Raw genomic sequence first — 72,089 nt, forward strand, 5'->3', positions numbered from 1 at the left:
GTTCAAGTATGCAGAGTATTGGGGGTACCTGTTGGGGAGACCCACAGGTGAGGCAGCCCCAGTAGCTTATGGGTGGGCTTCCTGTTGGAGTCTGTGAAGTGTTTGGTAAGATCTGTTTCAGTTTGATGCCCCCCAAGCCCTGGTTGCTATGTTTCTAGTCCCTCTCTGTCTCTTAGTTGTACAGTATACCTCAGTATTCTAGATAGAGTGAGAAGGAAGTGGGCCTCTTTGGCAGTGTTCCATGCAGCTGGGAGGAGGAGGAAATGGCAACCCACTCCAGTATTCTTGCCTGGAAAATCCCATGGACAGAGGAGCCTGGTAAGCTACAGTCCATGGGATCGCAAAGAGTCAGACACGGCTGAGCAACTTCACTTCACTTCATGCAGCTGGGAGAACCAGGCACTCATTCATATGCTTTCACTTATCTCTCCGGGAGCAACATAAGGTCTCTCTTGACACTGAACTGTGCCACCTAGGGGGAAGAGTGATGCAGGTAAATTGAAACCCCTCTTCTAGCACTCTTTTTTGTATTCGATGTTAGATTTTTTTTTTTTCTGCCCCCATAGTGTGCTGGAACTTTGTCTCTGGATTCCTGCAATAGTGTGTGCGTGTGTGTGTGTGTGTGTGTGTGTGTGCGTGTGTGTGTATGTTTTAGTCATTCAGTTGTGTCCAACTCTCTGTGATCCCATGGACTGTAGCTTGCTAGGCTTCTCTGTCCATGGGATTCTCCAGGCAAGAATATTGGAGTGGGCTGTTGTTCCCCCAGTGGTACTCTTGTCAAAATCAGCATTATTGGGGGGAGAAGATGGTAGAAAAGTTCTTTTCTGTCATGTTGATGATGTGACTCCTGCTAGTTTGTTTCTAAATAAGACATTGTTTTGGATAAAAATTCTGGCATTTACCAAAGTTATCCCACTCCCATGTAGAGGAAGAGATGGTCTTCCAGTGATTAATATTCAGAATAAAAACTTAAAAACTCTATCCTGTCCCAGAGCTTACAAATCTATACTTAAACAGGAGAATGTCATGGTTTTGTCACTCATTAGAGACTATAACTTTAACTGTCTGCTATTCATCCTCTCTTGAAAGGTCAGCAAAAATAAATAACATATAGGGAAAATAATCATCTTTCTATTTTTGAAAGTATGGAAAACTTGGATTCCTCCAGTTGACATTAATTTTTCCTAGTAAGAATAATTGTAGAGTTTCCCTCATTTTCTTCATTGCTTTGACTTCTAGGGGTTTAGACCCAGATTCTCTATTCTCAACCTTTGTGAGAAAATATTTGAAAGGAATAAGATCATGCAGAGTCCTGTAAGCTATTGAAAATTCCATTGGTATTATTCTGAACAAAATTGGAAACCATTGTGAGGGGGCAACATACATTTAAGAATGACATTATTTGATGTATATTTTTCACTAAGGCCTTTAGGCAACTATAGAGATACAGTGTAGGGCTTCCCACATGGTACTAGTGGTAAAGAACCCACCTGCCAATGCAGCAGACATAAGAGACAGGGATTCAGTCCCTGGGTCAGGAAGATTCTATGGAAGAGGGCATGGCAACCCACTCCAGTATTCTTGCCTGGAGAATCCCATGGACAGAGGAGCCTGGTGGCCTACCGTCCATAGGATTGCAGAGAGTTGGACATGACTGAAGCGACTTAGCACATACTCACCAAGGTGCAGTGTAGACACAAATAGAGAGAAAAGTTAGATAGCTATTGCTATAATCCAGGCAAGAATTTACTGAGACCTTGACTAGAGGTTGTAGTAAGTCATCTGTGGTCAGTGTCTGGATATATTTTGAAGGTAAATCCAACTAGAATTTCTGATGGATTGAATGTGGGATGTCAGAGAAAGAGGGAAAACTAAGGATTTCCTACAGACTAGCTTCTAATAATGAATCTGGGCACTATTTCATGAGGTGAGCACCATAAGACAGGTTCATATCCTGATATGAATTCTGGCTCTTTATCTTCACGTCAAGATATCTGATGAGTCAGCATAGTGGGTCGTAGGTGTATTCCTAGAAGCCCCTGTAGCTAGCAATAAGTTAACTGTATATGGAGGCAACTGTGAATATAACTCAGACTAGATGTATTCTCAACTTAACTTCCCTTTAGCTAGATCTCAGAATTACCCACAGCCACTCCAACATCACTCATCTCAAGGGAAAATATGATGGAGGGATAGTTGGAGTGGAAAAAACCAGCAGTTTTAACTGTTAGTTTTAATCGTTTTCAGTTAAAAGGTCTAATTTTTGCAAACCTGCAAAACAGGATGATTGTGTGAACACATTGTTTGGGCTTTTCCTGGAACAAGCTTGTATAAGTGTATGTGCCTAAAACGTTAAGCCAGTTAACTTCACAGTAACTTCTTTACATGGAGAGTTTGGAGAAAAGAACAGGAATCAGCCTGGGAGACTGGGAGACAGGAGTAAAAACACAAGAAAAGGGTACCTTAGAAGCCCAAAGAATATGTTGATGGGGGAATTCTCTTGTGGTCCAGTGGCTAAGACTCCATGCTTCCAATGCAGGGGCCGTGGGTTCAACCTCTGGTTGGAGAACTAAAATCTTCCGAGCTGTACGACACAACCAAATAGAGAAAGAAAGATGGTGCTGACAGTGAGTCTGGTCAGATAATCACTTAATGACTAAAACTGAGCAATGTATTTGGCAACATGGTGATCATAGTGAACTTGAGAGGAAGTGTCTTATTGGAAAACATGGGTAGCAAGGTGAATCAAATGTCTTTGAGAGAAATTGGAGGGGAAGAAGTGGAGATGATGGGTAAGGACAGTTCTCTTCATACTTTTTATTGACTGTCGAGATGCAAAATTTTTGTGGGATATATGAGGAGTTACTATATCAAAATTTCTTCCTGTAAAGAAATTATTCCACCCTCCACTAAGCTCACTTATATCACATTTCATGTCCTATGTATTTCAATACATTCCCAACTCGTATCCAAATCCTTGGTGGGTTGAAAGGATCGTTGTATAGCTTTATTGTAGGAAATACAGTGAACTCAATATTGAGAAAACTAAAGGGATGTTTATTAGAAATGTGGGGAGTTTTGTATTCATTTCCATGCTAAGACACCTTGTGAAAACTGTAGAACCTGATGGGGCCCTTGTCTGTGGCACACGCCAATGTGATCAAATCCTGGCATTTATAGCACAGGAATTTTGGGAGAAGCCCAGTATTATTCAACTTAGAAGAAAGAGACTATAGAGTATCATGAAGAACATTACTTGCTGAGTAGAGTTATGAATTAAAAACTGCATCACCGCACCTATTGTGATTGAAGTGAAAAGAATGAAAAGAGGTCTTTGAAAAAGAACAATTATGAACCTCCCACTCTGTGACTATTGGCAAAGATCAGGCCAAACAACTGCCATCAGAAACAGAGCAATGGCTCAGACAAGACACCACGTAGTGTGTATTTCAGGATGTAGGGATGTTAATAAGGCAGGTTTAAACTAAAGAGGAAGAACAAAACAAGATGCTCTCCAGTGTGATTCTGAAGAGGGGAAAGCCAGTGAAAGCATTTCCCTCTTGCCTTTATTCTGGGGGATGTGTCTTTGGACAATTTGTAAACTAGGTTTAGCTCCCTTCCAGTTTTGTGAGCATACCTATTTCTAGATACCACCAAGCTAGGATGGTTCTATAAGCTTGGGAATGGGATACATGCAGAGCAGTGCAGTGGCAAAGAGACCTGCATTCAGGGTCAGAATAGTTGGACCACATCCTGATTTTCCAGTGAGCTTTCTAATTAGGAGTCAGTCTCTTAAACTCTGACTTCAGCTCCAGTATCTATTATGGCAACTCCAGCTAAGTCATTTATTTGCCTAAAACCTTCTGGGTGCTAAAAATTATCAGAAAAATGGGTTGCATATTCCTCATAGTAGACAATGCCGTCTAGAACTGGGTACTGTTTCCTTTACCAGAGTCATCTCTCTCTACCCACCAGCCAACCTTCAACAGCCTAAGTGATATATTTGAAGTGCTTGATATTCTCTGATGAACTGTGTTGTCAAGCGGAGAGACTATTCCTTCATTTCTTCACCAAACTAATTTACCCTTATCGTCTAGAACTCAGCTCACTGTCATATCCTCCAGAAAGTCTTCACTGGATCCTCCAGTCTGACTGAGGCCTTCTTAATATCTCCATAACACTTCATATTAGATTGAAAAACATCTTTGACCCTGCCTATGAGGCATGACCTGTGTCATGGTTGTCTGTGTCTCCATAGGCCCATCAGAGGGACAATGGCTAAAAAAACCCAAACAAACCTGCCAGATCAAACAATAATAAATGGAAAGAAGCAGTGCTTGCTTTGACACCTCATAGGTTTCTGGTAAGTATAAGTTGAATATTAATATAATGCATGTAAGGGTATGTGGGAAAATGAACCTTTATTTAATGTTTAATACATTTATTTCTTCATTCAGTCCCCTAAATACTTATTGAATATCAACCATGTGCCTAGGGTACTGAAGATATAACAGAGACAAAAGTAGATCAACTCCTTTTTTTTTTTTTCATGGAAGCTAGACTCCAGTGGGAAACAGATAAAGAGAGATCAATGAATATATATTGCATTATATGAAGAAGTCATAAAATGAGAAACAGAACAATGTGAGCAAATAAAGATGGATAGGGGTTACCATTTTTGGCTACTAAGGGCCTGTTTGATGAGGCAATATGTGAGCCTGAATAAATTAAGGAAATCAGGCTATTTGATAATCTTGGTGACAGTGTTCTAGACAAAGAGCACAGGAAGCATGAAGGCTTGGAGACAGGACCATATTTGGCATGTTCAAGGAATAGCCAGTATAGATGGAGGTCACTAAGTGGGGGAAAATCTAGTTGGAAATGAAGTAGAAGTCACAAAGAGACCAGATGATTCAAGACTTTGAAAACTATGGATAGGAATTGGCTTTTAAATGAATGGAAATCACTGATAGAAAAGGGCAAGCAATAGATATAATTTGATTCATGGTACAGAAGGCTTCCTCAAGCAAAGCTGGACTATATGGGGAGCAAACATGGGAGCCAGCAACCAATGATCATTGCAAGGACAGGGGAGATAGGGATCAGATTTAGGATTTAGTTTGAAGACAGGGCCATCAGGATTTGCTGACTGAATATGTGAGGAAAAAAATGAGTTAAAGATGACTCTCATATTTTGAACAGCCAGAAGATTGGAATTGCAATTTATGAGATGTGGGAGGTTACAGAAAGAACAGGTTAGGGGAGGGTGTGGGTAGTTAATCACAAATCTAGTTAACGGATGTCATGGAGTGGTTATACAATGACAAGAGTGATGCAGCAGAGATTTAAAAAAAAATCATGTAGGAGAGAGGGGTGAATTGCTTGAGTGATGTCCATGAGATGACAATAGGGATTGGGATCCAGTGCTGGCCCTAGATAAGGATGTGAGCCATAGCAGATGGTGCACTAGAGGCTTGGTCCCTGTAACACTCTACACAAACATAAGGTTCTATTAGATACATCTTTAATAACTAGAGTGATGTATATTCTAGCTGTCCTTTTGTTTGGGGGCTAAGTGTATTTTCCAGTTGAACTAGTCCAATGAACTAAATGATCTAAAAGGCACCAGCAATGACACGGTGCATCTTGGATTTGTGCTCCTCAGAGTCATCCTTAGGCACAGAATCATAATTTAAATTACCATCTGCCCTTTACAAGATTACATTAATCTATGCTCTCCCTTGATCCTCAAACTTTAGATACAGCAGGCATAATAATCCCCATTTTATAGATGAAAAAACAGAAGCTCAGAATTCTAAAGGGTTTACCTAAAGGCACATAATTTATCAGTGAAAAAATTAGGACTAGAATCCAGATTTTCTGTCCAACACAGCAGCGCTTTTCCTAATAATTGCGATCTTGGGCATATTTGGTACCTGCCTTCTAGACCTTGTCCCTGACTCAGAAGGGACTTACACTTTTCCCAGCAACTTGGTCATTCACTGATTTCCTCTGCTTGCTTTCTTCATCAATCTCATCCTCAACATAAAAGAAAAGGCTTATAATCTTCTCTTAGGAAAGTGATAAATTATGGGGAGAAAGAACTGGCTTCCTGTCAGGATGCATAAGGAAGACCATTTCTCTCTTCTCCCCAGGGAACAAACAAACAAACAAACTTGTTGCCATGGTTCTTTCTGATTTCTGGGCATAATGCTTCTGGTTTGCACCTGAGGGACTTAAGGATTGATTCTCCAGGCAGTTTAGATAAACAGAGGAGCTTCCACATATGTATTTATAGATTGTATTGCAGATTTCACCTTTTTCTTATTTTTTTCTTTTTAATATATTTTATTTTTAATTGTAGGATAATCACTTTACAATATTGTGATGGTTTTTGCCATATGCCAACATGAATCGGCCATAGGTATACACATGTTCCCTCTCTCCTGTACCTCCCTCCCACCCCCTCCTCCCACTCCTCTAGCTTGTCACACAGCACCGGCTTTGAGTTTCTTCTCCTTCCCCTTACTCTGTTTTCAAATGCACTTAAAGGGGGTTGCAGAATTCAGACTATAAACTTGGCAAAAACAGATGAGACCAAAAAAGATGAGGGAAAATAGAGGAATGGTGATTGGATGATTCTGAAATAAGATTAGACATGAAGGCTATGAAGCCCTACACATCTAGAAATAGCCTGCACACTTGGCTCCGAGCTTCTCAGCAGACAAGGCAATGGGGAAAGCATGACAAGTACAATATCCACAAGTGTTCAGCAGATTTTACCAAGTCAGTTGTTCACAAATATAGCTTTTTTCCCAGTGCTAATATATGAGACATTTGTCCATAGGCCATTGAAAGAGGACACTGAGAAATAGAAATGGAATAGATGAAGTCCTCATATTTGATGAAGTCCTCATTTGATCCAGATGAAAAGCTCTTGGTTAGTCTGGCTTGATGCATTTCCCAAGCCTTTTGGTCTCAGGACTGCTTTATACTTGACAAATATCATATATTAACACACACACACACATATATATATATATATATGGAATCTAGAGAGATGACACTGATGCACATATTTGCATGGCAGCAGTGTAGGCAGACATAGAGAACAGACTTATGGACATGAGTAGGGAAGAGGAAGGACAGGGTGAGATGAATGGAGAGAGTAGCATGGAAGCATACACACTAACATGTAAAATAGCCAATGGAAATTTATTGTATGACTAAGGGAACTCAAATCAGGGCTCTTAACAACCTAGAGGGGTGGGAAAGGGTGGGAAGTGGGAAGGAGGTTCAAGAGGGAGGGGACATACATATACCTATGACTGACTCATGTTAATGTATGGCAGAAATCAAACCAATATTGTAACGCAATCATCAATCAATTAAAAATAAAATAAATATAATTAAGAAAAATTATTGAGGGCACCAAAGTACCTTTGTTTATGTGATTATATCTGTCAATATTTACTCTGTTAGAAATTAAAATGACAACTTTGAGAAATATTTTAGCTTACTTAATAAATCTATTATTTACATTTCACCATAATAACATTTTCAAAGCAAAAACTTTAGCAAGAAGAATAGAATTGTTTTATATTTTGGCAAATCTCTTTAATGTCTGGTTTCATAGAAGACAGCTGAGTTCTCATATTTGTTTTTGCATTCTAGCTATTAAAACATTTTCATGGAAATATATGAAGAAAACTATCACACAGATATGTCATTGAAAAGCGGAGGGGTATTTTAAGAGTTTTTTCTGACACTTAACGGATTATCGTTGTTCAGTTGCTCAGTAGTGTCAACTCTTTGTGACCCCATGGACTGCAGCATACCAGGCTTCCCTGTCTTAACCATCTCCCGCAGCTTGCTCAAACTCAAGTTCTTTGAGTTAGTGATGCCATCCAACGATCTCATCCTTCTCCTTCTGCCTTCAATCTTTCCCAGAATCAGGTTCCTTTCTAACGAGTTGGCTCTTCATATCAGGTGGCCAAAGTATTGGAGTTTCAGCTTCAGCATCAGTCCTTCCAGTGAATATTCAGGATTGATTTCCTGTGGGATTGACTGGTTGGATCTCCTTGCAGTCCAAGGGACTCTCAAGAGTCTTCTCCAACACCACAGTTCCAAAAGCATCAATTCTTCAGCACTCAGACTTCCTTATGGTCCAGTTCTCACTTGCATACCTGACTGCTGGAAAAAACATAGCTTTGACTATACAGATCTTTGTTGGCAAAGTAATGTCTCTGTTTTTTAATACGCTGTCTAGGTTTGTCATAACATTTTTTTACAATTAGCAAGCATCTTTAAATTTCATTTGAAATTAAAAGACATTTATGGATATCCTTATCTAATACTACAAGTTTTGAAAAGTGGCTATTTCTTAAAGATTAGCAGAATATGAAAGTATATTTATGAAATTTTCATATGTTATTGTTACATTACAACCCATTGATCTGTCTTGTACTTTGAATGGAACTTTTACACACCTGTGATTTTTCAGCATCATGCATGGATCATTTGGAAAATACTCACTGAGTTATTGACACATTTCATTATACAATCTCAAAAATCACGTTTGTTAATATCACCACTGATCTCATTAGAAAGTCTTTAAATATTGAGAAGCTGTCAAACTCACAGTAGCAGATACAAGTTTTCCAAATGTCAAATTTTCAGTGGAAGCTCAAATCCTATCATTGGCAACAGATACTATAAATTGTTTCCTTTGAAATGACTGGCTCCTTTTGTTCAGTTTGAAGGAAATGCTTGCCTAATACCTAAATATGAATAGCCGTAGCTTGACTGTCAGTTGTTCTTTCCAGAAAAGAGAGAGAGAGATTATAAGGAATTGGCTCACAGGATTATGGTTCCAAAATGCATAGAATTTAAGTCAACAAGCTGGAGACCCAGGAGAGCCAGTGGAGGAGTTCTAGTCCAAAATCTGGCAACTTTCAAGTCCCAGAAAAAAGTCAGTGTTTCTATTCAAATCTGAAATCCAGGGGAAAAAGCCAATGTCCCAGTCTATAGGCTTTCAGAAGAGAACAATTCTTACTTGGAGGAAGGTCAGACTTTTTATTCTATTCAAACCTTCAATTGATCAAATAAGACCCACTTATATGGGGGTGGTGGTGTGCAACCTGCCCTACTCAGTCTATTGGTCAATCTCATCCAAAAATACCCTCAAAGAAACACCCAGAATAATGTTTGACCAAATATCTGGGTACTCGGTAGCTCAGTCAAGTTGACACATAAAATTAACCATTGTAGTTGTCTTCTAGTTTGGGTTATTATGAGTATGCTGCTATGAACAGTCTTGACCATGGTCTTTGGGTGAATATTTGTGTGTGTTTTGTTGAATATATATCTAGGAGTAAAATCACTATTATAATGTAAGCATATTCAGCATTAGTAAATACCTGAAGAGTTTTCCAAAGTGGCTGCGTAAATTTACAGCCTATCAGAAGTGTATGAGAGTTGTGGTAGCTCCCCATACTAATGATACCATAACACTTGAGATTTTTTGGTATTTTTCATTTTAGTTATTCTGATGAGTGTGTATAAACATTACATTGTAGCATCAATTTGCATTTCCCTGATAAGGAAGTTGAACTCCTTTTGACACCTATTGGCCCTTTCATTTTCTTCATTTGTACAATGTTTGTTCAAGTCTTTTGCCCATTTTTCTATTGTGTTATCTGTGTCTTTCTCAGAAATGTATAAGAATTCTTTATATAATCTAAATATGTGTCTTTGGGTGTGGCTTGCCTTTCACTTTCTTTTTTTATTATTTTTTGTTTTTTAATTTTTATAATGTGTTGGTTTCTTCCGTACAGCAACATGAATCAGCCATAATTATATATATATATATATATATCTATATATATATATATCTATATTCCTTACCTCTTGCATCTCCCTCCCTTCCCCCAATCCAACACTTCTAAGTCATCACAAAACACCAGACTGAGCTCCCTGTGTTATACAGCAACTTCTCACCAACTATCTACTTTACACACAATAGTGTATATACATTGATACTACTTTCTTCATTTGTCACACTCACGCCCTCCCACACTGTGTTCACAAGTCCATTCTCTATATCTGTGTCTCCATTCTTCCTGCAAATAGGTTTATCAGTACCATCTTTCTAGATCCCATATATATGTATTAATATACAATATTTGTTTTTCTTTTTCCAATTTACTTCACTCTGTATAACAGGCTCTAGGCTTATCCACCTCATACAACTGACTCAAACTCATTCTTTTTATGGCTGAGTAATATTTCATTGTGGCATTTGATGTACAGAAGTTCTTCATTTTTATATAGTTAAATTTATCATTTTCTCTCTCTATGGTTAGTGACTTTTGTGTCCTGCTTAAGAAGTTTGGGGGCTCTTCTTTTAATATTTCCTTTTGTTTCCCAGAACAATATTCACTCAAGAAGGAATGAGGTAGCCAAAAAGGAAGGAGTAAGGAGCTGGGTCAGGTGGTATTCATGTTCATCCTTGCATTATTCCTGAAGCCACTACCGTGTTTAGCATGGGGAACTTTGTGCTAAATCAAGGCTACCTTGCTCAACTTTGCCCCTACCCATGGTGATTTCTCTTTCTAATGGCAGTGCTACTGCTCCTCATGAATTCTGCTCATATCGTCCATCCTCATTCATCAGATATGTCCATACATGTCTAAACCTCCAATTCTGTACATAGCTCTAGAGTTCTTTCCCATTGAACTCCTGAGATGGAGGCCAGTCATGAAATGGTATACTGCTTAACTCTTCTTGAGCATGTTCTTGAAGTTAGGAAAACTATCCAATCCAGGTTATTGAGGACTATGGATGTGCTGCCTAATTGCACAAACTACCATATTTAAGGATTAGCTTCAGGCCAACCAAGATACTATTTTTCAATTATCTTTTTATTGTTTAGATAAGAGCATAAACAAGTCTCTTAACCTAATATTTTAGATATAGTAGTTCTAGAAATGCCAACTGATGTATCAGTTTAATTAGGGAATAATATGGAAAATCATCATATGAAAATATTTTATAATTGTAATTAAATATTAGGAGCTCCAGACTTGCCAGTGATCCTTAGTGCAAGAGCCAAATGATTGGAATGAAGTGGGAATGAAAGAACAAATTCACACAAAATGGAAAGAGGGAAGAGAAAGAGAATACCTGATGGAATAATATCAAAGCTGTATTCCAAAAGCTCATTTAAAAATATTTGAAAATTGAAGGGCAATTTTCCCTGAAAGGAAAAAAGCTAAACAAAGTAGTTCAGTGTCTGGGACAGCCTGCAATGGTTATTTAACCCACAATGTAGCAGCAACACTACCACAGTATTGCACTTACTTCAAGTTGCCCCCAGGTGTTCACATCTCATTCCTTGACCCTAAGTGCAGCAACAGAACTTGAGCTTCAGGGAAACCTGAATGCAGAGAGTAGTCATCTATGAAAGAGGAGGAAGTGGGAAATATAGCTCTATGGCAGCAAGGGGCTAAATATTTCTGTATCTAGGAGATGGGAAGAAAGGTGACGTGGGCCAGAGGTGTCCCCAGATCTTCTACAAGAAGTAGGAGGGTGTGTCATTAGTCCCTCAGAAACATGGGTGAGGGTTGCAGTAAACCAGCCATTACTGCTTGGCCCAGACACCTGTGGTGGGAACATGGATGTCAGCAGATAGCTACAAGCTGTTTAGAAAGTGTTGCTATTTGGTACCTCACTGTAGTCTTGATCTAGTTTGAAGGGACTGCACATCTAAATTAAATCAGAGCTGACAAACATTATAATGCCTCTAGTTTATTAATTCTATGGTGATTTAAAACAAATTTACCAAAAGTCTTAATTAGATTCTTGAAATTCCAAAAGCACTAGGCAAAAACTCAGTCTTGGCAAAAACATGTTAGTCCCATCCACATTCCCTTCTGCACACTCAGCTGCCAAATGGCTTAAATATCCAAATTATCACTTTCTAGATTAAATAAATTAAGCTCATTCATTTGTGCTTAATTTTCAAGACTTAACTGCACATCCTTGCTCCCAAAGTTTGTTATCAGCAAAATAGTCGTACAGTTTGTTTGATGTGACACACAGACACACGCATGATTGGTAAAAATGGATTTTTAAAATGATATTATCTAGATGTCAGAAAGAACCAAGTCAGTAAATATTTAAAAGTTTATTATGAACTGGAAGTTACATTAACCATCCAGAGCAGAATAAAGTGAAAGAGAATTAGTCAACCTACACATTACAAGTGTGTAGACTTGCTTCTAATCAATAGTGTTACACACAGTACAGGCTATGGGTAATATGACAGACCACTTATAACTAAGAATGCTTACAGAAGATGAAAGACAAGATGAGAGAGGAAAATGTGTGCCATCCAACTCAGTAGAAATAGGTAAATATTGCCATTAACATTCATTCAAAATAACAAATCCAGTGCTACCTTTGGGAACTAGCTTTGCTGAAGTCCTGCCACAACAGCAGGTAGAGGCAAGACCCCTCTAGAGTGAGGGTGCCTCCCCCCATCATCCAGTCTAGCAGTTCTCTGAGTATGGTCCTTTGGCCAGAAGCAGCAGCAACAGCAGCAGCATCTGGGAACTTGTTAGAAATGCAAATTCTTGGATCCTTCCCTAGATGGTCTTCTCTGTGGAATCTGTGATTTAAGAAGCCCACCAGGTGATTCTGGTATAGTCAAAGCTATGGTTTTCCCTGTAGTCATGTACAGATGTGAGAGCTGGACCATAAAGAAGGCTGAATGCTGAAGAATTGATGCTTTTGAACTGTGGTGCTGGAGAAGACCCTTGAGAGTCCCTTGGACAGTAAGGAGATCAAAATAGTCAATACTAAAGGAAATCAACCCTGAATATTCATTGGAAGGTCTGATGCTGAAGCTGAAGCTCCAATACTTTGGCCACCTGATGGGAAGAACTGACTCATTGGAAAAGACCCTGATACTGGGAAAGACTGAAAGCAAAAGGAAAGCAGGTGACAGAGGATGAGATATTTAGATAGCACCACCAACTCAGTGGACATGCATTTGAGTAAACTCAGGGCAATAGTAAAGGACAGAGAAGCCTGGCATGCTGCAGTCCATGAGGTCACCAAGAGTTGGACGACTCAGCAACTGAACATACACATAGGTGATCCTGAGGCACACTAAAATCTGAGAACCATTCATCTTGCTGTCTTTAAATTAAATTTGTTAAGTTTCAGTGAGATGGCTTTTAAAATTGATAGTTTAGAGATTCACCAGAACATTCTACAAGGCATCTGAGAAGTAGTTGAATAACATGGGCATGGGTTCAAATTCACTTTGGGCAAGCTACTGTTAAACAGTGCTCTGGTTTCTGCATCTTGCATGGTGGGATAGGGCACAGAGAAAACATAGGCCTAGGTTCAATACATTCTTTGGAATAGCCATAAATTACTTAAGAAGTAAACTGTAGTTTTGGGAAATGATTCTCACTCTTCTTCTTGATCTGAAAAGACAAAAATAATGTGGATCTGAGAAAGTATCATGCTAAATGAGATATCTGTCCAATCAATTGATGGACAGAATATGGACACAGACCCTGGTCTTTCTAGAAAGAAGGAACTGAAACTCATCAAGCTTTGCCAGTACTTTTTAAAATATAATTTTATATTACATAGGCAATACAAGCAAATGATATTATAGAACCTTCAAAAATGTTTTGAGTGAAAATCAGCATCCCTCTAAATACCTTCCCTCAGACACCCAATTCAGAATTTCTTGCATACCCTTTCAATGATATCCTAGGCATAAACAGGCATATAAATATGTGTTGCTGTTGTTCAGTCCCTAAGTCATGTCCAATTCTTCGCAACCCCATGGACTGCAGCACTTCAGCCTCCTCTGTCCTTCACTATCTCCCAGAGTTTGCTCAGATTCATGTCCATTGAGTCGGTGATGCCATCTAACCATCTTATTCTTTGCTGACCACTTCTCCTTTTGCCTTTTATTTTCCCCAACATCAGGGTCTTTTCCAATGTGTCAGCTCTTTGCATCAGGTGGCCAAAATTCTGGAACTTCAATTTCAGCATCAGTCCTTCCAATGAATATTCAGGGTTGATTTCCTTTATGATTGACTGGTTTGATCTCCTTGCAGTCCACGGGACTCTCAAGAGTCTTCTCCAGCACCACAATTCTAAAGAATCACTTTGGCTTTCAGCCTTCTTTATAATCCAACTCTCAAATCTGTACATGGCTACTGGAAAAACCACAGCTTTGACAATACACAACTTTGTCAGCAAAGTGATGCCAGTACTTTTTAATATGTTGTCTAGGTTTGTCATAGCTTTCCTTCCAAGGAGCAAGCATCTTTTTAATCTCCTCGCTGCAGTCACTGTCTGGAGTGATTTTGGAGCCCAAGAAAAGAGTCAGTCACTGTTTCCATTGTTTCCCCATCTATTTGCCATTAAATGATAGGACAAGATGCCATGATCTTAGTTTTTTGAATGTTGAGTTTTAAGCCAGCTTTTTCACTCTCCTCTTTCACCCTCATCAAGAGGCTCTTCAGTTCCTCTTTACTTTCCGCCATTAGAGTGGTATCATCTGCATATCTGAGGTTCTTGATATTTCTCCTGGCAATCTTGATTCCAGCTTGTGATTCATCCTCCTGGCATTTCGCATGATGTGCTCACATATAAATTAAATAAGCAAAGTGACAATATACAGCCTTGACCTACTCCTCTCCCAATTTTGAACCAGTCCACTTTTCCATGTCTGGTTCTAACTGCTGCTTCTTGACCTGTGTATAGGTTTCTCAGGAGGCAGGTAAGATGGTCCGGTATTCCCATCTCTTTAATAATTTTCCACAGTTTGTTGTGATACACACAGTCAATGGCTTTAGCATATTCAATAAGGCAGAAGTAGATGTTTTTCTGGAACTCCCTTCCTTTCTCCATGATACAATGAATGTTCTGGTTTCTCTGCCTCTTCAAAACCTGGGTTGTACATCTGGAAATTCTTGGTTCATGTACTGCTGAAGCTCAGCTTGAAGGATTTTGAGCATAACTTGCTAGCATGTGAAATGAGTGCAACTGTATGGTAGTTTGAACATTCTTTGGTTTTTGGCATAAATATATGTATATATTTTTATAGAAATGGCCCCATAATTTATACTCTATATTCCTTTGTTTTTCACTTAAAAGTCTATCTTTGAAAAGGTGCTTGACATCACTAATTATCAGAGAAATACAAAGTAAAATCTTAGTGAGATATCACCACACACTTGTTAAAATAGCTATCATCAAAAAGACAAGAGATAACAAATATTGGTAAAGTTGTGTAGAAAAAGAAACCCTTGTCAACTGCTGGTGGGAATGTAAATTGGTGTGGGTACTATGAAAAACAGTATGGAGGCTGCTCAAAAATGGAAAAATAAAACTACCATGTGACCCAGCAATTCAACTCTTGGGTATACATCCAAAGGAAATGAAAACAGGATCTCATGGAGACATCTGTATTCCCATGTTCACTGAAGCATTATTCACAATAGCAAAGATATGTAAAGCAACCTAAGTGTCCATCAACAAATGAGTAAATAAAGATGTGAAGTATATATAAAATGGAATATCATTCAGCCATGAGAAAAAAGAAAATTCTGTTGTTTGTGACAACATAGATAAACCATGAGGGCACTGTGCTAAGTTCAATAAGTCAGACAGAGAAAGAAATACTGCATGATCTCACTTTTATGTAGAATCTAAAAAAGCTAAACTCAGAGAAACAGAGAGTAGAGTTGTGGTTACCAGGTGATTGCAGTGGGGGAAATGGGGAGATACTAGTCAAAGGTTATAAGATGAACTTCTGGTTATAAGAGGAACAATTTCTGGGGATAAAGAATAGTGATTATAGCTAATAATACTATACTATATACTTGAAAGTTTCTGAGAGAGTAGATCTTAGATGTCACCACCAAAAATGGTAATTATGTGACAGGATGGAAGTGTTACCTAATGTTATGATGGTAATCATTTTGCAATTTATAAATGTATCAGATCAATATATTGCACACCTTAATCCTAAACAATGGCAATTATATCTCAGTAAAGCAAAAGAGGAGTATATCTTTAAAAATCTTTCCATATCCATATGTATATGAATCTTCCTCGTTTTCCTGATGGTGGCATAACATTCTTCTGTATGGATGTATCATACTTTTTTGGGGACCAATTCCCTACTGATGGATATTTAAATTATTTCCAAGATTTTGTCACAAGTAAGTCTATGGTGAATATTTTAAATATACATCATTACACCCATCAGTGTGCATATCACACAAATTCTTAAAGGGTAATTACTGATTATGCATTGGATGGTTTTACTGGATATTCTTAAATTCCCATCATAGAGGTTTTACTGGTTATCTTCTCATTCACCACATATAAGAGAAAGTATGAGTTTCTCTGCTCTCATCTTCAGCAACATTGTTGAGCTTTGACAAACTAATGGGTTGAAAATGGTACCTACTTTTAATTTATATTTCTCTTATAATGATATATTTTTAATCAATTAATTTATTTTAATTGGAGGCTAATTACTTAACACAATATATAGTCTGACACTATGCCAGATTTCCATGTAGAACTTGGTACTAAAGTGCTCATATGAGGATTGAATCCTTAATAAAACCCCATTTCAGCAATATTTTATGAGCAGAAGCCGTTGGAGACAAGGGAACATAGACAAGAGAGTTCAGATTATTTTTCAACTATACTCAACTGATGTTCCATCAATAGCATCATCAGCAGAGGTGAAGGATTGCATCATTACCATTAAGAGTACATATAAAAAGATAACTAATTTAATCTATGCTTAGTGTAAGAGTGTTGTTTATGAGAAAAATGGATGAAATGAGCAGATTCTGTTCTATCAGTTTATAATCATTTAATCTAGTTCCTTTTCTGCTCTCTTATATGCTAGAAGTGCCACCACTACCAACAACAAAACAAAAAAATCCATGTTAAAATATGAGTCACTTTAAGTAGCTGTTAGAAATTTAAGTGTAACTTCATAATTCAAAAAATTATCATGTGTCTTTTTCTATTTTCTTCTCTTCTGGAATTATATGAAAATATTAAGTCCATTCCTAATGTAATACATGGATATTTTGTACTAACTTACCAGATCTTATAAAGGAAATTTTTTTCATGTAGCCTATACCTGGGCAATATTTTTACTTATGTGATAAATATGATACAGCTTTAACAGAATTCAGGTTTGAACAAAGGACATTTGAAATGACACTTCTATGTGCCCTATAATATTTGTTTAATTTATACTGATATCTAGAAAGGTCAAAAATGAACATTGCTAACTATTATATCTAATTTATTTTTGAATATACCAATTAAGAGGAAATAACATAATTAGAAGAAACTTCAACTGAAATAAATCCTTTATCATCAGTTAATGTTAATCTCTATGTATAGTCATTAATTATTGGGAAAATCTGCCAGTATTTAAAGACTATCAGAAAATGAAAACTATAAAAAGAAGAAAAAAAATCTCAGCAGAGCTACTCCATGACCAAGATATATATGTATGTGTACAGATCTCTCTCTCTCTCTCTCACATATACATACACATGTACAAATAAATAAAATTAGTAATAATCATGTACTTTCAATAGACTTGATACATATTTCCAGAAAATAATCATTCAACAGCTTAGATCAAGTAATACAGTAGGTTGCCATTATAGGTGACATTTACTCCAAAGGACAGACCAGACTATTGGTATTCAAATTTTACTATAATTAATCTAGAACTGTTAAATTCAATGAAATAATTTATTGAAAGTTTTGAGGCACTATCAGAACATTCATGGCTTTTCTCTAATGGTTAGTACTTTGGAGAGATTAGATTGAACGGATTAGATCTGATACATAGAGTGCCTGAAGAACTATGGATAGAGTTTCCTAACATTGTACAGGAAGTGTTGAACAAAACCATCCCCAAGAAGAAGAAATGCAAAAAGGCAAAATGGTTGTCTGAGGAGGCCTGATAAATAATAGCTGAGAAGAGAAGTGAAACACAAAGGAGAAAAGGAAAGATATCTTCATCTGAATGCAGAATTCCAAAGAATAGCAAGGAGAGATAAGAAAGTCTTCCTAAGTGATCATTGCAAAGAAATAGAGGAAAACAATAGAATGGGAAAGACTAGAGATCTCTTCAAGAAAATTAGAGTTGCCAAGAGACAATTTCGTACAAAGATGGGCACAATAAAGGACAGAAATAGTATGGACATAATAGAAGCAGAGATATTAAGAAGAGAAGAGGTGGCAAGAATAAACAGAACTATACAAAAAAGATCTTCATGACCCAGATAACCATGATGATGTGATCACTCACCTAGAGGCAGACATCCTGGAGTGCAAAGTCAAGCGGGGCTTAGGAAGCATCACTAAAAACAAAGTGGAGGTGATGGAATTCCAGCTAAGTTATTTCAAATCTTAAAGGATGATGCTGTGAAAGTGCTGCACTCAAAATGCCAGTAAATATGGAAAACTCAGCAGTGGCCACAAGACTGGAAAAGGTCAGTTTTCATTCCAATCCTAAAGAAAGGCAATGCCAAAGAATGCTTAGACTACCACACAATTGCACTCATCTCATATGCTAGTAAAGTAATGCTCAAAATTCTCCAAGCCAGGCTTCAACAGTATGTGAACTGAGAACTTCCAGATGTTTAAGCTGGGTTTAGAAAAGGCAGAGGAACCAGAGGACAAACTACCAACATCCACTGGAAAATAGAAAAAGCAAGCGAATTCCAGGAAAACATCTACTTCTGACTCATTGACTCCACTAAAGCCTTTGACTGTGTGGATCACAACAAACTGCAGAAAATTATTAAAGAGATGGGAATATCAGGCCACCTTACCTGCCTCTTGAGAAACCTGTACACAGGTCAAGAAGCAACATTTAGAACTGGACATGGAACAATGGACTGGTTCCAAATTGGGAAAGGGGTACGTCAAGGCTGTATATTGTCACCCTGCTTATTTAACTTATATGCAGAGTACATCATGCGAAATGCCAGACTAGATGAAGCTCAAGCTGGAATCAAGAATGCAGGGAGAAATATCAATTACCTCAGATATGCAGATGACACCACCCTTATGGCAGAAAAGGAAGAAGAACTAAAGAGCTTCTTGATGAAAGTGAGAGAGTGAAAAATCTGACTTGAAAGTCAACATTCAAAAAATGGAGATCATGGTATCTGGTCCCATCACTTCATGGCATATAGATGGGAAAACAATGGAAACAGTGACAGACTTTTCTTTTCTTGGGCTCCAAAATCACTGCAGATGGTGACTGCAGCCATGAGATTAAAAGATGCTTGCTTCTTGGAAGAAAAGCTACAAATCTAGACAGCATTTAAAAAGCAGAGATATCACTTTACCAACAAAGGTCCATCTAGACAAGGCTATGGTTTTTCCAGTAGCCATGTACGGATGTGAGAGTTGGTCTATAAAGAAAGCTGAGCACCAAATAATTGATGCTTTTCAATTGTGGTATTGGAGAAGACTCTTGAGAATCCCTTGGACAGCAAGATCAAACCAATCAATCCTAAAGGAAATAAGTTCTGAATATTCATTGGAAGGACTGATGCTGAAGCTCCAATACTTTGGTCAACTGATGTGAAGAACTGACTCATTGGAAAGACCCTAATGTTGGGAAAGATTGAAGGCAGGAGGAGAGGAGGATGACAGAGGAGGAGATGGATGGCATCACTAACTCTATGCACATGCATTTGAGCAAGCTCCCGTAGTTGGTGATGAATAAGGAAGCCTGGCATGCTGCAGTCCATGGGGTCCCAAAGAGTCAGACATGCCTGAGTGGCTGAACTGAACTGAACTGAACTCTAATTTTGGAGAGAGGGTACTGTTGAGTTCTTCATGAAACATTTATCATTTTGGAGATATTGTTTCCAGGGAAAAAGTCAATTGAGAATTATCCAACACAATTAGACAAAAAATGAAAAAGCTAATCATGCCTTGTTTGGAATCCACCTAAAATAATTCAGTGGTGTTTTTCAATATTCTAAGGCTAAGAGCAGTTCACATTTTAAGTTGTAACCATTTTTTTGAAACTTCCAATATATTAGGTAGCAGAATGGAGAAATGTCTGAAATGAATAATAATAAATTTAAAAAATGATATTAGATCCATTCATGATACCCATTTCATGCATATAAAACAACTCTAATATTATTAAAAATAAGAACATGGTACATCTGAGCAGTTTGTTAGATTAATTTGGAATCTAAAGATTGTGACTTTCATGTTTAGCATGTAAAATATGAGTTCCAATTAATGAATATTTATTGTGATCCCACAATACACACACAAAAGATATGTTTATCTATCTCAAAAGGCTTATAACTTGAGGGAGAGAAGATAGTGGAGCAGTAGGTGGACGTGGAGCACCTCTCTCTCCACGGATGCATCTGGAACACACCTAAGATGCAGATCTCACAGAGCACCAGCTGAATACTGACAGGAATCCCTGACCACTGGAAAGGAATATCTAAATCCACGGAAATCTCAGTAGGATGAAGGAAGGAAGGGAAAAAGAGGAGAGTGAGTGGGACTGGACCTGCACTTGGGGTGGGGGTGAGGAAGTGGGGTGGGAGTGGGGAGCTGAAACAGGGTGATATTCTTGCATCTAGGGCAATCCGTTGGAACAGAAGGGAAGTATCTGAGGCTGTTTCTGAGTTCAACAGCTGATCTGTGACAGTCTGAATGGAGTGAGAACCACACAGATAATCAATGCCATAGTCCTACGTACCCGGGACATGGATGCAAGTCCACTGAATCATGTGGTGGCTGGGAGTTGGAGCATGGGCATTGGAGGGCAATTCCAGGGTGGACAGTTGTTGACTGTGGGGAAATGGCTAGAGGGTGTGGGAGGGAGAAAATCCATAGTGGGGAATGCCTTTTGAGGAATGCCAGGCAGCCATGGAGGCAGGGCACTACTGCTGAGCCACACACGGGAGGTGGCGCCATCATTGTAGGCTCTCTCTCCCCACATGCCAGCACTGCAGCTAACCAATAGAGAAAGACCCCAGCAAATGTGGTTCTTTGAGTGCCTGCTGTACAGAGCACAGAGAAGGATACCCAACCAGGGCTGCTGCTTGACTGCCCCCTCTGCCAAGTAATAGATAAGGATGAGCCAGAGAGGCTCTTTGAGTGTCAGCTTCCAGAGGCTAGAAAAGAATTCTAGTAGTGCCATATCTTCTGCTCCCATGGCCACTGACTTCTCTGTACACCTGGCACCCCAGAAGTTGCCACAATCCAAGCAGCCAGTGCCACCTCCACGCTCAGTCCTCATTGTGACAGAGCTGCCAGAGGCTAGAAAGAATCCTAATAATGACATATCTCCTGAGCCCAATGTTGCCAGCTTCCCTGCACACTTAGCACTGCTGGGGTTCCCACAATCTAAGCAACCAGGTCACCTCCACACCTGATCCACACTGGGGGGCAGACCCAAGTCCTCCAGGATAGCCTCAGAAGCAAACTCCTATGGATGACCCATATGCAGATATGGGGACAAAACTACAATTGAACTCCAGAGGCAGAGTGACTAAGGAAGAAGATTGAAAACCTTTCCACCAGCTGTACAGGCTGTAGATTAAATCCACATGGTCAAATAGCTAGACTCTGTGCATATAAAAGGACAATGTAAAAGGACAATGAGTGTTCTCACAAAAGAAAATGCTCTAGTTCTGGCAACTGTGGATATCCGAGGCAAGAACATGCAAGAGTAGAGCCAGATTAGAGTCTGATATGTCCCCACAGCAGGTCCAGAGACCAGCCCTCCCCGATATTGGAGGGCACCCTAGGAAGGTGGAGGTGAGCTGTGGCTCACAGTAGGGGAAAAGACATTAACACCTGAGATCCAAGGAAAATACTTATTAGTCTTTCTATTTTGATTTGTTCTGTAGTTGGTTTCTGGATTTTGTTCCTCTTCTGTTTTCTCTGTTGCTATGGTTGTTGTTTTTATTATCATCATTATTATTATCTCTATTTAGGCTATTGGAACATTTTTTATTTAAATCACACTTTTAATTTCTTTTATATATTTCTACTTTGGCTTTCTGAAGTTCAGTGGGTTTTTTGTTTGTTTGTTTTGTTGTTCTTTTCTTACCATAGTTTTCTTTAATATATATAGATTTTTTATATACTTCTTTTTAACATTGCTTTTCTATTTTTTTTTAAGTTTTCAGCATGTTTTTTTTGTTGTCTTTGCTTTATTCTTCAGCTGGCACTGTGCTTTGGTCTTGTTTGTTAGTTTTGTTTTTAATTGGTTGACATCATTTTGGGTTTCCTTTGCTTGCCAGGTCACTTTCCTGTATTTTGTTTTCTTTGGTCTGTTTTGGTTTTCTTTGTGTGTGTGTGTGTGTGTGTGTGTGTGTGAGTGAGTGAGTGTGTGTGTGTGTGAGTGAGTGAGTGTGTGTGAGTGAGTGAGTGTGTGTGTGTGCGCGTGTGTATTCCTTTGATTTTGTTTCTATTTGATTTTGCTTTTACAGTTTGTTTGGGATTTGTTATTTGTTTTAATTATCTTTACTGCTATAAAAAAGGGCTTATGGGATCTTGGTTCTCCAACCAGAGGTTGGGCCTGAGCCTCTGTGGTAGAAATGCTGAGTCCAGGTCATTAGACCAGCAGAGAACTCCTGACCCCAGGGAGTATTAATCAGTGAGAACTCCCACAAAGGCCTCATCTTGTATCTAAGCCCCAGCATAACCCAACTCCCAGCAGCACCCATTGCAGGACACTTCACCCAACAACAAGAAAGACAAAAACACAAACCCAATCAGCAGACAGGCTTCCCACAGACACCTCCAAACACCCCATCTCACATAGCCCTGACCATCAGAGGAAAAAAACACCTCCTCCCACTGGAACACAGGCACAAGTCCCTTCCAATATGAAGCCTTCACAAGCCGCTGGACCTACCTCACACACCAGGGCCAGAGACCAAAAGCAAGAGGAACTACGACCACGTCACCTAAGGAAAGGAGACCTCAATTATACTAAGTCAGGCAAAATGAAAAAGAAATGTGCAGATGAAGGAACAAGGTAAAAACCCATAAGACCAAATAAACGAAGGGAAAATAAGCAAACTACCTGAAAAAGAATTTAGATTAATGATAGTAAAGATGATCCAAAATCTTGAAAGTAGAATGGAGAAAATGTCGAAATCATTTAACACATTTAACAAGGACATAAAAGAAATAAAGGATAAACAGTGATGAGCAAAACAATTACTGAAATTAAAAATGCTCTAGAAGGACTCAATAACAGAATAACTGAGGCCAAAGAATGGATAAGTGAGTTGGAAGATAGAATGGTGGAAATAACTACTGAAAACTGGAATAAAGAGAAAAGAATGAAAAGAAATGAGGATAGTCTCAGAGACCTCTGGGACAATATTAAATACATCAACATTTGAATTATAGGGGTCCCAAAAGAAGAAGAAGAGAAAAGGAAAGGGTCTGAGAAAGCTTTTGAAGAGATTATAGTCAAAAACTTCCCTGATATGGGAAAGGACATAGTCAATCAAGTCCAAGAAAAGCAGAGAGTCTCATATAGGATAAACCCAAGGAGAAACATGCTGAGACACATATTAATCAAACTAACAAAAACTAAACATGAAGAAAAAATGTTAAAAGCAGATAGGGAAAAGCAACAAGTAACATACAAGAGAAATCCTATAAGGTAACAGCTGGTCTTTCAGCAGAAACCCTGCAAGGCTGAAGGAAATGGCAAGATATATTTAAAATAATAAAAGGGAAAAAAATCTATAACCAATATGACTCTACTCAGCAAGGATCTCATTGAAAATTGATGCAGAAATCAAAAGCCTTACAGACAAGCAAAAGCTAAGAGAATTCAGCACCACCAAACCAGACTTACAACAAATGCTAAAGGGACTTCTGTATGCAGGAAACACAAGGGAAGGAAAAGACCTATAGAACAAACCCAAAACAATTAAGAAAATATCAACAGGAACATGAAAGTGTTAGTCACTCAGTCATGTCCAACTCTTTGTGATCCCATGAACTGACTGTAGCCTGCCAGGCTCCTCTGTCCATAGAATTTTCCAGGCAAGAATACTGGAATGGGTAGCCATTCCCTTCTTGAGGGGATATTCCTAACCCAGGGATTGAACCCAGGTCTCCCACATTGCAGGCAGATTCTTTACCATCTGAACTACCAGGGAAGCCCATTTATCAATAATTAAATGTAAATGGATTAAACACTCCAACCAAGAAAAACAGATTGGTTGAATGGATACAAAAATAAGACCCATATATATGCTGTCTACAAGAGACCCACTTCAGACCTAGAGACACATACAAACTGAAAGTGAGAAGATAGAAAAAGATATTCCATGCAAATGGAAATCAAAAGAAAGTCAGAGTAGTAATTTTCATATCAGACAAACTAGACCTTAAAATAAAGAATACTGCAAGAGATAAAGACAGTACATAATGATCAAGGGACCAATCCAAGAAGAAGACATAACAATTGTAAATATTTATGCACACAACATAGAAGCACCTCAATATATACGGCAAACATTAACAGACATTAAAACATATCAACAGTAACACAAAAATAGTAGGGGATTTTATACTCCATTTACATCACTGGACATATCATTTAGACAGAAAATTAATAAGGAAACACAAGACTTAAATGTCACCTTAGAGCAGATGAATCTAATTGATATTTTCAAGTTACTGAAGACATCATAGAGGAAATTTAAAAAAATACCTACAAACAAATGACAACAAAAATTTGATGATTCAAAATCTACAGTTCAGTCACTCAGTCGTGTCCGACTCTTTGTGACCCCATGAATCGCAGCACACCAGGCCTCCCTGTCCATCACCAACTCCCAGAGTTCACTCAGACTCGCGTCCATCGAGTCAGTGATGCCATCCAGCCATCTCATCCTCGGTTGTCCCCTTTTCCTCCTGCCCCCAATCCCTCCCAGCATCAGAGTCTTTTCCAATGAGTCAACTCTTTGCATGAGGCGGCCAAAGTACTGGAGTTTCAGCTTTAGTATCATTCCTTCCAAAGAAATCCCAGGGCTGATCTTCTTCAGAATGGGCTGGTTGGATCTCCTTGTAGTCCAAGGGACTCTCAAGAGTCTTCTCCAACACCATAGTTCAAAAGCATCAATTCTTTGGCACTCAGCCTTCTTCACAGTCCAAATCTCACATCCATACATGAACACAGGAAAAACCATAGCCTTGACTAGATGGACCTTGGTTGGCAAAGTAGTGTCTCTGCTTTTGAATATGCTATCTAGGTTGGTCATAACTTTCCTTCAAAGGACTAATCGTATTTTAATTTCATGGCTGCAGTCACCATCTGCAGTGATTTTGGAGCCCCCCAAAATAAAGTCTGACACTGTTTCCACTGTTTCTCCATCTATTTCCCATGGAGTGATGGGACCGGATGCCATGATCTTTGTTTTCTGAATGTTGAGCTTTAGGCAAACTTTTTCACTCTCCACTTTCACTTTCATCAAGAGGCTTTTTAGTTCCTCTTCACTTTCTGCCATAAGGGTGGTGTCATCTCCATATCTGAGGTTATTGATATTTCTCCTGGCAATCTTGATTCCAGCTTGTGTTTCTTCCAGTCCAGCGTTTCTAATGATGTACTCTGCATAGAAGTTAAATAAGCAGGGTGACAATATACAGCCTTGCCCTACTCCTTTTCCTATTTGGAACCAGTCTGTTGTTCCATGTCCAGTTCTTACTGTTGCTTCCTGACCTGCATATAGATTTCTCAAGAGGCAGGTCAGGTGGTCTGGTATTCCCATCTCTTTCAGAATTTTCCACAGTTTCTTGTGATCCACACAGTCAAAGGCTTTGGCATAGTCAATAAAGCAGAAATAGATGTTTTTATGGAACTCTCTTGCTTTTTCCATGATCCAGCTGATGTTAGCAATTTGATCTCTGGTTCCTCTGCCTTTTCTAAAACCAGCTTGAACATCAGGAAGTTCATGGTTCATGTATTGCTGAAGCCTGGCTTGGACAATTTTGAGCATTACTTCACTAGCATGTGAGATGAGTGCAATTGTGCGGTAGTTTGAGCATTCTTTGGCATTACCTTTCTTTGGGATTGGAATGAAAACTGACCTTTTCTAGTCCTGTGGCCACTGCTGAGCTTTCCAAATTTGCTGGCATATTGAGTGCAGAACTTTCACAGCATCATCTTTCAGGATTTGAAACAGCTCAACTGGCATTCCATCACCTCCACTAGCGATGCTTTCCAAGGCCCACTTGACTTCACATTCCAAGATGTCTGGCTCTAGATGAGTGATCACACTATCGTGATTATCTGGGTCTTGAAGATCTTTTTTGTACAGTTCTTCTGTGTATTCTTCCCACCTCTTCTTAATATATTCTGCTTCTGTTAGGTCCAGACCATTTCTGTCCTTTATCGAGCCCATCTTTGCATGAAATATTTCCTTGTTATCTCTAATTTTCTTGAGGAGATCTCTAGTCTTTCCCATTCTGTTCTTTTTCTCTATTTCTTTGCATTGATCATTGAAGAAGGCTTTCTTATCTCTTCTTGCTATTCTCTGGAACTCTGCATTCAAATGCTTATATCTTTCCTTTTCTCCTTTGCTTTTCGCCTCTCTTGTTTTCACAGCTATTTGAAAGGCCTCCCCAGACAGCCATTTTGCTTTTTTGCATCAAAACTTATAGGATACAGCAAAAGCTATTCTAAGAGGGAAGTTTATAGCAACACAATCCTATCTCAGATAGCAAGAAAAACATCAAATAGAGAAACTAACCTTACACTTAAAGCAACTGTAAAAAAAAGAAGAAGAAGAAGAAGAAGAACAACAACAACAAAAACCCTCAATGTTAGTAGAAGGAAATAATTCATAAAATTCAGAGCAGAAATAAATGAAAAAGAAATGCAGGAAACAATAGCAAAGCTCAATAAAACTAAAAGCTGGTTCTTTGAGAAGATAAAGAAAATTGACAAACCATTAGCCACACTTATCAATAAAAAAGGGGAGAAGACTCAAATTGACAAAATTAGAAATGGAAAAGAAGTTATAACAGGCAACACAGAAATAGAAGGATCATGAGAGACTACTGTGAGCAACTATATGCCAATAAAATGGACAACCTGGAAGAAATGGACAAATTCTTAGAAAATTTCAAAGACTAAACCAGGAAGAAATAGAAATCATGAAAAGACTAATCACAAGCACTGAAATGGGAACTGTAATAAAAAATCTCCCCCGAAAACCAATAGCCCAGGGCCAGATGGTTTCACAGGTGAATTCCATCAAACATTTAGAGAAAAGCTAACACCTATCCTTCTCAAACTCTTCCAAAATGTTGCAGAGGAAGGAACACTTCCAAACTTATTCTACGAGGCTGCTATCACCCTGATACCAAAACTAGACAAAGACATCACAGAAAAAGGAAATTATAGGCCAATATCAGTGTTGCTCAGATGGTAAAGAGTCTACCTGCAATGCTGGAGATTTGGGTTTGAGCCCAGGGTCGGGAATATCCTCTGGAGAAGGGAATGAAAATCCACTCCAGTATTTTCGCCTGGAGAATCCCATGGACAGAGGAGCCTGTTGGGCTAGAGTCAGTCCATGGGGTTGCAAACAGTCAGACATGACTGAGTGACTAACACTATTACTATATCATTGATGAACATAGATGCAAATATTCTCAACAAAATTCCAACAAACAGAATCCAACAATACATTAAAACATTACATATACCATGATCAAGTCGGCTATACCTAGTGATGCAAGGATTCTTCAATATATGCAAATCAATCATTGTGATACACCATATTAACAAATTAAAAGATAAGCTTCATATGATAATCTCAATAGATGCAGAAAAAAGCTTTTGACAAAATTCAGCACCCATTTATGATGAAAAGAAAAACCTCCAGAAAATGAACATAGAAAAAATCTGGCAAACATTATTCTCAATGGTGTATAACTGAAAGCTAAGAACAAGACAAGGGTTCCCACCCTCACCACTCTTATTCAACATAGCTTTGGAGGTCCTAGCCACAGCAATCAGAGAAGAAAAAGAAATAAAACTCCAAACTGGAAAAGAAAAAGTAAAACTCTCATTGTTTGCAGACAACATGATATTATACATAGAAAATATACTATCAGGAAATTACTAGGGATAATCAATAAATTTAGTAAAGTCACAGAATACAAAATCAATACACAGAAATCCCTTACATTCTTATACACTAACAATGAAAAATCAGAAAGAGAAATTAAGGCATCCACCATCACAACAAAAAATAAAATACCTAGGAATAAACCTACCTAAGGAGACAAAAGAGCTATATACAGAAAACTATACAACACTCATGAAATCAAAGATTAAACAAACTGATGGAGAGATATATCATGTTCTTGGACTGGAAGACTCAATATTGTCAAAATAGCTATACTACCTAAAGCAATCTACAGATTTAATTCAATCCCTAACAAACTACCAATGGCATTTTTCACAGAACTAAAACAAAGAATTTCACAATTTGTATGGAAATACAAAAGACCCTGAATAGACCAAGCATTCTTGAGAAAGAAGATTGGAGACAGAGAAATCAACCTTTTTGACTTCAGGTTATACTACAAAACTACAGTCATCAAAACAGTATGGCACAAAAAAAAAAACAGAAATACAGACCAAAGGAACAAGATAAAAAGCCCAGAGATAAACCCACTCACCAATGGGCACCTTATCTTTGACAAAGGAGGCAAGAATATATAATGGAGAAAAGACAGTCTCTTCAATAATGGTGCTGGGAAAACTGGACAACTATGTGTAAAAGAATGAAATTAGAACAATTCCTAATACTAGACACAAAAATAAACTCAAAATGAACTAAATACCTAAATGTAAGACCAGAAACTATAAAACTCTTAGAGGAAAATACAACAGAAAACACTTTGATATAAGTCACAGCAAGATCCTCTATGATTGACCTCCTAGAGTAATAGAAATAAAAAATAAACAACTGCAACCTTATTAAACTTAAAAGCTTTTGCACAGCAAAGGAAACCATAAACAGGATGAAGAGACAGCCTTCAGAATGGAAGAAAATAACAGCAAATGAAGCAACTGACAGAAAAAAAAAATTAAAAAATTGCAGAAGCCCTAAACATACATTTCTCCAAAGAAGACATGGCCAATAAAACAGGAAAAAATACTCAACATTGTTCATTATTAGAGAAATGAAAATCAAAACTACAATGAGGTGTTACCTCACACTGATCAGAATGGCCATCATCAAAAACTCTAAAACAATAAATACTGGAGAGGATGTGTAGAAAAGAGAACCCTCTTGCACAGTTGGTGGAAATGTAAATGGATACAGCCACTATGAACAACAGTATAGAGATTTCTTTAAATGCTAGGAATAAAACTACTGTATGATCCACCATTCCCACTACTAGGCATATACTCTAAGAAAACCACAATTCAAAAAACACACATGTACTCCAATGTACATTACAGCACTATTTACAATAGCTAAGACATGGAAGCAATCTAGGTGTCCATCGACAGATGAATGGATAAAGAAGTTGTGGCACATATACACAATGGAACATTACTCAGCGTTAAAACGGAATGAACTTTAGTCAGCTCTAGTGAAGTGGATGAACTTAGAGTCTGTTATAGAGAGTGAAGTAAGCCAGAAAGAGAAAAACAAATATATATTAATGCATATATATGGAAGCTAGAAAGATTGTACAGATGAACCTATTTGCAGGACAGGAATAGAGATGAAGGTATAAATAACAGATTTGTGGACACAGCAAGGGAAGGAGAGAGTGGGAAGAATTGAGAGAGTAGCATTAAAACATATATCTTACCATATGTAAAATAGATAGCTAGTGGGAAGTTGCTGTATAACTCAAGGAGCTCAACCCAGTGCTCTGTGACAACCTAGAGCAGGGAGATGGGGTAGATGGTGGGAGGGAGATTCAGGAGGGAGGGTACATATGTATACTTATAGCTTATTCACATTGTTTCATTGTGGCAGAAACTAACACAACATTGTAAAGCAATTTTCCTCCAATTGAATTTTTTTTAAAGGTTAGGGGGGAAAAGCTTATAATTTAATTTGAAAAAGTCTCAGGGGAAAAAGAATCAGTTCACTGAAGTAGTAATTAAGAAAAACTGAGCATCAGTTACCATTACCACTGAAGTATCAAAAACCTTAGGCCAAAATGACTAAAAATTCCATTTACTTATGGACATTCAACACCTGGTGAAAATCTAACAGAGTGAGAAGCTTTCACTGGTGCATGGCACTAGCTCATAGTAGCCATGAGAGCCAGTTTTTAAATTTTTGGAAAATTTTTGAGATCATTGTGAAAGGTACATTATTAAAACTTAAATTACATAAACTTACAGTTAACAAACACTTGAAATTCATCACTTTCTAATTATTTCACAATTTTGTATTATCTAATTTTTTTCTTTAAGAAAATAAAGCCCTCTATTTCCAGGGAGAGGGTCATTAAGAAAGAAAAGAAAAAGACTCTTGTTAGCATCTTATTTTCTTGATGTTATTAACATTTACTATATTTGTGTGGTGGAAACACTATGTAATGGTGGCTACCATGTAACTCTTACTCTGCATTCAATCATGTCTTGTTGGTGAGAATATTAACATGGAAACTGACAAATTAACAAATGATGCAAGTCACTGCTTTTTGTTTGAGTGAGCCAGTGGCTAAACGTTTATCAGCACGCTATTGCTCATATAGCACTTTAAGCTGGAATTCTAGGTCTATGGAAGACTCAAGAATTAGATACAAAACATCTCATCAAGCAGGTGAGTAGGCTGTCCCTGAAAGTGCTTTGTGAAAGAAAGTTGCCCAAATAGACAATATTCCAGATGAGTTAGGCCTCATGATTACTTAGTATCCCAGTGATCAGATACTCCATCTCCACCAGAGCACCTCCGGAGTTATTTTTTAGGAGTACATGACATGGCTTTCCTCCAGAAACCCAAGGGTCTGTATTGTAATTTTCTGATCAGAGAGTGTTATAAACTCCACAGAATTTTCCCCATTACTGATACCACTAATATCATATGGACTGCTGGGTTATATGGATTCAAACAACAGTGATTCTTGTACCATTGCCTAGATCTGCTGCAGAACTTTTTCCTGCTCTGAAAGTGAAAATGAAAGTGAAGTCCCTCAGTCATGTCCAACTCTTTGCTACCCCATGGACAGTAGCCTACCAGGCTCCTCCCTCCATGGGATTCTCCGGGCAAGAGTACTGGAGTGGGTTGCCATTTTCTTCTCCAGGGGATCTTCCCAACCCAGGGATCGAACCTGGGTCTCCCACATTCCAGGCAGATGCTTTAACCTCTGAGCCACCAGGGAAGCCTGAGCCTCACTTAAAGCTGGCAGACTTTAGTGTCACCCAATATACGGGTTGTACCGCTATTCAAAGATGTAAGCACTTTTCCAGATACCCTTAGAGCCCAATGAAGTCTTTGGGGTGATGTGTTCCTTTATGGTGAGGGGGCAAGATGCAAAAATGTGTTCTTTACTGTTAGGGGATGTCCTGGCATACCTTAGGCAACTGAAATCCTAAAATTGTTAACTTTGTGGCAGTTCCTTAAATTTTCATAGGGGCTATGTCCTGCATTCTGGAGTACATGAGTCTTGATACTGGAAATATTTCAGGTTTTTTTTTTTTTATTAATGAGTCAGATTGGCAAGATGTCATCAATACAGTGGACCACTGTGACGTTCTGTGGTATGTGTAGCTGGTCTGTATCTCTTTGGACTATTTTAAGACAGAGGACAAGGAAAGCCCTGGGGCAAGACTGTAAAAGTATTATGCGGTATATTCCCAATGAACAGAATTTCTGATAAGAATGGAGACAGATGCATTCTTCAAACCAACTGCCACATACCATGTACCTGAGATTATGTTAATCTGATCTAGCAAATATACTATGCCTGGCACAAGCAGCTGAAATTGGGGCTATTACTTGGTTTGCAGTAGTCCACTTTTATCTTCCAACATATGTCCAGATTTTACAAGGACCAGACTGGTTATTCAAATGGGCATACAAAGAAGACTACCACCACTATATTTCCCTTAAGGTTAGACATTATTTTTTGTTTACTACCTTTGTTTTTTCTTGGAGGGGGTGCAATTTTAGAAGCTGCCACTTGGCTTTCCCTACTGTGATAGCTCTCATCCTTGTGGCTATACCAATCTCTAAGGATTTAAGGATCTCTCTCAATGGCAACCCACTCCAGTATTCTTGCCTGGAGAATCCCATGGACAGAGGAGCCTGGTGGGCTGCAGTCCACGGGGTCGCAAAGAGTCAGACATGACTGAGTGACTCCACTTTCACTCAGTTAATAGAGAGTCCATTTCAGTTATACCTGTAGGGCCAAGGAAATGACCATTGGAAACGCTGTGGAAATCACAGTGGAAACACTGTGATTCAGGTCTGAATCATGACTCCATTTATTGCCTGGCACTCATTTCCCCCCACTCCAATAGGAATCCATCATGATGCTTTGAGTATTCAGATTTCAATGTCAAGCTGGGTCTAGCGCCCAAAAGTTCTTAAAATGTTTGGCTATTACCACTTCTTCAGTGTACAGTTACCTTGATAAAAACTATGAGTCCCTCTAATGATGGACTGTGAAAATTGTTACTGGTATGCTTACCATAGTGTTGCAGGGTCCATTCTCCTAGTGACTTCTCTCTCAGTTAATAGGTTCTGGTTCCAAAAACCCCTGAACTGGGAAAGAAATAGGAACTTTTATTGAAGCAATTGAGCTTAGCTACCTGATCATCTATCCTTGATCTCATCTGATTTTATGGATTGATTAGCTTCCTTCTGTTTTTCTCCTAGTTATGCCATATTCTATTAAACATCTCCATCACTCTTTGAAAGTCATGATCCCCTGGCTCTTGCTCTAAACTTGTTGCTCATCACCATAATAATATTGACCTGGCTTCTAATGGTTATAGCACTTCCTCATGGCTTCTAGCATCCCCATTTCTATCAATGAGGCCACTTTTATAGCAGCATCACCACTGGCCAACAGAGGACTACCACCATAAAGCATTTTTGTGATGTTGGTTTCCTCTCACCATCACATCTGGCAAATGAGATGGTAAGTGGTGTATCCTCTTAGCCTTCCCAATAAACACAGCCCTTCAGGGTATTTCCTGGATTTACACAGTATGTCCACTTCAGCATTCCCACTTTTGCCCTATAGTCTTCCAATACTTGCCACGGCAACTCTGGTGTCTCTATCTAACTTAAAGCGAACCATTGCTTTGTCCATGTTTGGAAAAGTAACTATCCTTGGAGTCCTTGTGAAGGAGTTAAATCCTGTTTCCTGGAAGAGTGATCCCAAATCAATAAACTCTATATTTTCCAACTTTATATTCTGCTTCCCATCCCTGCTTAGTCAAGTGCCCTTAGAATCCAGTCCCACACACATATTCCCCCAACTCATGGCAGTACATATTGACTGGAAACTGCAGATAATTCGAGGTTGAGTCCCTTTCCGACCTTATGAGAGCATCATTTCCCTGGCAAAACCATGATATGGCTTTACCCTGGTTATTGGCCTAGTGACCAGAACAGTGCTGAGGCATATCCTGGGATGGGAAGCTGGGTGGAGAACACAGGTTGTCTTATCTGGTATAAGTTTATGCACCATTGTCAAACAAGTAGGGAAAGCTAGTCTTTTATAGAGAAGAGGGGCCACAGGGTTCCGGGTAACCTGGGTTTTTAAACTGTTTCGACTATTAACCTATCTGTCTCCAGCCTTTGTGTCAGGGTCCACATCTTTCCCAGTTTAGATCATGACCTTGGCATAACAGAACTTGGATTTTTTTTTTTTTTTTGAAAATTTATCTTCCTTGAAGGCCTTTTAAAATTAAGTCCCAGGCCTGGTCTTCAGCTTCCACTTAATTCCACTACCCATATAGTTACTCTTTCCCTCACGTTTCTTAAATGCCAGAATCATGGCATCAGCTAGTGCATTCCTTTCCACCAGTATACCATTCTACTTCACTAGCAGCGAAAATTTTAACAATGACAATGTCTTGTGCCAAAAACTTCCTTGGTTCCACCTATCAGCAATGATGAGATTCTCATTGCCAGTTGGGTGGCAGGTGATACAGTTTCTAATTCTGTTCTCAATATTTGCTTTGTCAGGTCTGGCACCAACTGTAGGTCAGGCACCTGAGAAACAGACTCTGAAATAGAGCTTACAGTGCACTAAGGTTATTAGGGAGTGAGTGCACTGATATCAAAGCCTATGGGAAGAGTTGTGAACAAACAAAACTGGGAGGGGAGAGAAGCTGTATTTTAGAGTCAATGGAGGTCTAAGTTGACACTACACTGAGGTCTAAAGCTTGGTTACTTATTTGGACTTATTATGAATTGAAGCAAGATGCCAACATTCGTTTGATCACAGAGAAAACAAGAAAATGCCAGAAAAACATTTACTTTTGTAACATTGACTATGCTGAAGTCTTTGACTATGTGGATCACAACAAACTGTAGAAAATTCTTGAAGGGATGGGAATAGCAGACTACCTTACCTGCCTCCTGAGAAACCTGAATGCTGTCAAGAAACAACAGTTAGTATTGGACATGGAAAAACAGACTGGTTCAGAATTGGGAAAGAAGTATGTCAATGCTGTATATTGTCACTCTGCTTATTTAACTTATATGTAGAGTACATCATGCAAAATGCTAGGCTGGATGAATCACAAGCTGGAATCAAGATTACTGGGAGAAATATCAACAAACTCAGATATGCAGATGACACCACTCTAAAGGCAGAAAGCGAAGAGGGATTAAAGAGCCTCTTGATGAGGGTGAAAGAGGAGAGTGAAAAAACTGGCTTCAAACTCAACATTCAAAAAATGAAGATCATGTCATCTGGTCCCATCAATTCATGGCAAATAGAAGGGGAAAATGTGGAAACAATGACAGATTTTATTTTCTTGGGCTCCAAAATCCCTGTGGACAGTGACTGCAGCCATGAAATTAAAGATGCTTGCTCCTTGGAAGGAAAGCTATGACAAACCTAGACAGCATATTAAAAAGCAGAGACATCACTTTGCTGACAAAGGTCTGTATCTCTTTGCTAAGTCATGTCCGACTCTTGCGACCCCATGGACTGTAGCCTGCCAGGCTTCTCTGCCCATGGGGTTCTCCAGGCAAGAATACTGAAGTGGGTTGCCATTTCCTAAACTATAGTTTTTCCAGTAGTCATGTACGGATGTAAGAGTTTGTTCAAAAAGAAGGCTGAGCACCCAAGAATTGATTACTTTGAACTGTGGTGTTGGAGAGAATGCTTGAGAATCCTTTGAACTGCAAGGAGATCAAATCAGTCAATCCTAAAGGAAATCAACCTTGAATATTCACTGGAAGGACTGATGCAGAAGCTGAAGCTTCAGTACTTTGGCCACCTGATGTAAAGAGTTAACTCACTCGAAAAGACTCACATGCTGGGAAAGACTGAAGGCAAAAGGAGAAGGGACAGCAGAGAATGAGCTAGTTAATAGCATCACTGACTCAATGGACATGTGTTTGAGCAAACTCCAGGAGATAGTAAAGGACAGGGAAGCCTGGCGTGCTGCAGTTCATGGGGTCATAAAGAGTTGACATGACTTAGGGACTGAACAGCACAGAAGTGAGAAGATCAGACCTTTTTACTCCTTCTTGAATCAGTCATTAGGTGTAGGCTTCCCTAGAAAGGGAGCATGACCTTGGGCAAGGCAGCGCTGAGGCAGTTTCCTGGGCTTCCCTGGTGGCTCAGAGAGTAAAGCATCTGCCTGCAATGCAGGAGACCTGGGTTCGATCCCTGGGTCAGGAAGATTCCCTGGAGAAGGAAATGGCAAGCCACTCCAGTACACTTGCCTGGGGGTAAAAAGCTATCAGCAATATTCACAGAGGCTGGGCAGAGTAGATGGGGAGATCTAGATGGCATATCACAGCATTCATCAACTATAATAGCAAAGTATCTTTGATAATTTCTAGACTTCAAACTTCCAAAGAGTGCAGAACTGCCTAGGGATGGATGTGATAAACAAATATAAATGTTATTTAATGATCTATTAGGTTGAAGAATATGACCTTGATCTTTCTGTAGGTCAAAATGATTGAATAACATCAATTTCATAGTTTAACCTAATTATAGAATAGACCGAGAAGGAGCTTTCATTGGCCTGTGGTCATATTTAAATGTTTATACATTTTAAAATAATCTATAAAATACTTTACTTCCCACACATGCCCAACACCCTCCCCATCCTCCCCATTTTGGCTATACTCATTAAAATCTCTGCTTTTAAAGCACTTGATTTCACCAAAACCAATGGTAAATAATGCCTCATGAATGCAACGGGAACACTTTCATTCTACCTCTGAGACTTGACTCTTGTCCCTCTCTTCACTTGGAATTCTTCTTTGTGCATTGTCCCAACCAAACTACAACAAGAACAGTACCCTTTTCCAAACCTACCTCCTCCTTATAGACTCATGAGGGAAGACAATGTCGAGAGAGAGAAGATAAAGTCATTTCAATGTATTTTTATTCTGTATTTACGAGTTCTTTATTGCTGCATAGCAAATCACTCCAACACTTACTGGTTGAAAACAATACCAACCATTTTGATCACAAATGTGCAATTTAGGCAGGCTTTGGCATGGAGCATTTGTACCTGTCCTACATGGCATCAGCTAGGGCAGCTCAACTAAGGGCTGAAGGATCCATTTCCAAGCTGGCTCATTCACACATGACAAGTCAGTGCTGGCTGCCAGCTGGGAGCTTAGCCAGGGCTGAGGGTGGCAGGGAGGTGGGGCTGTTGGATTCAGTATGGTGGCTGAGCTCCAAGAGTGAACATCCCAAACCCAAATGGATTATGTTTGGATATTACTAAAGAATTTAGCTGAGAATCCAAGTAATGCCTGATCTTTTCTCCATCTGTTTTTCACTTATAACCAGCTTATTTCAAAATGGATTTGAGGCAGAAGCTCCCTTTATTTAAGGGAGACATAGTAACTTTTAAATGCAATTTTTATACTCTGGATTCTAAGAGATGATCTGCATTTCTGAGAGGGAAAATAAGTATGTGCACAGTGGGAGGAGATGTGTTTGTGCATTTATACTCTGTGGGCACACATGTACATGCCTGTGTGTTTTATACATGTGTATATTATGTATATGCCTATAAGCATCTACATGTGTGTGCATGTGACTGTGTGTGTTTATATGTGTGTCTGACAATGTTATTAAAATTGTGTCTGTGTGTGTTAGCACTTGTATGCATGTGTGTGCACGTTGTTTAGTTTCTATAAGGATATCAATCTTTATTGTAGTTCCAAAATTGTTGCAGGACTGCTCAATGATAGCATGGTACTTTTTAAAAGAAAATTCAGATCTCTATGCAAAGTCAACAGAAAGTTTGTCGCCCAGTCATGTCCAATTCTTTGCAAATCCATGGACTGTAGCCTGCCAGTCTCCTCTGTTCATGGAATTCTCTAGGCAAGAATACTGGAGTGGGTTACCATTCCCTTCTCCAGGCGATCTTCCCAACCTAGGGATCAAACCCAGGTCTCCTGATTATAGGCAGATTCTTTACCATTTGAGCCATCAGGGAAGCCCTGAAGTCAACAGACAGTAATGTAATTATTTTAAACTACATATGTATTAGCTCAAAACATAACATTCTCTTCAAGTAACAACTTTATTAATACAAAACTGACTAAGACAGCTTATCTGAGCCATCATCTTTTAAATGTTTTAGTATCAAAAGTCCTGCAGATTGTCCTGATAAAATACAAGAGATGCTGTAGAAGAATCTACTGAATTTTCCATGACAAATGTGATTTATGACATACTTAGAACTACCTGAGAAATGATTCTGAAATTATTCATTTGTTTCTGGTTCAAGTTAACAAAGAATGCAGCACATTTTTACCATTGTTTGTAAAGGAGATTTAGGTTTCCAAAGAATGCACTACACAACCACTCTAACCTTGGTATCTGATAATGTTAAACTTTATTTCTCTGGTGCATGAGGCATTTACAGGAGTTACATTTTGCTTAATTTTGTTATGTATATACAGTAATATGGACTTCTCCAGGGGTTCAGGGGTAAACAATCCTCCTGCAATACAGGAACCAGAGGAGACATGGGTTTGATCCCTGGCTCGGGAAGATCCCTGGAGGAGGAAATGGCAACCCACTCCAGTATTCTTATCTAGAGAATCCATGGACAGAGAAGCTTGGCAGGCTCCAGTTTAAAGGGTCACAAAGAATAGGACATGACTGAAGCAACTTAGCACACATGCATATACATAATACACACTTTTTTAAAAATAGTTCTATGAGTTTTGACAAAATGCACAGAGTTGTATAATAGCCATCAAAATCAGGAGACAGAATAGCTCCCTTACCCCAAAATACTAGCTCATCTTGTCTCTTTATAGTCAAACCCTCATTCTCCCCTAAAGCCTGGTAACCACTTACCTGTTCTCCCTCCCTATAGCATTGCCTTTTCCATAATGTCATGGAGATGAGATTATACCATATATAACCTTCTGAGTCTGGCTTCTTTCACTGAGAAAAATGCATTTGAGATACACCCATATCATTACATGTATATACATTTAGCTTGTTTTTATTGCTCAATAGGACTTCATTTTATGGATGTACACTGTTTGTTCAACCAATAACCAACTAAAGGACATTTAGGTTATTTCTAGTTTGGTGTTATTGTGAATAAAGCTGCAATAAGCATCCATGTACAGTTTTAGTGTGGGAACAGAAAGTTTTAATTTCTCTTGTAAATAGTAATGGGATTACTTTGCATTGGGATTACTGGGTCAGACAGTAAGTTCAGCTTTAACTTTATAAGAAAATTCACCTTGCATTTCCATCAGCAATGTATGAAAGTTGCAGTTGCTTCGTATCTACTTCAATATTTTACTGTATTTTTATAATAGCCCTTCTAGTAGGTGTATAGTAGTATCTCCCTGTGGTTTTCATTTGCATTTCCCCAGTAACTAATGATGACAATCATATATGTGTTCATTTTCTTTCCACACAGTTCCTTTGAGAAGTGTCTGTTGAAATCTTTGCCTATGTTTGAGGGGTTATATGCTTTCTTATTGTTGAATTTTGTTTGTGAGTTCACTATGTATTCATAATTACTTCACCAGATATCATTTACAAATATTTTCTCTAGTTTGTAGCTTGTCTTTTCATTCTCTTAATAGTATTTTAAAGAGCAAAGCTTTAATTTTCACAAAATCTGACTTAAAAATTTTTATTGTATAAATCATGCTTTAGGTTAATATCAAAGAACTCATTCCCTAATATGAAGTTACACAGATTTCCTATATTTCATCTAAAAGTTTTATAGTTTTATATTTGTATTAAATCTAGGAGTCATTTTTAGTTAACTTTTTTATCTTTTGTAAGGTATAGGATATGGTTCATTTTCATGTCTATGATATTCAATTATTCTAGCACCATTTGTTGGTAAGACTATCCTTTCTACATTGAATTACTTTTGCATCAGTTGACCATTTTAGACTGGGTCTATTTCTGGAACTCCTACTCTATCACATTGATCTATGTGTGGTATTTTCACCAATACGACACTAACTTGATTACTATAACTTTATAGTATGTTTTGAAATCAGGTAGTATGAGTCTCTCAATTTTTTTCTTTTTTCAAAATTATTTCACTTATTCTGATTTCTTTGCTTTATAATACAGATTTTAGAAGAAGTTTTAGATATCTACAAAAAGTCTGGTGGAAAATTTGCTTGTCCATAGATCAATTTGGGGAGAATAGATATCTTAACAATAATAGGTCTTCTGACCCATGACCATGGCATATTTTCCCACTAATTTAGGTATTATTTGATTTTTTTAAAAAATGTTATTGGAGTATAGTTGATTTACAATGTTGTGTTAGTTTCAAGTATACAACAAAATGAATCAGTTATACATATACATATATCTGCTCTTTTTTTAGATTCTTTTCCTATATAGATCGACAGAGTATTGAGTGGAGTTCTCTATGCTATAGTAGGTCCTTATTCATTATCTATTTTATATATAGCAGTGTGTATATGTTAATCCCAATCTCTCAATTTATCTCTCCTCGCCCTCTTATGCCCTGGTAACCATGAGTTTGTTTTCTACATCCATGACTCTACTTCTATTTTGTAAATAAGTTTAAATGTACCCTTTCTTTTAGATTCCACATATGAGTGATATCCAATAGTATCTGTCTTTGTCTGAGTTAGTTCATTCAGTATGCCAGTCTCCAGGTCAATCCACATTGCTGCAAATGGCATTATTTTGTTCTTTTTAATGACTGAGTAATATTCCATTGTGTACATGTACCACATCTTCATTATCCAATTCTCACTTGAAATTGAGGGACTTCCAGAATGCTGGGTTTATATATTTTATCAGTTCTAAAAATTAATAACCTTTATAGCTTTATTTTCTCTCTACTGCTCTTTTGGGACTCTAATACATTATTGTTAGACCCTTTCCCTCTACCCTCATATCGCTGAATCTCTCTTTTGTAGTTTCCATACTTTATTCTCTCTGTGGTGCATTCTGGATAATTTTTTTCTGACTTATCTTCAAATTCCCAATTATCTTTTTATCCATGAATAGTCTTTTAATTTCTTTGCATTGATCCATAATGTATTCATGTAAATGTGTGTATGTATATACAAATGTATATATGTATGTGTATATACATAAACACAAACATACATATATATAGATATATATCTATCCATGAATATATCTATATGGGTCTATTTATTTATATACATATATTCATTTCTACAAGTTCCAACTGGTCCTTTTTCAGATCTGATTTTACTTCATAAGGTTTTCTGTTTGCAATATTTCAGTTTATCTTTCATTTATTTAAATATTGAAAGCATAATTGTTTTGTAAGTCTTAAATAATAAGTCCACATCCAGAGTCTTTGTAGATCTCTTTCTGCTGTCTGTTCTTTCTGCTTTTTCTTATGCATGGTGCTTTTCTTTTGTGAGTGGCACTGTTTGTGCTAAATATCTTTGAAAATATATTTATAATAATTTGAACTCTGTTATAAAAAGGTGCAAAAATACACAAAAGAAAGTACACATTTGCTTAAACCAAATATCTAGGGAGACTATCTGTTTGGTATCACTTCAAACTAAATTCAGTGCTAGGTGGGTTCATTTTTATGTTGCTTTTTGGGGGGTCCATCCATAAGATGTCAAATATAAAATGTAAAACTATATTCAAAGGCCAATTTACTTCTACTTCACAGTGACCCAAAGAGTATAGCCCTTTAGGAATTCTACTTATACTGGGGAGCATCTTCTCTTAACTTCTTCCTGCCTTGGGTAACCATATCAGCTGGCTGCAAAAACTAAAGTTTTCATTTTTCCTGACTGACAAAAGCCTTCAGAGGCCACTCAGCTCCCTTTACCTCTCTGGATTCCTGCTTTCCTTTTAAGTTTAACTGGAAATTCCTATCTTGTTAGCTCTTCAATGCTTTATAAAAATAACTTCATTTTTTGCATTTATCCATAATTTGTCATTGTTTTTCTGAAAAAAGTTGGCCCAAATAACCTGCTGCTGCTGTTGCTGCTAAGTTGCTTCAGTCGTGTCAACTCTGTGCGACCCCATAGACAGAAGCTCACCAGGCTCCCCTGTCCCTGGGATTCTCCAGGCAAGAACACTGGAGTGGGTTGTCATTTCCTTCTCCAATGCATGAAAGTGAAAAGTGAAAGTGAAGTTGCTTAGTTGTGTCCAACTCCTAGTGACCCCATGGACTGCAGCCCACTAGGCTCCTCCATCCATGGGATTTTCCAGGCAAGAGTACTGGAATGGGGTGCCATTGCCTTCTCCAAAATAACCTAGCTTGCTATTATTAGAAACAGGAAAATCTTTACAAGAATAAGTCCCATTGCAGATTGGAATTGTACAGGTCCTGATATGTCACAGTGATAATATTTTAATTTATTTTCATTTTACTTTTGTGGAGAGGTGTTGCCCATTCTAGTTTCTGCACACAGCTATCTTATTTTAGGGGTGAAAATGAAATATTCAGTAGGAGTCTTTTTCTTTTGGCGTCAGCAATGAACAGATTCTCTTCCCCATCTGTTAGTTGGGGGCAGGGTGAAAAACATTTTCTTTTTCTCTGTAATTTTCTCTTTTCAGACCTACTTATATAATTTTACAATTACCTTTATGTTACAGAATATTTGTTAGCACTTCTAAAAGTGACTTTTCTTATTCTGTGCTCACAAGTCTTTGTTATTATTTTTCCTGCCTTTCTCTTATTTGTATGAGAATGAAGATCAGGGTTTGTAAGTTTCCTTTTCTGGTTTTTTTTTTTTTTTTGTAGGAGTAGGTGGGTGAGGGGAAGCTATCTTTTGTGTGTGTGTGTGTGTTACTTGAACTCTTGTTATCCTATTTTCCTTATTTAACTTTTTTTTTTTTACAGAAATAGACCCATAGACATAGAAAACAAATGGTTATGGTTACCAAATGGAAAGGAGGGAGAGGGATAAATTAGGTGTTTGGGATTAACACACACACACTCCTGTAAATAAAAAAGATAAACAATATTATCCTACTGTATAGCACAGGGAACTATACTCAATATTTTACAATAGCCTATAAGGGAAAATAATTTGAAAAAGAATAGAAATATATTACTGAATTACTGTGCCCTATATCTGAAACTAATGCAACGTTGTAACTATACCTCAATAAAATATATATGTGTGTGTATACAAAGAAAAGAGAAAAATGTTTGATTTAATCCACTTCATTTTTCTTGGCAACCTATGAAGTGCTGATAAAGAAATTTTTCTAAGTTTTATGGTGATGGGATTAGATTCAAAAAATTTTTCTAAATAAATAAGAGGATTATAAGAAGTTTCGAAGAAACTACAAGTCAGACTTTTGGTAACAACTGGATTATCTCATCTATTAATAAAGCCAACTTCATCAAGCAATAACTTGTTACAATCTCATTATAATCAATGCTTAAAGTGTTTCTAGCCTTGTCATTCATGAGTCACCAACTATTGGAAGCTGCACCTACCAAGGGGTTTTGTTAAGAAGGGAGACTCCACCCTTACACACCCACACTGAGCAAACCAGGAGTTGATACTTGAAGAGAAAACATAAAAGATAAGTACAAGTCAATAAAATAACAGGCTAATAAAAATTAAGATAGTAAGCAGAAAAGAATTAGATACATAAAAACTAATTATTCTTTGGGATTATTACAAACTTAAAAATCATATTATCACTTTATTACAAGATGTGTATGTCTATAAATGGGCTTCCCCAGTGGCTCAGCAGTAAAGAATCCACCTGCAATGCAGGAGCTGCAGGAGACGTGGGTTCGATCCCTCTGTTGGGAAGATCCCTTGGAGGAAGAAATGGCAACCCACTCCAGTATTCTTGCCTGGAGAATCCCATGGACAGAGGAGCCTGGCAAGTTATGGTCTCATAACCAGAGGGTCTCAAAGAGTCAGACACGACTGAAGTGGCTTAGCGCATGCACACACACATGTCTCTAAGTAACCTAGGGCCTCCAGTTTTCCAGTTAAGATATTGTAGCTTCATTGCAGACACTCCTGATTTCCCCTAAATTCAGTGATCATTTGTTCCGATGGTACCTTAGAAGACCCATTCTCATAGTGTGTTTCATCACAGAATCATTCAGAAAACTGCTAAGAGGTATCATCAGAAATAAACAATCTCCTGGTCAGATAAGACCAAGAAATACCAAATTAAATAAAAATCAATTGATTTTCTGTACCATATAATTCCTAAGCCTTCAATGTGCCAATTGGCATAATGAATCTCTAAAAGTGAAGTTAGAGTGTAGTGGTCCCTCTTTTTTTCAGCATGTCTTGGAGCAGGTTCATGTTTGTTCTATGGAACACACTTTAAGAAATGTGTCTCTAAATAGTGAGAACTTTAAAAAAGAGGGAGAGGAAAATCTATTTCATCATTCTATTAAAAGTTGCATTACCAGTAAAGCCCCAAATTTCTTTATCTCATTTCCTAATATTATGTGAAATATGTATTATCCTTAGAAAATCGAGATACTGAAAGGTTAAGTAATTTGTTCAAGATCACACATTTGTAAGTGGCACAATTAGGATTCGAGTCCTGAAGTTCTTCACTCAAACCCTTGACTATATCTCTTCTTTCTTACAAGACAAAAACAAAAAAAAAAACAAAAAAAAAAACAACCTCTTCCTGATGTTTCCATGAATTTTCAAGTTAGAACAATTTTTTTAAGAAAATGTGCAAAAACACATAAATCCACACAGGTCACTGACATTCTGATAGACAGGACATTTGTGCAGCCAGGGATGGATTGAGTTTTACGTAATATGTTTGTGTGTTTGTCCTGTACCTACACTTTAATTAATTGACCTAGCACACAGGTAGACTAAATTTCCACCCTGCCCAGAAGGAATGAGAAAAATGCCTGTGGCATTCACTAAGTACACTAGCTTGCATGGTTTCCCTTATCATGGAGGGGAGTCAAGTTTTACCAGCAGCATCTCCTGCATACTCCTCATACATTCATTTTCCTTCACATCCCTTCCTGATTCTATTCCAAGTTTCTGTTTTAGAGGTGATTATCAAGGGAAAAACTTACTGATGGAATTCCTATGCAGTTCATGTTGGACATGAGAACCACAGAGAATTTGACATGTACCAACTCTCATTCCTTTTGAATGATACATTAAACAAGCCCAGAGATGTTTCAGATTGTTCCAGGAGCATACATACCAGGATTCGTTAGGGCTTGATGTGTATCTGTGTATCAAAGTGAAAATGGTGTGTGCCTTCTCAAATCTGATGTCTTCTCCAGGAAGACAGTGCTACTCAGACGGCATGTATGGTGACAGGAACATGATTCCTTTTAAGTCTTCAGCAATACACTAATAACTCACAAGGCCAGAAGGCAGATTTTAAATCAAGTATCAAAAAACACCTACAAGTGCAATAATAGAGGATCAATTAAATGAAATATACTCCAATATGACAAAAGATCAAAGAGTCTTTAAAATATTCATGAATTTTTAATGATATGAAGAAATAGTCATGACATAACTTACTTATTTAGCACATACTACATGTCAGGCTCTGCTTTCAGGACTATTATGGGACTTACTTCTGGTAGAGGGACAGGTATTAACAGGTGCCAGAATCATAACATGTGTTTCATCCACTGAGGTTTCCATAATGGCTGGAGTTTCTTCTCCACTCCAATCTTACTAACACCAATCACAATTGGCTTCCTCCATTTCCTCCAGTATGCCATTCAAATGGTATCATTTTCTCAGTGTGCCATTGTGGAAAAAAAAATTAGGATGTCTTATCAAAGGAAAATAAACAGGTAATATGACAGTTGTCGATCTGAGGAAAAATAAATCTGGGTCAGAAGTAGAATAATAGCATTGTCATTTTATGTGCCTGGTGAAAAAAGATCTCTTCGTGGAGATAAATTTTAAGCAAATTTCAGAATGAATTGGAGGAAGTAAGCAGTATGGATATTTCCAGGCAGAGGGAACTGCAAGTGCAAAGGCCCTGCTGCTAAGTCGCTTCAGTCGTGTCCGGCTCTGTGCGACCCCATAGACGGCAGCCCATCAGGCTCCACTGTCCCTGGGATTCTCCAGGCAAGAACACTGGAGCGGGTTGCCATTTCCTTTTCCAATGTATGAAAGTGAAAAGTGAAAGTGAAGTCACTCAGTTGTGTCCAACTCTTTGAGACCCCATGGACTGCAGCCTATCAGGCTCCTCCGTCCATGGGATTTTCCAGGCAAGAGTACTGGAGTGGGGTGCCATTGCCTTCTCCGGCAAAGGCCCTGAAGAAGAAGCATATTTGGCATGCTATAAGAACAGTAAGAAATCTAGTATAGCTAAACTGGGATAAATAAGGAGAGTGAAAAACATGATCCAAAAGGCCTTTTATGTAGTCTTATTTCCAGATTCCTCTACTCATTACCTGGCATTGCTACTGTAGGATAGTCAGCTTTCTATTCTAAGCTTCTAAACCTGATGTGTTTCTTCCATGTCTGATTCCATCCAATTCAACAAAGCATCCCCTTGGCTGACTTTCAAACACAACTGAATGATTGTAAGCATGTTAATATTGAATATTTATGAACTAATGTATTTGTTCACAGACACAGTATACAATGAAATGTTACTCACCCATTAAAAAGAATGAAATAATGCCATTTGCTGCAAAATGGATGAACCTAGAAAGTGTCACACTGAGTGAAGTATGTCAGACAGAGAAGGAGAAATACCATATGAGATCCTCAATAAACTTACTTACAAACAGCAACAGACTCGCAGAGAATAAACTTATGGTTGCCAGAGAGAAGGGATACTTAGGGAGTTTGGGAAGGTCATGTACACACTGCTATATTCAAAATGGATAACCAACAAAAACCTATTGTACAGTACATGGAACTCTGCTCAATGTTATCTGCCAGCCTAGACAGGAAGATGGTGTCGGGGAGAATGGATACATGTATATGTATGGCTGAGTCCCTTCCCTGTTCACCTGAAACTACCACAACATTGTTAATCGGCTATGCTGCTGCTGCTGCTAAGTCGCTTCAGTCGTGTCTGACTCTGTGTGACCCCATAGACAGCAGCCCACCAGGCTCCCCCATCCCTGGGATTCTCCAGGCAAGAACACAGGAGTGGGTTGCTGTTTCTTTCTCCAATGCATGGAAGTGAAAAGTGAAAGTGAAGTTGCTCAGTCGTGTCCAACTCCTAGTGACCCCATGGACTGCAGCCTACCAGGCTCCTCCTTCCATGGGATTTTCCAGACAAGAGTACTGGAGTGGGTTGCCATTGCCACCCCAATACAAAATAAAAAGTTTAGCGTTTGGAAAGAAACAGGGGGAAAGACTACATAAAAGGCAAACAGAACAAGAGGCAGATCAAAGCAATGACTAAGAACCAGGTGTGAGGAAGATATAAGAGCACAGAAATACATAGATACTGGGGAGCAAGGCATCAGAAGTCACACTCTAGTGGGAAGAAGAGATTCATATTTTCTAGCATAAGGAAGTTAATCAGAAACCAAGAGATCAGAGGGTGTTAGATGTAAGGAACACAATCAGCAAATAGAGGACGTGAGAAGTAATGGATACTTTTGTATTGTTGAAACTGAGGCAGGGACTTCCCTGGTAGTTCAGTGGTTAAGACTCCATACTTCCATCGGAAAGGGGGAAGGTTTGATTCCTGGTGGGGGAACTAAAATACCCCATGCCACATGGTGAGATCAAAAGAAAAAAAAACAAAAGAAAGAAACTGAGGTGGTTTTTCTGAAGCCAAAAATTAAAAGACCATGGGCCCTGTAGTCAGACTTTGATCCCTACACTAACTCTGGGGACCTAGCTAAGAGAAGTCTCAGTTTCTTCTTGGACAATATGTATATTAAAATGGCTGTCCAGTGCTCATTTTGGCAGCACATATATTAAAACTGAAACAATACAGAGATTAGCATGGTCCCTGTGCAAGGATGACATGCAAATATGGAAGCATTCCATATTTTCACATGTACCATCTTAGAAAATGGTACCACCGAACGTAAATGATGCAACGACTATGGAGAACAGTATGATGGTTCCTTACAAAACTAAAAATAGTTACCATATGATTCAGCAATGCCACTCTTGGGTATATATCTGGAGAAAATCAGAATTCAAAAGATACATGCACCCCAATGTTCCCTGATGCACTATTTACAATAGCCAGGACATGGAAGCAACCTAAATGGCCATTGACAGAGGAGTGGATAAAGAAGATGTGTACATATATATAATAGAGTATTACTCAGCCATAAAAAAGAACAAAATAATGGCATTTGCAGCAACATGGATGGAGTTAGAGATAGTCATACTGAGTGAAGTAAGTCAGACAGAGACACCATGTGATATTCCTTATATGTGGAATCTTTAAAAATGGTACAAATGAGCTTATTTACAAAACAAGAAATAGAATCACAGATATAGAAAACAAACTTGTGGTTACCAGGGATGGGTGGTAAGTAAGGGGGAGGGATGAATTGGGAGATTGGGATTGACATATTTACACTGCAACAAATAATTAATAAGGACTTACTGTATATAATAGGAAACTCTACTCAATACTCTGTAATGACCTATATGGGACATTTTTAAAAGACTGAACATATATATATATATGTGTGTGTGTGTGTGTGTGTGTGTGTGTATAACTGATTCACTTTGCTATACACATGAAACTAACACAATATTATAAATCAACTTTGCTCCAATAAAAATTTATCTAAGAATGGCTATCCAGGTAACAGCAGAATGTTTGCCAAATGTGATTTGCCTGCCTTTATGTGTCTCCTGCACAGTGGACAAAAGCAAGTATGTTAGGGAACTGGTGAGATAAAGAAGTTAGCAGTCCTGGGGTTTATCAAGGCAAGACATTGGCAGCTCTTTCTGAGTGGGGCAGCTACCCTTCAGGGACTTTCCTGTCTGAAGGAACTTGACATCAAACCTGCCAGCACAGAGTGGTTCCAGCCTAGGCCCCATTCCAGGAGCTGTTCTGAAAGAGACATAACTTTCTAACATACTATGATATATGTCTCTTTCTCCTCTCTGTCCTGATGCCTCCCAAAAGCCCCAGACTGCCTACCATGTGCTGGCTCCTCGTGACCAGGAAGCTTATTTTTATTCTTCCCAGTATTTAGCTCATTACTTTTGTCCATAAAAGTTGCTCATTAAATGTTGAATCATGAAATTTACTCCTATTGTATCAGCCCCTATTTTGTAAATGCCTGTGATCATAGCAGGTATAATAATCAACAGCATTTGAAAAATGATACCTTTACTTTCACTTCTGGTCTAATTGAACAAACAGGGACCAGATTTTCTTACACCCCCAAAACAACTAAAAAATTGGAAAACTATATGAAACAGTGGCTTTCAAGATATCAGCCATGAGACAGTGGAGAAGAGTGGTTGCTAAGACATGGGAAATGAACAAACTGAACCTGTGGTTACCACAGCTTACTGCTTGAAGAGAGATTCCAGGCTGCAGGGCAGTCACCCTGAGTTGAGAAGAAGGAACATGAGGTCCAGGGATGCCCAACATCACTAGATTTCACAAGGCAGAGTAACAGATGGAAGAAACTGGACACAGAGAGAGTTCCAGAAATTTGGAGAGGGATCCCTTAAGTATTTCAATGACTATTGATCATCACATGCCAGAGAAGAAAATACCCAGGGTTGAAGAAAGGATCCACTTAAAGAATTGGAGGAATCCTCAAAATTCACACAGGGCAAAGAAAAAAAAATCCCCTTTTCTCACCAGGCAAAGTAGAAAACCTCATATATGGTATGGTAGGCTAAATAATGGCCCTCCAAAGATGTCCAGGCCCTAATCCCCAGAATCTGCAAATATGTTTGAGTACATGGCTAAAGGGACTTGGCAGACATGATGACAGAAAGGGTCTTGGGATGTAGAGATTATTCTGGATTATCCAGGTTGTTGTTTAGTCACTAAGTCATGTCTGATTCTTTGAGATGCCATGGACTGCAGCACACCAGGAGTTTGCTCAAACTCATGTCCACTGAGTCAGTGATACTGTCTAACCATCTCACTTTCTGCCGTCCCCTTCTCCTTTTGACTCCAGTCTTTCCCAGCATCAGGGTCTTTTCCAATGAGTGGATCCAATGTAATCACATGAATCCTTATAAGAAGGAGGCAGGAGGGTCAGAATCAGAAAAGGAAAGGTGACAATGGAAGCAAAGGTATGAGAGGAAAATAGAGAGAGCGATTGGAAGATCCTGTGCCACTGACTCAAAGATGGAGAAAGGGGCCTCAAGCCAAGGAATCAGGCAGCCCAAAGAAGCTGGAAAATGCAAGAAAACAGATTCTTCCCTCAGAGCTTCCAGAAAGAAACATATCTGCTAACATTTGACTATAGGCCAATTGTTTCACTTTGAACTTCTGAAATCCAGAACTTTAAGATAAAAAACTTATGTTCTTTCAAACCACTAAGCGTGTGGGAATTTGTTATGTCAGAAATACACACATGAGTACTGAATAGAATACTCAGAAGGGTCTTGCCCCAGTAGTATGGCAAATTTACCTTTTGACTAAATGGTACTCTGGTCCTGTGCATCAAAGCTTAAAAGCAAGACTCAAGAGTATTAAACTGTTTCAGGATAATTTAAACACATCCCACAACAAAACTCAAGAATATTTATAAGAAAACAAAAATATCCAGCACTCAATGAGATAAAATTCACAGTGTTTGTCATTCAATCAAAATTATCAAGCAAGCAACGAGGCAAGAAAACATGACTCATGATGATGATAAAAATCAATCAAAACTGACCAAGAAAAAAACAGATGATGAAGGGCATAAGACAATTATGTAACTGCATTTCATATGCTCAAAAACCTTGAATAAAGATTGACCATCTTAAGTAGAAACAGAAAACATTTTTTTTAAAAAAAGACTGAAATAGAAGTCTTAGAGATGAAAACCACATTTGAAGTGAAAAATACATGGGATGAGATGAATGTCAGATTATACATGACAATAGAAAAGATTATTGAACTTACAGCCATAGCAATAGAAACTAGCCAAAATGAACCACACAGAGAAAAAGAATACAAAGAAACTAAAAGTATCATTGAGTTACGGAATAACTTCAAACAACCTAATATAAGTATAATTAGAAACCCTGAGAAGAGAAGAGGCAGGAAAAATATTTGAATATACAAAATTTTTCCAAATTGAGTATTATTGTCAGAGATAAAATAAGTTCAACAGACCCCAAAGACAAGAACCATGAAGAAAATCACACAAAGAAATAACATATATCGTACATTCATATAAGTACATTTATATATATATACACACACACACATATATCATAGTGAAATTACTTTAAACCAGTGATAAAGATATCTTAAAAGTTGCCAAAGAAAAACGCACACTATGTAGTGAGCAAAAAGATAAGGATAATGGCAAATTTCATGTCACAAACAATGCAAGTAAAAATAGAAATAATATCAGTTATAAACTCTTATAGAAAATTAAAGAGGAGGGGATGTTTCTTAACTCACTCTTTGAAGTCAGTAAATGAGATAAAGACATCACAAGAAAGGAAAGCTACAAACCAACATCTTTCCTGAACAAAATTGATATTAATTTTAATGAAATTTTAGTCAATTGAATCCAATAATGTATAAGAGGGATATATCATGACCAAGTAAATTTTATGCAAGGATTCCATAGTTAGATTAATATTCAAAAACCAATGTACATAATTTGTCAAATTAACAGATCAGAGGAAAAAATATAATGATTGCCATAGATATAGAAGAAGCTTTTGACAAATCCAACATCCATTCTGGATAAAAATCTCAGTAAACTAGGACTAATAGGGAATATCTTTAACCTGAAGAAAATTATCTACGAACAACCTGCAGCTAACATCATATAATAGTGAAAGACTAAATATTTACCTTTTTATTCAGAAACAATGTAAGAATGTCTATTCTATATTCAGACATCTATTCAACATGTCTGCTTTTCTATTCAACATTGTACTGGAGACTCTATCAGTGCAACAAAGCAAGAACAATAAATAAGGGCTATCCAGATTAGAAATAGAAACTCTATTTGTAGGTAATATGATCAACCCTATATTTGTTTGGTCACACCATGTAGCTTGCAAGATCTTAGTTCCCAACCAGGGGCTGAACTTGGGCCCCCTGCAGTGGAAGCACAGAATCCTAACCACTGGATCACCAGGGAATTCCCTGATCAACCACATGGCGTTTCCAAAAATAGTGTGAAAGTTGGTAAGTGAGGTCAGCTAGGTTGCATGACAGATCAATATTTAAAATTTGATTGTATTTCCATGTTCTAGAAAAGAACAATTGGAAATTAAATTTATCACAACAATAACTGAACACTGTAACACTGTACACAGTGACAATTTGCTGAGAGAAATTAAAAATTCCTCAATATTCCCTGTTTTGACAAGCTCACCTTTTTTAGATTCCACATATAAATGATACCATACAGTATTTGTCTTTCTCTGTCTGATTTATTTCACTTAGCATAATGCTTTCAATGTTCTTAATATAACATTTTTTAAACTGAAGGACAAAAAAGCCAAGGAACCAACATAAAAATGCAAAAAAAGTCATGAACAGTCTCTCTCTCTCTTCCTCTAACATATAAAAATATTCAAACTCACTCATAACTAGAGAAATGCAAATTAAAACAACACTGAGATACCATTTCTCACCTCTCAGACAGGCAAAACTTTAAAAGTAAGGCTACACATTTAGTTCACAAGACCATGGAAAAGAAGGCACTGTCATACATTGCTGGTGAGAATGCAAATTAGAATAAATTTTTTCCAGGGAGAAATTTGACAATATCTGAAAAAACTACTTATGCAAGTACTTTTTGACTCAGCAATTCCAATATTAGAAATCTATTCTGAAATTATACCTCTAACAATACAAAAATACATATATACATTTTGTTTGTAATTGCAAAATACTGGAGATAATCTAAATGCCCATACACAGAAAGTTGAATAAACTACGGTATATTCACATAATGGAGTGGTATGCAGCTGTTTGAAAAACAAAAGAATGACCAAGATCTCTATGAACTGATTCAGAGTGAAAATAACAACGTGCAAAAAAGTATAGTTCTTGCAAGAAAGAGGATATAAGAAAATATATGCATATTTTCTCTTCTGTGGAAAAGAAATATAAGATGGCTAAACCATAAACTAGGGCTTCCCAGGTGGCGCCAGTGGTAAAGAACTCACCTGACAATGTGGGAGAATTAAGAGACATGGGTTGGGAAGATCCCCTGGAGAAGGGCATGGCAACCCACTCTAGTACTCTTGCCTGGAGAATTCCATGGACAGAGGAGGCTGCTTGGCGTGTCCATAGAGTCACACAGAGTCAGATATGACTGAAGCGACTTAGCATGCATGCATGCATTGGAGAAGGAAATGGCAACCCACTCCATTGTTCTTGCCTGGAGAATCTCAGGGATGGAGGAGCCTGGTGTGCTGCTGTCTGTGGGGTTGCACAGAGTTGGACACGACTGAAGTGACTTAGCAGCAGCAGCACCAACAAGCCATAAACTAAAGCTTCCCAGGTGGCGCCAGTGGTAAAGAACTCACCTGACAATGTGGCAGATTTAAGAGACATGGGTTGGGATGATCCCCTGGAGAAGGGCATGGCAACCCACTCTAGTATTCTTGCCTGGAGAATTCCATGGACAAAGGAGCCTGGCAGGCTGCAGTCCATGGGGTCACAAAGAGTTAGATACTACTGAGCAGCTAACACTTTCACTTTCAAACCATAAACTAAAGATGTTTTTCTCCTATAGGAAATCGTCAGCAAAAGAGAGGAAAGAAAGGTGAAATGTAGATGGGTTAGTAAGGATGAGGAAGAATGCCGGGGTCCAGCCCCAGTGGATCCAGGGTGATTCGAAGGGGAGACAGAATCGGCGTCCTAGGAAAAAAACTTATTTAATTACAGATATATAGAGAGATTAGAAACAAATAGTGTAGTAGGAAATATTAGTGAAGAAAAAGAGGCTGAATAACTTGGTTAACGTGGGATACCAATAAAATTCCAAGATAAGGAATTTGCACCATCTACGTTGGGCCACCGGCATCTCTTGAATATTGGAAGGTGCCCCTCCTTGGGCTCCTTCTCACATGGAACTTAAAAGCCAGGGCAAGTAAGTAGACGTGGCGAGCATCCACACTCCAGATGGGAATTCAGCCAGAAGGGGAAAGAAAAGACGACACGGGGAATCAGTCTTTCCAGAGACTGATCCCATTTCTTTATTTTTCAGGTTTGCTTATATACTTTTTGTTATACATAGGGATGAATACAGAGTCACGTGGGGGTCAGCAGACCTGACCCTTGTCAAAATCAGGTGCTTCATATAAATGTATACAAAGGTCTTATGGGTTTTACATCATTTTTTGGCCATGAGCCCTGCTGATATTTTATGGCCCTTTCTGATAACGGTCAGTCAACCAGAAAACTTATTTTTTCCAGAGGTGATTTTTTTCTTAAACCAAGCACCACCCTCCAAATAAAGTTGCATTCCTATAGGGTGAGGGTGTAGTGGGTTACAATCAAGAAAGGAATTTACTTAGCCTAAGGTGTAACATGATTAATCTTAAAGGTTAATACTTATTTCTCCTATATTCTAGTTATATTCATTATAAGGGCAGGGAATATGGAGATTTAGCAGCAAATATTGGCTCAACAAATGAAAAACCCTTCACCAATATAATTTCTAACCAACCCACTAATACAATAATAATAATTTTCTAACTTCTCAAAAGAGTCTGTATTTAGAAAGTTTTAAAGCATCTTGTGCCTCTCATGGTCGGGAGCCTGTAAACAATCACATGTGGCCAGACAAACCCACTCAGGCATGCTAGAGAACCTTCAGAGGAGTTTGTAAGTTGAAACACTCTTGTCATGCCTAGGAAATTTATTAACTGGAGCTTCAAGTTAACTCCTTCTCCGAGAAAGGTGGTGGGGGTCAGCCCCCTGTAAAGTCAGAGGTATAGGTGAGAGCATAAAACAGTAAAGTAGGCACTCTGGTTTTGGGGGTAGATGCTCGGGAACAGGGGGTTTCCTGAGGCTCGATCCCGCCTTTGCGTATGCCGAAGCCTCCTTCCTCATGACCTTTGCCATGGGCGGAGTTCCTCACACTGGCTCCCGGCAGAAGAAGCTATGCTTCTCTGATTATTATTTTTTGTATAGCTTTGACTCTTAAAAACATAATAATGCTTCACTTATCTTCCCCAATAAATAGCTGAAATAAACCAAGATGTGAGGGCAATCCAAAATGGAGCACAAATAATAATAAATGAGCCAAAGTGTATTACAAGTGAATAACATTACTACACTGAAGGAAATCAGGGAAAAAAGTCTTAATCTAATGTATCCTTGGAGAAAAGTATTTCGACTGGATACTATAAGGCTAAAGACAAAAAGAACTCCACACAAATATGCACTCTAGTTAGTAAGTCTGGTTCTCATAGGCATGAAAAGTAAAAGTGAAAGTGAAGTCACTCAGTCGTGTCCGACTCTTTGCGACCCCCTGGACTGTAGCCCACCAGGCTCCTCCATCCATGGGATTCTCCAGGCAAGAATACTGGAGTGGGTTGCCATTTCCTTCTCCAGGTGATCTTCATGACCCAGGGATCGAACCCAGGTCTCCCACATTGCAGGCAGACACTTGAACCTCTGAGCCACCAGGGGAGCCCTTCATAGGCATATGGGTTAGCAATTCTGAAATTATTTTGAAATCTAGAGTTGAACAAATAGGTAAATATATTTTAGATGATGAGAGCCAGGTTTCTCACTCTCAGAATTCCAAATAAAGGAAGTGTTAGAATGAAACTTGTGATGTATATTAGAATTGGAGGTATCAGAAAGAACTCATGGTTTTATATATATGTACATAATTAATTAGATATCTATAGAAATAAACACAGATATGTGTATATATATGGGTTAGTACATACAGATATATTTCCTAGCTCTGTCTACTGAAAGAGCCTAGAAACAGTGGTACCTCATTAGCAATAAGCAACCCTAGTGTCCAGATCCTGGTTTCTAAAACACCATTCTTCAATAAAAGAAACCAGGACTCCTTGGAGAAGCAGTTTATTCCAGGACAGGTACGGAAAACTGCAAGATGAGCCTGGAATATTTTGTGGTGCCAGAAAATAAGGAAATACTCAGTAAAGGATGAGGGTATGTCAAAAGGACACAGGAGCCAACCTGAAGAAGGTCCCAGTGGCCAAAGATGGAACAATTTGAAAAATGAAATGAATGGTGATAGTACTGAATTATAATCCACAGAATAAAATAAATACCCATGAGTCTGTGTTGAAAATAATAACTAAATACATGAATAAATTAGTGAGAATGGAGAGCTGCCCCTTACTGAAGAATTCCAATTTTAAAATGCTGAAAGAATGAGAGAAATGCAAAAATCACCGTGGGGCAAACACCACAGTGATCACTGTTGTGGGCAGGATCCACTAATGGATACTAAAATCAGTAAGTGAAAGTCTGAGGCTAAACGGGATATTAGCATACCCTAAAAATATCTCTCTCAAGTTGTTTCTCACTTCCAAAGGAAAAAAATAGTAATTTTCAGTAGAGAAATTTGGAAGGCACCACCCTTACCAAGTAACTAAGATTCATAGTAATAAAACATATTGGCATCATGTACCCCCCAATATGATGCACTAAGAAGGATACAACATAACTTCTATATTGGTCTTGTCGAAAACCTATAACCTCAAGCTAATCATGAGGAAACACTAGGAAAAAACTCAAATTATGGGTTCTGCAAAATAACCGACTGGTACTCTTCAAAAATTTCACAGTCACAAAAGACAAGGAAGGGCTAGGAATGGTCAGATTGGAGGAGAAGAAGGAGACACAATGACATGTAACATGGGATCCTAGAACACAAAAGTTCATTTGGGGGAAAAAACTGGTAAAATTCAAATGAGCTCTGTAGCTTAGTTAATCATATTGTACCAGTGTTAATTTCCTAGTCTGGATAATTGTACTGTGCTTATATAAGATATTAACATTAGAGGAAGTTGGTGAAACATATACCTGAACTTTTTGTACTATTTTTGCAGCTATCCTGCAAATCTAAAATTATTTCAAAAGGCAAAGTTAAAAATAATCTTGTGTGTGTGTCTGTAGGCAGTAGAGAAAGAGAATGAGAAAGAGAGAAATGTCACGAGTCACCAGAGATGCGTGCAGTAATCAAATATGACATAAATCCCACTAAAAACCAACATGCTAAATAGCATAAAGATGAATGTCCATGTACTGGAGATATGAAAAAGACAATGTGGGGACATCAAGCTTCCTTAAGTTACAGAAATACCACTGTATTTCTGTTATCTGATCCACTGAAAGATAAACCTAAATGAGATTAATTTAGTTAAACATGACTAGCCCGCACAGGTTTAGTGAAAGCAGACATGAGCAGGCATTACCTCAAGACCAGAACTAACTCAAAAAGACAGGTGATAACTCACCTTTACTGAGAAAGTAATGACCATTCTCCCAGAGTCTGAAGGTCCCCAGAATTTCAGAAACTCCTTTGTCTCTGATGTGTGAGGTTACCCACTCATGGAGACAGGTACTGAGCAGAAACAAAGGGTCTTAAGTGACTGAGTTCTTGTGCTATACCATCTATTCTCTGTGTTGGTTACAATCTTACCAACTTCCTTTTGTTGATCTTGGACTAATGCCCTCATGCTTAAAAGCCACTTTGAAAGATGGATTATTTAAATATCTTTGTTCTGCTTTTCATTTTTTCATTCTGAAAATTTTTTCTATCATTATCTTATTGCAACACTGGCTTTCACCTTCAATTCAGATGGAAAATGCATGCTTTATGCAATATCATGCAAATAATTTTGGCATCTGAACATTTTTGCCAAGAGCAGCCATTTTAAAGGTGAAGCTTGCTTGGGGCTGGTGCACTGGGATGACCCAGAGGGATGGTATGGGGAGGGAGGTGGGGGGGGGGATTCAGGATGGGGAACACGGGTACACCTGTGGTGGATTCATGTTGATGTATGGCAAAACCAACACAATATTGTAAAGTAATCAGCCTCTAATTAAAATAAATTTAAATTTAAAAAAATAAAAACAATATCAACAAGGGGGAAAAAAAAGGTGGAGCTTGATAATATCACTTTTGCTGATTAATTGCCTCCATGTTAGATAGATGAGTGTTTTCATTTCAGGTCCGGGAGTTGGTGATGGACAGGGAGGCCTGGCATGCTGCAATTCATGGGGTCACAGAGTCAGACACAACTGAGCGATTGAACTGAACTGGACAAGAAAAAGAATAATAATGGTAGTGAACCATGGGATTACAATTTTTTTGGATTAAAGAAAAAATGGCTCTGTGAGTAGTGATTATAAAAGTAGGGAGAGCCAAAGGAGGGTCGTGTGTGTGTGTGTGTGTGTGTGTGTGTGTGTGTGTGTGTGTGTGTGTGGCAGAACAGTTATAGTGTGGAATGATTATGAAATGCTTTTATTGAAAGTCAATTAATGTCACATCTGCTAAGTCACATTTTGTCATAGCCTAGGTTCCCTACAATCTGAGGAGAGTTTATATACCAATGTATTATTCAGGAGGATACAATTCCAGGGAAGCAAGGAGGAAAAAAGGAAAGTGTGGAAGGAAGGTGAGAGAGCATATATAGGTGATGTGCTTGCCACAGCCTCTCAAGAAAATCCAGCTAGCTCTGAGTTATGCGGGAAGTTTTCAGAGAAGCTCCTTCTATGTCCTTTCTCATTCATCAAAGGATATCTCCGCAAGAGCAGAAGTTGGTATTGTGGGAGTAGTTTGGCAAATATAGGACTAGAATAACTGACCTCTTCCAGAAGGAGATCAGACATACCACTGGTTAATCATAGGCTTACTAGATCATCTAGTGGTGCGAAAAGAAAAAATGTAGGGAATGTTATTATTATTGGCAAACCCACTGCTATTGCTCATCTACACCAGGTTCTCCAACATCAATACAGCTAATGTTTTAATCTCCATCAGTTATTCTTCTGTTTATAACCATTGGTATAGAGCTCAGGCATGGGAAAGAAGGGTACTATATATTAGCCCCTTCAATCTACAATAACTATGATTATACTTTGCTGTGTGCTGCATGAGTGGGCTAAGCCTTTTCAGTCGTGTCTAACTCTTTGTAATCCCATGGAATGTAGCCCACCAGGCTCCTCTGTCCATGGGATTCTCCCAGGCAAGAATACTGGAGTGGGTTGCCATGCTCTCCTCCAGGGAATCTTCCCAACCCAGGGATCAAACCTGCGTCACTTATGTCTCCTGCATTGGCAGGTAGGTTCTTTACCACTAGCGCTACCTGGAAGGCCCTTGTACTTTGTTATTTGATATTATATATAGGAGTCAGGGTGTGGGGAGAAGAGAGGGAGAACGTGCTTGTGGTTCACAAGCTGGGACATAGCCAGTGGTTGAAAATTCTCACATTCTCATCCTTGGAAGAAAGTTTTGGTTTAGGAAACAAAGTTCATCACAGTCAAGTCCAGTGACCGTAGTGAATGACTTTGGTGTGGGTAACAGGATTGCTTCTTCTTAAGAGAGTGAAAAATAGTGTGAGACAGTGAGAGGAAAATGCAGAATGAGATGGGATTAAAAGGAATTGGATGGCTCTTGTGAATATTTCATATACTAGTCCAGCCAGTGATTTCAACAGTATAATTCTAAAAATGTCTGAATCAATGGCAGCATCTTTGGAATAAGTATTTATTTGGTCTTTTAAGATGTTTCAAAATATGAAACACAACAGTCATTTGGATATTCACATTATCTCTGGTATTTGTAAGGTCACCATATAATGTATTGCATCCAAAAAGGGCACTTTTGAGAGGGAAAAGGATGCTATTAATAATTATGCTGGAACAAAGGCACAAATCAGGACTGTACCAGGCAAATTGGGACATACAGAACCCTAGATATAAACAAAAGATACCACTGTCTTTCCTTTTAGTCACCCTTTTAAATACCATCGATGTCTCCTTTTGAAGAATTTTCTTTGTGAGGTCTTATAGGAGAAACATTTATTGAAATCTTATTAAGATGATATAATATTTAGAGAGTGGGGAGGAACTTTATTCCTTTTATACCAGTGAAGGAGACCAAAATATGCTATCCCAAAATATGCCACTTTGGCATAAGAATTATTCTGAGCTAAAGGCAATTTTCAGCAGAACTAGGAAAAGCTTTTTACCTCCCCCTAAGTGCTTAAAAATAAGGTATAAATTTCCCCTTTTGTAAAGACATTTACATTTATATAGGAAATTTCCTTATTTCTTTTTGTAAAAATGTCTGTACCAGGCAAAGAACTACTCGTAGAGCCACCTTTTATCACCTATGTGAAAGACTCTTATCTGCAAGATAACCCTTATCACACATTTCCTCCCCTCCTCTTCCTATAATTTACCCCCTACCTGCACCCACCCATAAGCCCCAAACCCCTTTTCCTTTGTTAGCCTAAGATGGTATATAAACCTGAATCATCCGGCCACCTCCTGGAGCCACATTTTTCTTTGTAACTCCCTCATACATCATTAAAACTTTTTTATCTCTTGTAAATTTTTCTTTTATCAATCTTGTTTGCAGGCTCCAGATATTGAACCTAGAAGAGAGGAAGCAAAAAGTTTTTTCCTCCCCTACACCAGCTGTGTTGTGAACAAAAATGCCAGAACAAATGTCAGGAGAGAAAAATTTTGTCAATTGACTGGAATTTAATTACTAGATGTTTTGACTGTATCATTCCAAGTGGCTAGTAGGGGTGACGTTTCTTTCCCAGGTAGCATGCATTCCCTGGTTTTAGTGGATCTAGGTAAATTGTCTTAGTGTTATCCCAAGACTGGGTTCACCTCTTGGTGGGTATTGAGTCAATAGCTGCAACAAAGCCAAAGATCAGAAGAAGTAAGGATTTGTTATTACTTGCAGGATGTAAGAAGATACTGGGGATCTTTCCCAAAGCAGTGTCTCCCCAACACTAAGACTAGGTAAGTTTTAAGCTAGGGGTATGAAGTCAAGTAGGACCTTGTGGGTCTCCTGGGCATGGAAGTCTTTTCTGTGTCCCCCATTTCTTGTTTGTATGGAATAGGCCTCAGCCTCCATGACCTTCCCTGAGTTCCAAAGGGCAGATTTGAACAGTTGTTAATCAGGGAAGAGAGGGGATGTGGAGACAAGGTAGGAACAGTCAAGGAACAATAGTGCAATCTTGGGACAGGATCCTGGTTCTGCCTCAAAGGATACAGATAACAATATTTTTGAGCTCTTCTGAAGAATTAAAACCCCCAATAAATGGAAGGTGTTACCTACTGGATGAAGCATTCTTCATTGAGAAGGTCACAGTTTGATAACCTTGAGAACCACAGAAGCTCATCAGGAGGTTGCCTGAGGCCAGATTAAAGGAGTGCAGGCCCTGAACACACCCTGATCCTATTAGCAATCCCAGCCTTGAACCACTGCTATAAAACTCCTCACCGAATCCTCCCAGGTTGGGACATACCTGCTATGTTTTCCTTTGCCTAGCAAAGCAATAAAGTTATACTTCTTTACTCAAAACTCTTCCTCTGAGATTCAATTTGCACCAGTGCACAGAGGCCAAGTTCTTGGCATCAGGCAGATGCAAATTCCTGAGAGAACTTGAGCAGAAGAGAATTCAGCATAGAATTGGGGGAAAGGTTGGCAGAGCCCAAGCTTTAGTTGATTGCGGTCTGGAATGTCAACATCATCATTCATCATCACTCCATCACCTGGGTGGGGGATTTAGTTTGTGCTGAATTAAAGGATATATTATTATGCATATTTCTTGAGTGAGAAATAGGACCCTGCCCCAAAGCTGCATTATTGTTTCTTGACTGGTCCTTCCTAGCTTCTGCATTCCCTCCCTTAAGATCATTAATTACCAAGACTTGTTCAAGGGCAAGCACTGCATCCAGGTTTATATCACAAAATAGCTTAAGCAAAAATGGGTTCTCTTATGTCAAAAAAGTCATTCCTGATTTTCTTTCTCTGGAGATGCCCTAAACGATCCACTTACATTAGTGTCTTCCAGCATCGATTGCATGGAGTTGTAGTAGACACTGTGATGTGCTACGCACATCTTCCTTCAAAAATGAAGAATTTGTTCCATGTTTACTGAGAGTGCTGCCAACTGATAGCTCTCAGTTCTCAGTCCCCTTCAAGGATAAATAGACTTGGCTGAAAAAACCCTTCAAAGTCTGACTGGGCAGCCCACATCCAATGCCTGAACAATGCAAGGGTTATAAAAGCCTGGCCCTCTTGTATCAAGTAGAGAAGCTATGAAGAGTTCCCCAAGACATCAGCTTAAGTTTTCAGAGACTGGGATCTCAACTTCTCTGTCAACCCAGTCCCCTTCTTTCTACAGGTATTGATACCAAGAGCACTTTCTAATCTCCATCCTGGAGTCTGATTTCTGGTGACTTCAAACTGTGACAGTCAATTTTAGTCTAACATGTGATCCATTCTGGTCTCAACTCCTGAGCAAAAGGCTGAGATTTATTCTTGTCTCACAAGCTCTACTTTCCATGAATGCCCAGATGGAAAGACTAAAGGTCTCTGCTCTTGAAGTTGCCACTCCTTTGAGGATAGACATTTAAGGAGAAATAATAGAAATATCTGTACACGTTCAACAATTGAAACAAATTCATTATGCATACTACAGCTGTAGTATTTGTAGCTTGAAAACCATTTGACTCATCAGAATCTTGGGGTTTTGCCGCCAGTCTCTCTATAAGATAGAAACTCTCCTATTCAAGGTGGATCCTTAGTGCCCTGCACATAGTCAAGACAGAAGAGGTACTTGGTAAATGTTTGTGAATGAATGGATATATGTCTGGAGAGAATGATGAACCAACTCATGCAGTTCCCCAGGGTAGTGCTTAAGAGCCCTAGAAATGAAATGTTCAATTCAAGATGAGAAGATGGGAGGAAAGAACAAGAATTAAATGAATGGGAGGCAAACAGGAAGGTCCATAAAAGGGAGAAGGAAGACTGAATAAAAGCAAGCCAGTCTTCTGCTAAAGAAGGAAGTGTTCTACAAGCTTACTCACTCTTTAACTTTCTCTCTTCTTAGTTACTTTTCAACAGATTCTCACCTCCATTCTACCTACTAAAACAGAGGAGTATATTACAGGCCCTGCCTTATTGCTGAATTATTTGTGGTATTATGAGAATTTGTCTATAGTATCAGAATGGTGCTTGCTAACTCTGATGTCTTTTTATAGGAAACTTTTTCTACAGCAGTTGGAATTGAAATTGGAAACATGCAGGCTTTGAGCACTAAGCTGGAGATGATGAGCAGGAAGTAGTAAATGAATAACTACCTCATTAGATCATATTCTCATTTTTACAGTTCTTTAGAACAAAGACATTTGCAGCCACAAGACTTGTTATCTAGTGGTATAGCTGTATTCAAGCCAATAAAGATTGTACCAGGCTAAAAGCTTGCTCAAATCCATCACTGGTAAGTATAAAGAAACCTCAGACACTTCAGGATTTACTATAATTTTTTTCTGGATAAACTGTGACTTACTAATGGAAATTTTGAAAGTGATTCCAGGCATCGACTAATATAAACTATTTTAAACAATGGTGTAAATGGATAAGTGTTCCCTTGGTCACAAATAAAATCTATTCTTTTTTACTTTTTAAGAGAAAAGACATCTAAGATAAAAGCCTTTAGGGATCCTTTCAAACTCCTGAATGTCTGACTAGGGTTTCAGATAACAATGGATCAGGCAATGAACTTACCCTCCTCATGTCCGTAAGCATGGACATATTTATTCACACCAATTATTACACTAGGCTGAATGAACTAATCCTGAATGCTCAGCGTTATTATTAGCAGGGACAGCTGTATTTGAAAGCTCTCACTATCTCAAGTAATTATGTGTATTATAGGTGTAAAAAATTTTTCATAAAATTATAAAATTCACTGCAAATGTTAACTACGTTTCATCTCATGTGGAGCATTAGGTATGAGTGTCAATAGGGTAGAATTCAGCATAAAGCAAATCAGGTGATTATAAAGTATGAAGCAGAAATCAAATAAGAAGTCACCTTTTACTGACAGCACTTAGAATTGCCCAAAGAGATCACTCCGAAGAGTTCAGGTTCTAGTAAAATTATTTATGATTAAGTGTTATAAGGCTGTTCAAAAATGTATAAATAACTCTAGTTTTCATGGATGCTATAATTATTTAGAATTCTTGTTTTTAGTTAACTTCTGAAAGTACAGATTTATTTCAGAAATGGATTTGAGGGAATGCTTAAGATTGTAATCTTTAAAAAAAATTAATAGTCAAATAATCTACCAAAGAATGAATAGCTCAAATTTAGTCAACTGTAATTCAAGAGACTCTATTGTTTACAACTGCTCCCAGAATAGCAATTGTATTATTAGTTCAACAATGTTGCCAGAATAGCAACTGTATTATTAGTTCAACAATGTTACCAGTCTACCCTAAGACCACACCCTTGCAGAGTTCCCCCAGTTACTTGCAGTTCTATACCTGGGGGTGGAGGAAATCAAGTAAAAAGTCAACAATGAATGAGGTGCAAAGCATTTTCAGAACCTGATTTTCCCCATTCCTTACCCTAGTGCTCAGAGCAAAGGGAGGAGAGAAAAAGAATATAAATATTTCAAAGGAAACTATAAAACTTTATCCACATTTAGATAACCCAGAAGGCATAAAGTTTTACATGAGTCCTGGAACCACCCACTTCCATTCAGGAGGTAGTCACACCTATTTTGTGTAGAAAATAATCGTGTACAATTGGAGACATTGTAGATTAATACAAAGATTAATACAGTGTGAGGAAAACTTTGTAAACATGCTCTTGGGGAAAATACTAATGCAAATGAACATGAATCAGAAAATGTATTTTTCAATAAATTGGTGGGAGAAAAATCTCTCAGAATGTATCTTTATTCAAAATGTATTTTCTACCAGCAAGCCAGACACGTATGTATCTTAGCACTACCACTGCCCTGTGAGATTTCACCAGAATTACAACTAAAAATGGGTTCGTATGTACCTTTGTGTACCTTTGGCAATAAAGTCTTTTTAAATAACAGCTGAAATTTGCTTGTGTGCTTGTAACACAAAATTTAGCCAGGTTTACCATTACACCTGATGTTGTATATAAAGTTTTGTGCTATTATAAAAGCTCCGACGGAGTTACAAAATTAATCATAGTACAGGAACTTTATAAGAGAAGGCAATGGCACCCCATTCCAGTACCCTTACCTGGAGAATCCCATGGATGGAGGAGCCTGGTGGGCTGCAGTCCATGGGGTCGCTAAGAGACGGACACAACTGAGTGACTTCACTTTCACTTTTCACTTTCATGCATTGGAGAAGACAATGGCAACCCACTCCAGTACTCTTGCCTGGAGAGTCCCATGGACAGAGGAGCCTGGTGGGCTGCCATCTATGGGGTCGCACAGAGTCAGACATGACTGAAGCAACTTAGCAGCAGGAACTTTATGCTAACATGATGTGTGAATGAGTGAACATGTGAAATTCAGCCTACATTATCAGAAAACATTTCTCCTCATGCGTTCTTGAAACTTTATCTCCAGTTTTATCTTCCTAGTAACAGTGCCGATTATTAGAACAGAGTCTTTGAAGTTCTTCCCCAAGGAAGTATTCCCTCTTAAGTGGAGGGTCAAAGAAAACTTCAGCCCCTATTTTTTAACAATAATGCTTTTTTAAAAAGTATAATTTATATACCATTAAATTCACCAGTTTTTACTGTACAACTTAATGATACTTAGTGTAAGAGTCATACAACTATCACTGTAATCCAACTTAGAATATTTCCATCATCCCCCAAAGATCCCTCATACTCATTTGTATTCATCTTGCTTTCCTATATCCTGCATTCTTATCCCCAGCTCTAACCAACCAACGATCTACTTTCAGTCTCTGTGGATTTCTCTTTTTTTGGACTTTTTATATAAGTGGAATCATAAAGTATGTCGTCTTTTGTGACTGGTTTCTTTCACTTAGCATCAGTTCAGTTCAGTTCAGTCGCTCAGTCATGTCCGACTCTTTGCAACCCCATGAATCGCAACACGCCAGGCCTCCCTGTCCATCACCAACTCCTGGAGTTCACTCAGACTCGCATCCATCAAGTCAGTGATACCATCTAGCCATCTCATCCTTGGTCGTCCCCTTCTTCTGCCCCCAATCCCTCCCAGCATCAAAGTCTTTTCCAATGAGTCAACTCTTCATATGAGGTGGCCAAAGTACTGCAGTTTCAGCTTTAGCATCATTCCTTCCAAAGAACACCCAGGGCTGATCTCCTTCAGAATGGACTGGTTGGATCTCCTTGCAGTCCAAGGGACTCTCAAGAGTCTTCTCCAACACCACAGTTCAAAAGCATCAATTCTTCGGCGCTCAGCCTTCTTCACAGTCCAACTCTCACATCCATACATGACTACTGGAAAAACCATAGCCTTGACTAGACGGACCTTAGAAGGCAAAGTCATATCTCTGCTTTTGAATATGCTATCTAGGTTGGTCATAACTTTCCTTCCAAGGAGTAAGTGTCTTTTAATTTCATGGCTGCAATCACCATCTGCAGTGATTTTGGAGCCCCCCAAAATAAAGTTGACACTGTTTTCACTGTTTCTCCATCTATTTCCCATGGAGTGATGGGACCAGATGCCAACCATGATCTTCGTTTTCTGAATGTTGAGCTTTAGGCCAACATTTTCACTCTTCTCTTTCATTTTCATCAAGAGGCTTTTAGTTCCTCTTCACTTTCTGCCATAAGGGTGGTGTCATCTGCATGTCTGAGGTCATTGATATTTCTCCTGGTAATCTTGATTCCAGCTTGTGTTTCTTCCAGTCCAGCGTTTCTCATGATGTACTCTGCATAGAAGTGAAATAAGCAGGGTGACAATATACAGCCTTGACATACTCCTTATCATATTTGGAACCAGTCTGTTGTTCCATGTCCATTTCTAACTGCTGCTTCCTGACCTGCATACAGATTTCTCAAGAGGCAGGTTAGGTGGTCTGGTATTCCTGTCTCTTTCAGAATTTTCCAATTTCATTCACGCATCAGTAGGTTGTTCCTTTTAATAGCTGAATATTATTGCATTGTGTGGATATACTGCTTGCGTGCTCAGTCATGAGACCCCATGGTGAGACCCCATGGGCGCTAGCCCTCCAGGCTCTTCTGTCCATGGAATTCTCTAGGCAAGAATACTGGAGTGGGTTGACATTTCCTACTCCAGGGGTTCTTTCCAATCCAGAAATTGAATCCATGTCTCCTGAGTCTCCTGCATTGACAGGTGGATTCTTTACCATGGAGCCACCTGGGAAGCCCATGGATATATTTCACTTTGTTTAATCATTCAAAAATTGAGGGACATTTGGAGTTGTTATAATGCAGCTATGAACATGTGTGTACAAGTTGTTTTGTTGACATATGTTTTCATCTCTCTTGTGTAAATATCTCGGAGTGAAATTACTGGGTCCCATGGTAGACCTATTTTAACTTTTTAAGAAACTACCAAATTGCTTTCCAAGCTGGCTCTACCATTTTACAGTCCCATCAGAAATATATGAAGAATCTAGTTTCACCATATTTTCGCCAACACTTATTATTACTGTCTTTTTTAATATTGCTAATCTAGTGGGCCTGATCACAGCCTTGTCATGGTGAAGTGATGTGCTATGTACTAAGTCACTTCAGTCATGTCCAATTCTTTGTGGCCCCATGGACTGTAGCCTGCCAGGCTCCTCTGTCCATGGGATTTTCCAGGCTACAATACTGGAATGGATTGTCATCTCCTTCTCCAGGGGATCTTCCTGAGCCAGGAATTGAGCCTGAGTCTCCTGCATCTTCTGCATTGGCAGGCAGGTTCTTTACCACTAGCGTCATCATGGCAAAGTTCTTTGGGTAACTCAATGAAACTATGAACCATGCTGTGCTGGGCTATCCAAGATAGACAGATCATAGTGAAGAGTTCTGACAAAATGTGGTCCATTAGTGGAGGAAATGACAAACCACTCCAGTATTCTTGCCAGGAGAATCCCATCAACAGTATGAAAAGGCAAAAAGATATGACACTGGAAAATGAGAACCCCAAGTTGGAAAGTATCCAATATGCTACTGGGGAAGAGCAGAGGGCAATTACTAATAGCTTCAGAAAGAACAATGGCACCCCATGCCAGTACTCTTGCCTGGAAAATCCCATGGACAGAGGAGCCTGGTAGGCTGCAGTCCATGGGGTCGCTAAGAGTCAGACACGACTGAGCGACTTCACTTTGACTTTTCACTTTCATGCATTGGAGAAGGAAATGGCAACCCACTCCAGTGTTCTTGCCTAGAGAATCCCAGGGATGGGGAAGCCTGGTGGGCTGCCGTCTATGGGGTCGCACAGAGTTGGACATGACTGAAGCAACTTAGCAGTCAGAAAGAACAAAGCAGCTGGAGCAAAGAGGAAATGACACTCAGCTGTGGATGTGTCTGATGGTGAAAGTAAAGTCCGATGCTGTAAAGAACAATACTTATATAATAATATAATATTATAATTATATTGTAATTTATAATTATATAATATTTACATAACTTAACCTGGAATGTTAGGTTCATGAATTGAGGTAAATTGGATGTGATCAAGCAGGAGATGGCAAGAGTGAACATCAACGCTTTAGGAATCAGTGAACTAAAATGGACTATTGTGGGCAAGAATCCCTAAAGAAATGGAATAGTCCTCATAGTTAATAAAAGAGTCCAAAATGTGGTACTTGGGTGCAATCACGAAAGTGACAGAATGATCTTGGCCTATTTCCAAGGCAAACCATTCAACATCACAGTAATCCAAGTCTATGCCCCAACTGCTGATGCCAAAGAAGCTGAAGTTGACCAATTTTATGAAGATCTACAAAATCTTTTACAGCTAACACCAAAAAAAAAGTCTTTTTCATAATAAGGGATTGGAATGCCAAAGTAGGAAGTCAAGAGATATCTAGTACAACAGGCAAATTTGGCCTTGAAGTACAAATAAATTGAATAAAGTAGGAAAAACCAGTAGGCGATTCAGGTATGACCTAAATCAATGAATAGATACAAGGGATTAGATCTGGTAGACAGAGTGCCTGAAGAACTATGGATAGAAGTGCCTAACAATGTACAGGAGGCAGTAACCAAAACCATCTCAAAGAAAAAGAAATGCAAGAAGACCAAGTAGTCATTTGAGGAGGCCTTACAAGTAGCTGAGAAAAGAAGGAAGCAAAAGGCAAAGGAGAAAGGGAAAGATATACCCAACTGAATGCAGAGTCCAGAGTATAGCAAGGAGAGATAAGAAGGCCTTCTTAAATGAAGAATGCAAAGAAATAGAGGAAAACAATAGAATGGGAAAGACTAGAGATCTTGTCAAGAAAATTGGAGACATCAAGGGAACATTTCATGCAAGGATAGGCATGATAAAGGACAGATATGGTAAAGATCTAACAGAAGCAAAAGAGATTAAGAAGAGGTGGCAAGAATCCACAGAACTATATGAAAAGATCTTATGTCTCAGATAATTAATATGGTGTGGTCACTCACTTAGAGCCAGATATCCTGGAGTATGAAGTCAAGTGAGACTTAGAAAGCATTACTATGTACAAAGTGGAGGTGATAGAGTTCTAGCTGAGCTCATTAAAATCCTAAAAGATGATGCTGTTAAAGTGCTACACTCAATATGCCAGCAAATGTGGAAAGCTCAGGAGTGGCCACAGGACTGGAAAAAGTTAGATTTCATTCCAATCTCAAAGAAGGGCAATGACAAAGAATGTTGAAACTACCATACCATTGTACTCATTTCACATGATAGAAAGGTTATTCTCAAAATCCTTCAAGCTAGGCTTCGGCAGTACCTGAACTGAGCACTTCCAGATGTACAAGCGGGGTTTAGAAGAGGCAGAGAAACCAGAGATCAAATTGCCAACATTTGTTGGATTATGGAGAAAGCAAGGGAGTTCCAGAAAAAAAAAATCTGATTCATGGACTATGCTAAAACTTTTCACTGTGTGGATCAAACTGTGGAAAGTTCTTAAAGACATGAGAGTACCAGATCACCTTACCTGTATCCTGAGAAACCTGTATGCGAGTCAAGAAACAACAGTTAGAACCAGACATGTAAAAATGGACTGGTTCCAAATTGGGAAAGGAGTACGTCAAGGCTGTATATTGTCACTCTGATTGTTTACCTTATATGCAGAGCACATCATGTGAAATGCCAGGTTGGATAAGTCACAAGCTGGAATCAAGGTTTCCAGGAGAAATATCAACAGCCTCAGATATGCAGATGATACCATGTTAATGGCAGAAAGTGAAGAGGAACTAAAGAGCCTCTTGATGAGGGCAAAAGAGGGGAGTGAAAAAGTTGGCTTCAAACTCAAAATAAACCCCCCCCCCCCAAAGATCATGGCATTTGGTTCCATCACTTTATGACAAATAGAAGGCGAAAGAGTGGAAGCAGTGACAGATTTTATTTTCTTGGGCTTCAAAGTCACTGTGGACAATGACTGCAGCCATGAAATTAAAAGATGCTTGTTCTTTGGAAGGAAAACTGTGATAAACCTAGAGAGCGTTTAAAAAGCAAAGACATCTGTTTGCCAACAAAGGCCTGTATCAAAGCTATGGTTTTTCCAGTAGTCATGTATGGATATGAGAATTGGTCCGTAAAGAAGGCTGAGCACTGAAGAATTGAAGCTTTCAAACTGTGGTGCAAGAGAAGACCCTTGAGAGTCCCTTGGACTACCAGGAGATCAAACCAATCAATCCTAAAGGAAATCAGCCTTGAACATTCATTAGAAGGAATGATGCTAAAGCTGAAGCTCCAACACTTTGGCCACTTGATGTGAAGAGCAGACTCATTGGAAAAGACCCTAATGTTGGGAAAGATTGGATGCAAAAGGAGAAGGGGGCAGCAGAGGATGAGATGGTTAGATAGCATCACTGACTTAATGCACATGAATTTGAGCAACCTTTGGGAGATAGTAGAGGATGGAGAAGCCTGGCATGATGCAGTCCATGGGGTCATAAACAGTTGGACACTATTTAGTGACTGAACAACAATAACAACACTCTTATAGGTGTGAAATGGCATTTCATTGTTTTAATTTGCATTTTCCCAATGACTAATGAGATTGAGCAGTTTGTTTGTGTGTTTACAAGACTTTAGTATATTTGCTGAAATGTCTATTTCAAAAGTTTTACCTATTTTTCAATTTGGTCATTTGTATTGAGTTTAAAGGATATCTACTATATTCTAAAAACAAGTTCTTCATCATATTATTGATTTATTCATATTTTCTCCCAGGTTGATATTTAATTTACTTAATTGTGTCTTTGAAGTCCAAAAGATTTTAATTCTGATGAAGTCCAATTTATCATTTTTTTCTTTTTATGTCATATCCAAGAAATTCTGGCCTACCACAAGGTCTCAAAGATTCCTCTATTATGTTTTTCTCTAAGAGTATTTTTTTTGTTTCAGCTATTACATTTAGGTCTATGATCTATTTTTAGTTTATTTTTGGTTATGGTGTGAGAAAAGGGTTTAAATTTTTTTTTTAATCTGAATATACAATCATCCCAGTACCTCTAGTTAAAAAGACCATCATGTCCCTATTGGAATACACTGGTACTATCATTTTTGAAAATCAATCAACCATAATTGGAAAGGTTTGTCCCTGGATGCTTAACTATGCTCTCTTGATTTATATAATGTGCCTATCCTTATTCTTATTTCTGACTTTAGAGGCAAGCATTCAGTCTTTGGCTATGAATTATGTTAGTTCTAGGCTTTTCACAGATGCCCTTTACCAAGATGAGTAAGTTTTCTTCATTTGTTGAGAAATTTTATCAGAAATTTTGACTTTTGTCAAGGAAATTTTTATGTCTTTTGAGATGGTCATATGATTTTTTTTCTTTATTAATAGAGTGTATAACAATTATTTTTGGATATTAGATCAACTTTGCATTCTGGAATGCATTCCATTTGCCATGGCATATAATCCTCTTTGTATGTTACAGGGTTTGGTTTGCTAATATTTTCTCAGAGATATTTATCTGTATTCATGAGAGATACTGACATAGTTTTCTTTTCTTGTACTGTATTATCTGATTTTGCTGTTAGGGTAATATTGACTCTATAGAATGAGTTGCTGTGTGTTTCCTCCTCCTATGTTTTATGGAAATATTGTAAAGAACT

At 38.4% G+C, this 72,089-nt stretch overlaps 1 long non-coding RNA gene and 1 other non-coding gene across 2 annotated transcripts; one reads left to right on the top strand and one right to left on the bottom strand.

Annotated features, from left to right (window-relative positions):
- Positions 1 to 7,611: 7,611 nt before the first annotated feature.
- On the bottom strand, positions 7,612 to 53,150 carry LOC132658750 (uncharacterized). The gene is made up of 3 exons (XR_009598747.1): positions 53,031 to 53,150; positions 32,788 to 32,861; positions 7,612 to 8,193 (listed from the first exon to the last, which is right to left on the bottom strand). It is a non-coding gene; the product is annotated as an uncharacterized LOC132658750 (long non-coding RNA).
- Positions 47,639 to 47,741, top strand: LOC114111889 (U6 spliceosomal RNA). Its single transcript, XR_003587618.1, has one exon. It is a non-coding gene; the product is annotated as a U6 spliceosomal RNA (small nuclear RNA).
- Positions 53,151 to 72,089: the final 18,939 nt, after the last annotated feature.

Source organism: Ovis aries, chromosome X (assembly GCF_016772045.2).
Source record: "Ovis aries strain OAR_USU_Benz2616 breed Rambouillet chromosome X, ARS-UI_Ramb_v3.0, whole genome shotgun sequence".
NCBI classification, from domain to species: Eukaryota; Metazoa; Chordata; class Mammalia; order Artiodactyla; family Bovidae; genus Ovis; species Ovis aries.